A 54,096-nucleotide genomic window follows, 5' to 3' on the forward strand; every position below is an offset into this window, starting at 1 on the left:
TGTCCCAGCAAGATAACTTTGACAAAGTATCACCATCTCTTAAAATATAATGATCTTTTATCCCAGAGGTCTTCAAACTTGGCAGCTTTAAGACTTATGGACTTCAACTTCCAGAATTCTCCTCTGTTTTATCCCATATCTAGGAGCACGGTGGCTCACATGATTAGGATGATGGGTTGGAGGGCTGCCTTGGGGTGGGTGAGCTCCTGTCCTTTGCTCCAGCACTTGCCGGGGACATGAAAGGAGTCTCCAACTGGGCATCCCCTAGGCAACAATGATGTCACTGGCTAATCCTTTCAACCTAGAAGCACCTCGGTGCTTCTGACACGAGTGAGATGCAGTCCCATATCCCACTTCATTCTCTATAAAACAATCATTAAAGCTTGATCATTCCCTCCTAACCAACAAAAGCCCATTGAGGGTTATTGATTATAATCTAATAATCCCACTTGAAATGCTTTATTTTACATTTATATCTAACTAAACAACTCATGCCCAAGTTAGATCATCATTTCGGACATATTTCCTTATTGAAGCAGAGAAACAGAATGACCACTGGTGGATAAAAACATTGAGAGCAAGAGAAACTTCCAACTACCTCCCTCCTTGTCATTCTGTCATTTCCTTCCTTCCTTCCTTCCTTCCTTCCTTCCTTCCTTCCTTCCTTCCTTCCTTCCTTCCTTCCTTCCTTCCTTCCCCTTTTCCGCAGGCAAGTAGCAGGATGCTGCTGGTTGTGGGAAGAAGCGAAGGATTGCAAGACTGGCTAGGAAACTATAATGGAATACTGAAAATGAAGTTCACATGACTGCAGCAGCAGCCAGTAGCCCTGAAGCAGTCACAATTTCCCCCAATTGTTCATTCCCTTGGGAGTCATGGGTCCTGGATTTTGGATACATTCTGTAACTTAGCCCATTTGAAGTACTTTGGTTAAAAAACATTTTGCGCTATGTTGCACCGTTTCACCCAGTTAAGGGTTACAGTAATGAGTTTTATTTGTACATAGATTTTTTAAAATCTTTAAACAAATACTCAAATACTCAAACTCATCATTCAAATTTAGTAAAAATCCAATAAAAGTTACCAGAAATAACAGTGTACAGATATTCCTTGGCTAACGAGAGCAACTGGAACTAGAGTTTCCATCGCTAAACGATGCCGTTGTAAAGCCTGATATCACATGACCACATTACTTAGTGACACTCCTCTTTGCCATCATTAACTAAATTTTACCAGTCGTTAGCCAAGGAAAACTTGTACCCCAATCAAAGGCTTTCTCAGTGTTGTCCTCGCAGCCCTGACCCTTCGTAAGGGAATACTCCCTCTTCAACTCCCCCAATTACCTATCTCCCCCGCATCCCTGCCTTTTGGCTGACTTGCACCCTACCTTGCGGGATGGCAAGCAGCCCCAGAACAGCTCATGGGCTTCCTGGAGCCCTGCAGCTCTTTGGTTGAAAGAAGCCCCTGAGCTGCAGCACACTACAAAGCTGCAGCTGCCGCCCCTGGAAACCTCAGCTGCCCCAGAAGCACAGGAAGCTTCAGTGGCATGGCGCAAAGCTGCATCATCCCAGGAAGCTCAAACTGCCTTAGCAGTGTGGCACAAAGTTGTAACCGCATCCTGGGAAAATTCAGTTCCCCCAGACCCCTCCCAGCTACAGCCATCCATGTCATCCTGAACCAGGGGTGAAATGCTCTCGGTTCGGACCGGATCGCCCGATCTGGTAGTGATGCCAGCAGGTGGTTCGGAGAACTGGTAGCAAAAATCCCTGCGCCCCCCCCATGCCCAGCTGAGCCACGCGATCATTAGAAGCTTTTTTTTTTACTTTTAAAAGCAATTTTTCTATGACTTATTCCGCCGAAAAAATGCTTTTAAAAGTAAAAAAAAATGCCTCTGATGATCGTGCGGCTCAGCTGGGATGTGAGGCTTTTCAAAGCATTTGTTTCTGCAACCTCTTCTGGGAAAGAGGTGGTTAAAAAAATGCTTTGAAAAGCCTCTGATGATCAGGCAACACAGCTGAGATCGTCAGAACCTTTTGAAAGCATTTTTTTAACCACCTCTTCCCCGGAAGAGGTTGCAGAAAAAAAATGCTTTAAAAGTCTCTCTGACGATCCCAGCTGAGTTGCCTGATCGTCAGAGAGACTTTTCAAAGCATTTTTTAAAACGATCAGGCAACTCAGCTGGGATCATCAGAGAGACTTTTAAAGCATTTTTTTCTGCAACCTCTTCAGCGGAAGAGGTGGTTAAAAAAATGCTTTGAAAAGGCTCTGACGATCCCAGCTGTGTTCCTGATCGGCAGAGACTTTTCAAAGCATTTTTTTGCATTTGCAGAAAAAATGCTTTGAAAAGTTAAAAAAAAAAACTTGGCCACGCCCACCCAGTCACATTACCCCCACCACCAAGCCACGCCCACAAAACCGGTAGTAACAAATTTTACATTTCACCCCTGTCCTGCACTCTGAAGGTCTTCTACCCGTTAAACTTTGCTCTTTCCCTATTCCTGCTGGTGAAGGACTGTGCCCGCCCTGACCTTTCATAAGACAGCTGCTGGCCATGTGAAGCCATTTTCCTTTGGTCTCACAAGGAAACTGCCATATGTAACTTTGGAAAGAAAGCCTTTTTTGCAACCAGCAACTGCCGTTCAAGGGAGCATGGCAGGCATGGCAGTGAGAGCAAGAAGGCAGTAAAGGTCAATTAGAGTGGCATAGGTGGCGGAGTACAGGAGGCCAAAAGGGGATGAATGGCGAGCGGGGTGAGATTGGGGAGAATTGAAGTATCTCTGCAGCTGTTAGTGTTAGTGGCAGGTTTCTAAGCACTTGAATTGTGATCGTGTGACTGTGGGTACACTGCAACGGCCATAACTTTGGCACCACCATATCTTTGAACAGTTGCTGAACAAATGGTCATAAGTCAAGGATTACCTATAACTGTTTCAACCTTAATCGGGTAAACTTAAATATAACAAATGAATACTAATTCCAACATCTCATCCCTTATCTATAAACAAAGCCTTTAAAATGTCATCATCTGATCCTGATCGGTAGAACTCCATAAAAAATTACCAGAAATAGCAAACTATCTATTTTAATCTTGATCAAATAAAGTGACTTAATATACTGTCCCCTATCTCCCAACAATCTTGGCCTTTTGTCTCTTCAAATAATTTCCTAAGTTATCCAAGTTGCTCTTCTGATTTAATGCTTGTATGTCATTTAAATCAATTTTAGTCTCATCCAGTAAGATTTGTTCCTCTTCCGTAACATCCTCTAGTCTATGAATAATTGTAGATATCCTTAAAATTGACTGATTTCCTTCTGATACCCTCTAATATCCAAACTTCAAATTCCCTTATTGTATTTTTTCCCCCAACTGTGAAAACATGTATAGTTTTCCATGAAAATGATATTATACTTAATTTCAAAATCTTATTTCAAGCCCATTTGCACATTTAATCACTTTGAATGTTTTTAAAATCAACACATTAAACACCCTTTTGTTACATACCCCCCCCATTTTTATAAATCCTTAAACTCATACTAGGTGGCTCAACCACAGTGTCATCTGACTCTTCCAGAATATCAGTTTGCAATATCTTTAGCAGAAGACTCCTTGGTTAATTTTCTGATGTTGGATTTCGAAAGAAATCTATTAGAAGTTTCAAAAGACTTGGTAAGAAGGGTCAAAGGGGAAAAAAAAATTAAAGTTCTGAAACATTATTGAAAAGATGAAAGACTAAAATTGTTAAAAGAGGAAAGGATATAAAATTGGCTTTTTTGATCAGTGTTAAACTACATGTTTTTTTCGATAACCCCTTTTGGGATTTTTGATGATCAGGACTAAATGGCAAGATTTTAAAAGATAGGTATGAGGAGACTGTTTGCGGTTTTTTGTAGTATTTTAAGATAAGATAATAATTTGTTAAAGTTTTTTTATACCTGTTATGACAAAGGCGGAATTTGTTTTCATATATATATATATATACATAGATATATATATGTAGTCTTTGGTTATTCGGGTTTTCTCCCGCGTAAAATTGGAAGTGTCTTGGCGACGTTTCGACGAAGTCTCATTCGTCATCTTCAGGCTGGTGTTTTTAGCTTCGTGCTTCTAGGAGCAATGTGTGATCGCAGCTATTTCTTCCTTTTAACTGCCAGTGGGGGTGTGAACTGATTGGGTGGGAGCTTGGCTGTGTTCTGATTGGGTGGAGGTGTGTTCTGATTGGTTGGGGGTTTGGCTGTGCACTGATTGGTTGGGGGTTTGGCTGTGCTCTGATTGGATGGGGGTGTGTTCTGTTTAGGTGGGGGCTTGGTTGTGCTCAGGTTAGTCTGCGTTGCAGGCGGATTTGAGCTGGTGAGCTGTGTTGCTTTTGTTTGGCTTTGCATTCGTGGTTGTGCCACATGGTCATAGTGGGCGTCAGACGAAGTCGAAACGTTGCCAAGACACTTCCAATTTTACGCGGGAGAAAACCCGAATAACCAAAGAGCTACTTACAAACACCCGCAAAAACCTCAGAAAATATAGGGCTGTAGAACATCTTAGCTTACATAGGTAAAACCTGTCTAGAAAGAATATGCACATAAAAGCCTACGAAAAAGAAAAAGACACATTGTACCTTTACAGGGAGGATACCTGAGAAGAGGGTGTGGCTCACTGATGACGCCTTACAAGGCAGAAATAGCTATTTGAGTCTCCCAAAGAGCAGCACAGAGTTGCTGTTTGTCAGCAGAAAAAAAGCCCAGAAACTTGTGAATGAGATTTCACAGAACCAGGGCTATAGAACATCTTAGCTTACGTAGGTAAAACCTGGCTAGAAAGAATATGCATATATATATATGCAAAAAATTAAAATCTCGGGTGTTTTCCCGCGTCATGTTAAATAAGTTAGTTAAAATGTTTAAAATTCTGGTTAAAATCCTAGCTTAAAATCTTCCAAAAATCCTTAGAGACCACTCTGCAAGGTCCTTTAAAACCTTAGCTAAAATCCTACCAGTACCTTAAAAGTTTTTCTTTCTAGCAACGTTTCGACATGCTCACAATCCTGTCATCTTCAAAGGATTTTAGCTAAGGTTTTAAAGGACCTTGCAGAGTGCTATGTAAGGATTTTTGGAAGATTTTAAACTAGGATTTTAACCAGAATTTTAAACATTTTAACTAACTTATTTAACATGACACGGGAAAACACCAGAGATTTTAATTTTTTGCATATACACACCCGCGAAAATTTAAGAAGACATATATATATTGTTTGATATATTATTTTTTTCGTTTTCTATTTTTTTTTCTCCACTACCTTGTTTTTAGTTGAATATTTTTTGTAGTTTGTATTAATTTTTATTAAGACCCATGACCCATTATGTTATCATTTCAGAAATATTTGTTTACTTAACACTTGTGCATCTGTGTACAGCCTTCCATAGCCTCATTCTCCTTGCACTCTTGCACATCATAATGTATCCTCCCAACTTGCAACACCTATGGATCCTCCCTAATTTGCGTAGTGTCTCTTGCTCAACCACTGATATGCATGATGCTTCTTGTATAACCTCCCGACCCATGTGGCACCTCTTGTGACTTCATGTAGGCACGCAACATAGGTTGGGAAGGTTGTGTGGGGTGAACGCAGGTTTGGCACCTCTCTCCCATGCAGGTGGGAATGCAATATGGACCAGGAAGAGCATGAAGAGATGCTGCATGGGCCAGAGAGGCTGAGCATGGGGAACAAGTGAAGTGTGGAGTGGAGCAGGGAGGGGATGCAGGAGTGCACCACGGGTTGAGAGGGTTGCAAGAGTTTGGGTTGCTTGGGTTGCAAGAGTGTCCAGCATAGCATGAAAGGCTGGGGACATTGCACAGATGGAGGAGACTTAACTGAGCAACCTGTGACCTTCCCTTCTGGCTTCTCCATTGCTGACACTCTGCTCCCTGCTAGTTTCCCACAAGCAAAGTCTTTGCTTGTGGGAAGCTGCTAGAAACATTATCAGCCACAAATGAATTTATACTTCTGTCAGCTTTGCCACCAACTTTTAGACTTAAGACTTAGAATAACTTTATTGTTGCTTTAAATTTACACTAATCAGCAGACATTAAAATGAAATTTTATTGCATAGAACTCACAAAACTGTACCACCTCCAATATACACTACACAAACATGATAACATAAATACAAAATTAATTAATTACAAGACTTTTGGGAACCTGTCAAGGATTATTGGAAACGGCAACAAAACTGTAACCTTAAAATGCACCATTTTGCCCAATTAAACTTAGAATAGAGTACAGTAGAGTAGAGTACAGTAGAATAGAATAGAATTTTTTATTGGCCAAGTGTGATTGGACACACAAGGAATTTGTCTTGGTGCATATGCTCTCAGTGTAGATAAAAGATACGTTCATCAAGAATCATAAGGTACAACACTTAATGATAGTCATAGGGTACAAATAAGCAATCAGGAAACAATATCAATATAAATCGTAAGGATTACAGTCATACAGTCATAAGTGGAAGGAGATGGGTGATGGGAACGATGAGAAGATTAATAGTAGTGCAGACTTAGTAAATAGTTTGACACTGTTGAGGGAATTGTTTAGCAGAGTGATGGCATTCGGGAAAAAACTGTTCTTATGTCTAGTTGTTCTGGTGTGCAGTGCTCTATAAATGTAATCGAATTATCTTTTAAAAAAAGAAGCCCGGCAACTTGGCACTTGGGAGTTCTCCACAAAACTCTCTACGCGAGCTGCACTGGCTCCCGGTGGTCTTCCGGGTGCGATTCAAGGTGTTAGTTATCACCTTTAAAGCGCTCCATGGCTTAGGACCTGGGTACCTACGAGACCGTCTTTTGCCACCAATAGCCTCCCACCGACCAGTTCGTTCTCACAGGGAGGGATTACTCAGGGTACCGTCAGTCAAATTATGTCGACTGGCGACTCCCAGGGGGAGGGCCTTCTCTGTGGGGGCTCCAACCCTTTGGAATGAACTGCCCCCGGAGATACGGAATATCCCTGATCTCCGTGCTTTCCGCCGTGCCCTCAAGACCCTGATGTTCCAACAGGCAGGGCTAAACATACAAACATGTGAATGATTTTTTAAATGTTATCTAATTCTGGGTTTTATTTAATTGACCAAACTAAGTAATAATTTTAATTAGCAATTTTATGATGTTTGTGTGTCTATATTTTTCTTGACTGTACACCGCCTTGAGTCCTACGGGAGAAAGGCGGTATAGAAATATAATAAATAAATAAATAAATAAATAAATAAATAAATAAATAAATAAATAAATAAAAACTGCACACTAAACCTAGAAATAAGGAGTAACTTTTTGACAGTAAGAACAATCAACCAATGGAACAGCTTGCCTTCAGAAGTTGTGGAAGCTTCAAAGTGACTGGACTGCCATCTGTCAGAAATAGTATACGGTCTCCTGCTTTGGAGGGGTGGACTAGATGACCTAAAAGATCCCTTCCAACTGTTAAATCTGTTAAAGATTTCATGCAGACTGCGAAAGGCCTCAAGAAAGACTTGAACTGCCTCCCAGCCCATGCAAACCACCCCGAAATTAAAAAAAAAAAGGAGCCCAGTGCACAGCTCACGAAAAGTAACCCAGCTGACTACAGTCCCCGTTATCTCGTTCGTTTGACAAACTAAATGAAATAAAATAAAGTTTCACGGCACAGGGAACAATCCATTCAACAATCCTTCTGTGCTCGCAAACCAAAAAAAAACCTGATTCCTGAGAAAGAACCCAGTTTTTAACTTTCCTTTTTTTTTTTTTTTTTTTTTTTTTACAAAAAACGGAAGTCAGGAGCGTGGAAAACCCCCATCAAAAACAATACATCGAAAACAAAGCTCAACGGAAAAACATTAACGCGGCGGAACGCACCGCCGAGGCCGGGGCGAAGCCTCGACGGTTTTTATTGGCCAAGGGCTATTAAATACATAGACAAGATCGGCGGCAGCGGTAAAATAACGGCGAGGCAGGCGCAGAAGAACGCGCCGTTCCCTTCTCTCTCCCTCTATTGGTCAAACCCGCTCTGCAACTGGAGGCAAGCGAGCTCCACCCCCAATAAGTGGATCTACGGGACCCTGGCCCAATCAACGAACTCGACAGTCGGCGCGCCTAAGAGTAGCGTAGACGGCCACCTATGGCCCTGCTGTAATGCTTATACGAGGGCGGCCCTCCCGCCGAGGCTTGCTTTTTTTTTCTCCCAGCACCGCTGTAGGATAGATAAAGCGGCAGTTGCAGCGGCGCCGGTAGAGGCGATAAGTAAAACCTTTGGGTAAGCGGCTTCCTTGGCGGCGGGGTTTGGGCGGGTGGGGACAGTTGAGGATACAGAAGGGGAGGGGGGGGTCGATGGTGAGGGGAGGCAGCGGCTGGCGAGACTTAGCGGAATCTGGCGCTGCTGCTCTCTGTCATACTGGGAAGTGGGGGGGGCCGGCGGAAAGGGGAGGCTGTGGAGCCCCACTCGTGAGCCGACGGTTGAAGGGAGAACGCAGCGCTTCCGGCCTAAACGCCGGTGCTCCAGACTCACGAGTGGGGCGTGGGGTGGGGGCTTGTCTCGGGAAGGGGAACGTTGACTGCGAGCGGGTTTCTCGAGGGCTGGTGGCCCGCCCTCCTTCCCTCTTTAAGGGAAGAGAGCGCGTCGGAGTTAGAGGATGGGGAGGCGGCGGACGCCTCTCGGGCAGAGGGACTCGGAAAAGGTTGCGGTGGGGCGGGTGGGCCGGAACGACGAGTAAATATCCCGAGGGTTGTGTATTTTTTTTTCTTCCCGTGTTCCCCGTATGCTTTCTCCATTATTTCCTGCAAGCGGGAGCCCCTTTGCGTCTTGAGAAGTGGAGGTTTCACCGGCGCCCTTTAAATTTATTGTATTTTTAGCTCCTTGTGGAGCAGGCGGGGGTTAATTTTTTTACTTTGTTCTGTATATATCTATATTCCCATGGAGATAGCTCTTTAGGTAATAAGGTTAGGCTATAAATTATTTAAAAATAAAATGGCTCCGAAGTATTTGTGTGTGTGTGTGTGTGTGTGTGTGTGAGAGAGAGAGAGAGAGAGAGAGAGACACCCCCCCCCCATCAGACCGTTATATTCTTCCTCATAGCAAGGATCAGAATGAGGACAGAAGTGAAAAAAAATGTGGTTTTGATTGGGCAAGTTGCCTTGAAAAAAAAGTGTACAAGAAGGAAGAGACTGGGTGTAGGATATTGCTACTAGGAGAATTGTATAACTTTGAGGCCTTCTTGTCAACATCTTTTTTTTTTCCTGCCAGCATTAATTAATATAGATTTTCCCGGTCTACTCCTTTCAGAAGCTTTTGTTTCACATTTGCAGATAATGTTATTTTCTTATAATGAACATTGTTTCATCATCCTCATCTCTCTTGTTTCCAGCGGGTGGAGCCAGTCCAGTACACAGTGCTCTCAGGTGTACAAAGCAACTCTAAACTTGTCCTAGGCTGCTTACTGCCTTGCCATAGCATTTCAGTGATGATTAACAATTGTGAAAATAAAGTTGTGGGATGCCAGAAAGGGGATGTATCTCTTAAGACAGAAATAAAGATGCTACTAACTTCGAGTGCTAAGATCTTTTGGAAAGGAAATACTTTGAATAATAAGAGTGTGTGCTTCTACTAAAAATCTCCTTTGGGATGGGTTTTTTTTTTTTGTAATTAGCCCAAATTTTTGTAATTATTTAATAAGCTATGAGTCATCAGTTTGTTAAAATAAGCGTATGGTGTTCATACCAAAAAGAAAGCGTTAAAGGTTGTCTATGCTTTGGTTAGCAAGAAGATTTTGCAGATACAATAAATGTATGTTATGCAAGAAAGAAATACCGTGTTGGAATGAATATGAAAAAAGCAGAAGACATTGTAAAAAAAATCAGATAAAAGAAAATAGTTTCAGACTAATTTAGTCAATTATGTTTTTTATTTATGAAGGAGAGAAAAGGTTTCCTCTTACTCTGTAGTAATATAGAAAACTTAAAGTTAAAATAAAATGAAATACTACTCAGTTACTAAAGTAGTTGAGCATTGGTAAAAAGAGGCTCTGGAAAGAGTGTAAAGTGAAAGCTTATTATTTGTAGGTCCAGGTCCAAACTTGGCTTGCATTCATTAGCTTTTTTCCTTTTTCTGTGCCTTTGTGGTATGTGTCTGTTTTCTAATTTTAATTGTAATTTATACTATATTTTAGTAATTGAACAAGTGGATATTTCTGCATTTCTGATTTTTTTAAAGAGATAATACAAAATAGCTACATTAATGTTTTCTCATCCAAATAAATGCATTGGGAAAGTAATTGTAATTATTTCCTCATTATTCGTTGGGACACTCAGAACTCTTAATCTTGCTTGATAGATTTTATATGTCAAAGGAAAGGCATTACACTTCACATTTTTTCCATTAATATATTTTAGCAATCTTCTCAAATGCACACATTAATACAGCATGTACTTGTGTACTTGTTCTCAGTGTTGCAAGTTTACTAATTATTGTAAATAGATTTTTGTAATCAACAGTGAACAAATAGGTACACTATTACACCTTACTGTTTTCGAAAAACAAAACCCAGTTACTGCTGGATATGAATCCATGAATTAATTATTGAGTGTTAAGATTCACTTCTAAGACAAGTGATTTAATTCTCCTCTGGTTTTCATCACAGCATATAATTCTAAATGTTCTAATATTGATTTATTTCCTGTAGTAGTTTTGCAGGTGTGTATACCACAAACCAACCTGTTTATTTTATTTATTTTATTTTATTTTGAATTTGTATACCGCCCTTCTCCCTGAGGACTCAGGGCGGTGAACAGCCAAATAAAAACATCAAATACAAATATTAAAATACAGTTAAAAAATATATATAGATTTGGCCCCATTAATTAAAACGATAAACAAAACAATTAAAAACACTTAAAAAGAATTAGGCCAGCCCGGCTTGTTGGAAAAAGAAGGTTTTAAGGGCTCGGCGGAAGGCACTGAGGTCATGGATTCTCCTTATCTCTGGGGGCAACTGATTCCAGAGGGTAGGTGCCCCCACAGAGAAGGCCCTCCCCCTGGGGGTCACCAGCCTGCATTGTTTGGCTGATGGCACCCCGAGGAGGCCCTCTCTGTGGGAGCGCACGGGTCGATGGGAGGTCGTCGGTGGCAGTAGGCGGTCTCGAAGATAGCTAGGCCCTATGCCATGGAGCGCTTTAAAGGTGATAACCAACACCTTGAAGCGCACCCGGAAGACCACCGGGAGCCAGTGCAGTTCACGCAGGAGTGGTGTTACATGGGAGCGCCACGCTGCTCCCGTCACTACCCGCGCTGCTGCGTTCTGGACCAGTTGGAGCCTCCGGGTGCTCTTCAAGGGGAGCCCCATGTAGAGAGCGTTGCAGTAATCAAGGCGAGAGGTTACGAGGGCATGAGTGACTGTGCACAGGGAATCCCGATCAAGAAAGGGCCGCAACTGGCGGATCAGGCGAACCTGATAAAAGGTCCCTCTGGTTACAGCCGTCAGATGTTCCTCCAAGGACAGCTGCGTATCCAGGAGGACTCCCAGATTGCGAGCCCTCTCTGTGGGGGCCAAAGACTCGCCCCCAATAGTCAGTGATGGAGTCAACTGACTATATCGGGATGCCGGGAACCACAGCCACTCAGTCTTGGAAGGGTTGAGCTTGAGCCTGTTCCTCCCCATCCAGATCCGTACAGCCTCCAGGCACTGGGACATCACTTCAAGGGCATCGTTGGGGTGGCCTGGGGTGGAGATGTACAGCTGAGTGTCATCAGCGTACTGATGGTATCTCACCCCAAAGCCACGGATGATCTCGCCCAGCGGCTTCACATAAATGTTGAACAGGAGGGGCGAGAGGACTGACCCCTGAGGCACTCCACATATAAGAGGCCTCGAGGTCGACTTCTGCCCCCCTGCCAACACAAACTGCGACCGGTCGGAGAGAAAGGAGGAGAACCACCGTAACACGGTGCCCCCCATCCCCAACTCTTCCAACCGGTGCAGCATGATACCATGGTCGATGGTATCAAAAGCCGCTGAGAGGTCTAACAGGACCAGAACAGAGGAGCAACCCCTGTCCCGAGCCCTCCAGAGATCATCAACCAACACGACCAATGCCGTTTCCGTGCTGTGTCCAGGCCTGAAACCAGACTGGAACGGATCCAGATAGGATGTTTCCTCCAGGAATTGCGGAAACTGTCGCGCGACCACACACTCAACAACCTTTGCCAGAAAGCGAAGGTTGGAGACAGGACGGTAGTTGGCCAATATTGCCGGATCCAGGGACGGCTTCTTGAGGAGAGGCCTCACCACCGCCTCTTTCAAGGTCGCGGGGAAGTGACCCTCACTCAACGAAGCGTTGATAACACCCTGGAGCCAGCCTCGTGTAACCTCCCGGGAGGCCAGTACCAACCAGGAGGGACACGGGTCCAGTAAACATGTGGCCGTTTATGTATTTTGGGTTGTGGCTTTCCAAAATATTTGGCAAATTCCCAACTAATGTTGGCCTAAGCCAAAATTATATGGCATATAGTTCAAGGATCTGGAATCTGCCTCAAAGTGTTGTAATAGTATGACTGCTAATGGCTCCTATATTAGAACCTAATTGTGAGAAATTTAAAAACAAACCTAATGGCATACTTTTGCCCACTTTTGACAGTTTATATACAAATGAATGTATTGATTTATCAAAGAAGCAGTAGATCAAATAGTTTTGATAGTTCTCAGATCTGTTTGATGAATATCAAGATAACTTTTGCAGTTATAGACTGCTTAATCAGGAAAAAGACTGCCACTAATGGTGGTACAGGTAGTCCTTGTTTAGGACCACAATTGAGACTAGCAACTTGGTTGTTAAGCAGAGTGTTGCTAAGTGAAAATTATGTGACTGCAACTGTATCTATGATTTCACTTCAGTTTTCTTCTGCTTCTTACTACTGAACTTGGTTTTTTTCTCTTTTCTTTTACTACAAAGGTTGTTAATGTGATGACTGTTTAGTAAGTTGTTTTTTTTAAGCACCATTCTAATTTTGAACAGTCACTAAGCGAGGACTATCTGTATACTCTCTTATATAAAGAGTATGGATTACTTCTAGTAAAAGGTGCTAAAGATTTGCTGCCTTATGAGAAATTTGACTGTATATAAATATATAAATGTTTTGATTCCCTTGAGATAATTTGTGTTGCATTTCTAATTGTCCAAATTAGTGGGAATCATTTCCAAGATATCTGGAATATAATTATCCTTGGTTTAGGTGATCCTTTAACTAAATTTAGTTAGTCAATTCTGTGACAAATGGAAAGATGTAAAATAAGAATTATTGGTAGTGCTAGCAGATTCTTGCACTATCTCAGATTTTTCTATCTGAAAAGACCAGAAATAATGTGTACTAGAATAATCTAGACCAGTGGTCCCCAACCTTTTTATCGCCGCGGACCAATCAGCCTTTGATAATTTTACCGTGGCCCGCTGAGCGCGCGCAGGGGTGGGGGCTTTGGGCCACACGTGCGTACCTGCGCGGGGCTCTCTTCCCTGGAGCCTTTGCGCACGGCCCAGGAGCTTTTGCGCACGGCCCAGGAGCCTTTGCGCTGCAGCGTTCATGTCCCCCGGCCGCTGTGCGGCCCGGTGCCAGGTACTCCACGGCCCGGCACCGGTCCGTGGACCGGGGGTTGGGGACCACTGATCTAGACCTATCTTGGTATATTGAGCCAGAAGGTGTAACATGTATATATGAGTAGAACTGCGGAGTATTTTAATCTGAGGCAAGGAACTTTCCTGAGCATACATGGTAGCTACCATACCATGGCTTTCTTTAAATATATTACTAAGAGGTACAGACAATGGATTTAAAGCATGTTTGCCTGCTTCAAATCCATTTTCTGCACAGCTTTGTATATGAAAATTCCTGAGAGTGCATTTAATATTTGTCATATTTAGGAACCACCCATCTCTCTCTCACAGATAGACTGGGCAGTATACAGTAAAATATTAAAAACTTTTTAAAAGTATATAAAATTGAAAATTTAAAAACAGTGAAGAGATGTTAAGAATTAAGAGGCAGGGGAAGGACTTTGCAGGTTGGGTTGCAGCCAAACTCCATGGCTGTATGTTCATCTGCATGCCCCAAGCAAGGCACACAGCAATTTTATTACAACTTTATAGAACAAAGCAAATCAGCCCAGAACAATTCTTGATGCATTATAACAGTTGTTGCCAGGCTACTAGAGTAGCTAGTTTATTTGCATTGGCCATTTCCAAAGAAACTGTATTTGTACTTGGGTTACATAAATGTGCCAAGGGGTATTCCCCCCCTCCCCCGAAGATGCTTAGAAGCATGGTATACTTTGATTAAAGTATTAACTTTGCATAAAATCTATACTAAAGAGATCTTGTTTGCTAAGCAAGCTTGGAAATGCCTTAGAGCCGTGATGGCGAACCTATGGCATGCGTGCCAGAGGTGGCACACAAAGCCCTCTCTGTGGGCACACGTGCTGTCACCAGCTGCTCTTCCGGGTTCCATCGCGCGCATGGGTGCCGGACAGCTGATCTTTGTGTGAAGATCAGCTGTCCGGGGAGCATGCGCATGACAGAACCCGGAAGAGAACAGCTGGTCATGAATGGCAATCAGATTTGTCAGCCCTCATTAGAGGGTTTTTTTCCCCAGTAACTGGTCTCCCTTGTTTGGATCAATAGTAATTAAACCAAAGAGCAATTCTTTTTAGGATAGTACTAATTCTAGTACATTTTAACCTACTTCCAACAGCCATTCTTGAAGGAGAATTCAGAAAAATCCCTTAAGGCAAAAGGGACATTGGAAGAATTGATGCATTTGCCCATTTTATAAAAATGCATGGCTACATTTTTTATATCTTTCCTAATTACATTTTCAGATCACTTGGGTTTATTGTATAGGCAGTTTTTTGTAAAAAAACAACAACACCCCACTAAACATATTGATTATTTGATTATTTATTCTTTATTTATGACTTGAATGTTTTGATTGTTATCTTTAAAAATCTAATTATGGTCACCAGACTTAATAAAGGACAGACTGACTGACCATTTCCTTTATCAAGCTCATGGTGAAGAGCCACTCTTTCTGTTGGTAAGAATATAGCAGTGCACATATAGAAAGTATTAGCAACACCTATGTACACAGTCAAGATGGAAAGGCCTTTAGAGAGAGGCCATACAAAAAACAACATAGGAAGAGAAACACCTACATACTATAAATAAGTTGCTGAGCACCACAGTAATAATTTGAAATATCAGCACTTGTCTTCCAGAGAATGGCCCTTATATCCAGAGTTTGTTGTGAGATTTCAGCAAGGAAGAAGATCCTCAATCTGGCTACTCATGACAGGACAGGAAACAAATGTGGTATTTTGTCTTCCAATTACAATACAACCATGCCTAGGAAACTCAAGAGGGATTCTTTTGTTAAAAGTATTTTTCAGTGTATGTTGAAATATTCACGTGTACAAAATAATTCAGTCTGTGTATAATGGTTAAAATGAAGCACATAATGTTTTTCATGGCAGTTTAGGATACAGCAGTACTTTTAAATTTGATTGAATATCCTGTTTATAACTGGAAATATTTCTTCATGTTGGATGAGTTGTTCTTATTACAAAGCCTTTACACCAATTCATTTTCTTTTTAAATGATTTTTGTAAATGATTTTAGTTTTTCTGAGATAGTTGAAATCATTAATATTTCCAAATGGTTTATTTGTAGCAAATAATACTCAGGTTGTGTAATATTTGCACAGCCTTTGGTTGGTATTCCATCCTGAATTGAACACTGGGAAATGGTCAAACTTGTTCTACGCTTCTGGAAAATCAATTAGTAAGGTACAGTTATAAATGAGCAGCCTGCTTGAAAGTTATGGCAAGAAAAACTTGTTTAGTATACTGTATGTAAATTGAAATTCTTATTTGTTGTGTTATTTAAACAATTTATAAAGCTTCCATCTTCCAAAACTGATCCTGGATTTTGTATAAGGATTAAAAGCAAGATAATGGATGTCTAAATTATAAGATATTTGCAAGTTTTAAATCTTGGGGTTTTTTAGTCTGGCCATATCAATAGTAATATAGGTAATATTGCCCTTCAGATTTTTTGATTTGTAGCAAAGGCAAGGGCAGCCAATAACTTGTTCTTCAATAAAGATTTATATTGTACATAAAAAGAGAAGCCAATGCTCTTGCTTCCATTATCTTGTTTGTGATTAAAGGACCTAGATTCTGGTGAGGATAATAAGTCCAGTGGGTTCTTGAAAAGCAGAAGTATAGTGTTTTTGTTTTCAGTGTGTAAGTCTAGAAACATATTGTATTCCTGAGTTATCAGTTCTGAGCTGCAGGTGGAGACATAATGTTTGCTCTGTTTGCAAGGGTAACTTGATAATGTTGCCTGCAGCAGTAAAATGTGTAATCCCTCTATTGCAGCTCTTATTCCTTGGAGGCAAGGACTTGATTTTAGCTAATTAGAACTTTGCTGTATTAAAATTATTGAATTGTATTGCTGACTTGCATTGTCTGGGTGGTAGAATATTTGGAACAATTTGCTTGAAAATCTCCAACTATTTTTTTCCTCTATTTGATGTATCGATAATACCATCTATTGCAAGCACACAATGTCACCATTAACAGCAAAATATATTGTATTCTCACAATATGTTGCACTTTGAAAAGCCCCAAGTTCTTTAATATGATTGGGGAAAAAAAGCTTAGATAGAAATCCAAATTTCCTCTATAGTGATTATCTCTTCTTCAGGTTTTCTACCCCTTTTCCTTTTTATAAAACTTGGGTTCTGAAAAGAAAACTGAATAGTAAAGCTGATATTTTAACAAATCAGAGATGAAATGGTACATGAGTTCTAACAGAACAGCTATTGTGCATATGACAATGGTGTTTAGATAGCTTTAGACAATAGCACCTTTTATTGAGATAACATATTGGCTGTAGTACTAGAACTGTTGCTCTGTGTTTCACAGATTTTTTTTTTTTTTTTAAATCACTTTGTGGTCAAATATTTCTCTCAAATGGCAAGGCATCTCTCCCCGAACTGCTCACTTACAATAATTGGTATATTTTTATCAGAAATAATCTTCCATCAAGGGCATGTGAATATGTGTTTCATCTAAAAAATAGTTTTGAATCAATCCTTTCTATAGTTAGATTTTAGAGAAGCAGCCTATTTAAAGGCAAAAAAGTAAAATGAGAACAGTTGTATCAAGAATAAAATTGATTTTATTAGAAGGAGGGAAAGGGATATTATCTAAATGTTATGCATATTTATTGTCTCTGCAGATAGGACAGGATGTAGTGAAGGATTGTATGATAGCATGGGGGCGAAATTTTGGATATCCCCTTGACTTCCAGCAATGGGAACAGATTTGGTTGAAAAATATGAAATTAACCATGGCCTCCTCATATAAAGAAAACATATATAAAATGATCTACCGGTGGCATCTACCCCCGGCGAGATTAGCTAAAATGTTTCCCGGGACATCTGCCTGCTGTTGGAAGTGTGGTTACAGCAATGGAACCTATTTTCACCAATGGTGGACCTGCCCGCAGGCGGTTAAATATTGGAAAAAAATACGGCAATGGATTTTGGAAATTACACAGATTAATTTGGAATTAAGACCTGAGATTTTCCTATTGGGGGCAAAACCTTTGAATGTTAAGTCAGATATATGGTTCTTGTTGATTCACATTATCACTGCAGCAAGATTAGCGTATGTGCAGGAGTGGAAAAATCAATACTTACCGATAGATTTGAAAATAATATATAAAATTAATGAGTGTGCGGAATCAGATAGACTAACTAGATTGATCAATGGTAAAAAAGATTCAGAATTTTATAACAGTTGGAAAGTATGGTACGATTGGGTCCAGAAAAGGTGGGATAGAATAGACATATGATGATGTATATATATATGATGGCAAATATGTATGTATAAAGGAATGATTTTATACTTATGGACAATGTAATCATATTATACCATGGTGGCAGGATTGTATATTTTATTTGTGTATTAGTGTATAGAATATATTAATAAAAATTATATATATATAAGAATAAAATTGAGTTTATCTTTGGCTCATTAAAACATTTTTGGTTCACTTCAACTATTCAGGATTATAGTACACAGCGTTATTGTAGTTTGCAACTTTCAAACTACTATTGGTGACTTGTTTATTTACAATATTTTTATCTTGCTTGTCTGTAAATCTCTCAAGTTATTCAATAAATTCTGTAGACAAACATGGTTTTTGTTCATGTCCACAAATAAATCAGATTCTGATTAACTTTTGCATAAATAGTTTAGAAAATTGTTAAAGAAAAGAATTGGGACAGTTTGTTTATTTATTTATTTATTTATTTATTTATTTATTTATTCAATTTATATGCCGTCCTTCTCCGGAGACTCAGGGTGGCTTACAATGCATTTTTTTTTAAAAAAACTATTATAAAAACATTGATACATTGGTAACAGTTGATACAATTTTAACCATAATCAATTGTACATGATAAGCTATTGTTAAATATACAGAACTGGCTGTATTATGTAGATCTTCAACATTTTTATGCTGGTCTCACATTTGGAATTTGGAGACTCACAAAATGCCTGTGGTAGAGTGGCCAGCCAGAAAACACTCATTTATTGAAGAGCAAATTTATAAGATTGTTTCTCACTGTAGAATAGAACTCTTCTAGAACCATATAACTAGCTCACCTCTAGAATAAAATATCCCTTTTGTTTTATACCCGTCACCCCCCCCTGCCCCCCCAAAAAATCTCAGACTGGTTAATACCTTGGGTAAGATCGTCTTACCCTCTTCACACATAAATTTATGCTTGCAGTCCTTTACAATACTATTTTGCTAGCAGTTGCTTGTATTATATGTGTTGCCTATCTCTGATCAAAAGCAATAATTAGATTACAGAATTATGGTAACAGCATATTAGATCCATTGGTGGGTTTTAGGTTGACATTCTTTTCTTCAGATCAGATGAAATAGACCAATATAATTATACAGCATGAAATCTACTCTGATTATATTACCCTTTCAAAGAAGAAGTTTTTAAGCTTTTTGACATCTGACTTCATTAAATACCCTGAAATCATGTACAATATTCATTCTGATAATGATATTACGTCCATCTATACCAGGCATATCAAACATGTGGCCTGCGGGCCGAATATGGCCTGTGCAGGCCACACCCACCTCGGTCCTGCAAGGGCAAAACCAATACCAATACATCATGATATGGGTTTGACACCCTTGAGCTATATAGGTAATCCTTGATTTATGACAGGTTGCTTAATGGACCATTTAAAGTTCTGACAGACCTACGTGGGAGTACTTACAACCCAGATTTAAAATTGCAATGGTTGTCTCTCCCAATCATGTAACCACACTCGGCACTCAACACCGGCCACATTACAGTTGCGGTCATATGACTGTGTTTTATGATGGTTTTGTTGAAACCCTGTTTTTACTTTCAGTTTTCAGTAAAACACTTCATAGCAAACCATGGGTTTACTTAACGACCATGGCATTCACTTAACTGCCAGAAAAAAATCATAAAATCAAGTCAGACATGTGACTGACCCATTTTATGCCTGTTACCAGTTACGATCATGATAAATAGACTTCCATTACGGTCGTAACTCAAGGACTGTAGAGCTTTTCCAGTGAAGTAGTATATGGGTTATTTAATAAGCTGCTAGGAGATCAGATATATGTAATATTGGCTTGTACTAGTACTGTATAACTTTAGTATCTGCATTGATAATTTTGTTTCAGTAGCAGATAATACAGAGCTACAAGGAGTGGCCAATACTTGGTAGGAGAGGGGAAAATTCAGAAAGATAGGTTAAAAACAGCAGGCAGAAACAAATAGAATGAAATTTATCATTTCATGAGAAGTATAAAGTTATGGATTTAGGTAAGAAAGGCATGTACAAATCTGGCTCAGGAGTACATCTGAAATGGATTTGGATGCATTAGTAGATCTTAATGCAGTAATGTCAAACATAGGAAATCAAGGTGGTTCAAATGAACACAGATTTATTGCATGCTGACACTCAACAGGAATTTGAACTACTAATGGTCAGATAGGTAGATAAGAATCAATGGAAATCAGGGTGGGCTGGATTTATATCTCTTATGGGTGCAAAGGTACTTGAGATTGATAACATGCTTGACACCTCTCTCGGTCTCAGCCATGTCATCTCCTTCATCCAGTGCATAATGTGGTGTGTGCATACTAAACCTCTATATTAAGATTCTTGTTTTCTGATTATATGTGGTTGCATGTTTATGTTTGATAATGGGGATTGATTAATCAGTAAGATGGCATCAAGTTGTTTTCAACTCTTAGCAACTACATAAATCATTATGATTTGATAACCTAGATGGGGCTCCCCTTGAAGAGCACCCGGAGACTCCAGCTGGTCCAGAATGCGGCCGCGCGGGTAGTTACGGGAACTGCATGGCGGTCCCACATAACACCTCTCCTGCCGTGAGCTGCACTGGCTCCCAGTGGTTTTCCGGGTGCGCTTCAAGGTGTTGGTTATCACCTTTAAAGCGCTCCATGGCATAGGACCTGGATATCTTTGAGACCGCCTGCTGCCACCAATGGCCTCCCACCGACCTGTGCGCTCCCACAGAGAGGGCCTCCTCAGGGTGCCATCGGCCAAACAATGTAGACTGGTGGCCCCCAGGAGGAGGGCCTTCCCTGTGGGAGCACCTGCCCTCTGGAATCAACTGCCCCCAGAGATGCGAAGAATTCAAGACCTCGGTGCCCTGAAGACCTTCCTTTTTCAGCAAGCTGGGCTGGCTTAACACTTTTTTTAAAATGTTTTTAATAGCTTTGTTATTGTTCTTTTAATTTGGGGGCCAAACATATATATATATCATTTTAAATTGGTTTTAATGTTTATGTTTTTTACTTTGGCTGTACACCACCCTGAGTCCTTCGGGAGAAGGGCGGTATATAAATTTGAAAAATAAATAAATAATAATAAATAACCTGGTCCTTCAACTCTTGCTATTGTAATTGAGTCTATCCACTTGCTGCTGGTCATCCTTTTCGCTTTGCTAGTATAAGAGAACTAGATCTTCAAATAATGTGTTCAAGGAAGGATAATTTGAGCTTGATCATTTATGCCTCAAGTGAGAACTGTGGGCTGATTTGTTCAGTATTCCATTGGTTTGTTTTCTTGGCTGTGCACAGTATTCTCAGGAGTCTTCTTCAACACCAGAGTTCAAAGCTGTCAGAACTTTGAGATATCGTGCTTTTTTAAAGTCCAACTTGACTGCTTGTTCCTTTAGTATTATTGATGGCTGATCCTAAAAGGTAGAAGCTACCTACCTCTTAATCTTCATTGCCAATTCTAAGGCTGGTTACTATACCGGTTCTTATTTGGTGGTCTCTATTTTTAATTTTAGTCCCATTTTTTCAGTTAGCGGTGTCCTGCAGGCATATGATCACCATTTCACATGTGATCACCACCACAAAGGTGGCATCCTTATCTGCCAATTTTCCACAAGCAAAGACAATGGGGAAGCTGGCAGGTAAGGTTGCAAGTTGTTCCTGTAAATCAGAAATGTCAAACTGGCAGCCCGCAGGCAAGATGGGTTACATGCAGGCCACGCCCACCCCAGCTCCCTGAAGGGTAAAATGTTGAAAAATGTCACGTGACGGCCACAGGTTTGACACCTGTGCTGTAAGTCAACCCTATCACTTTTTCTCCTGGAGAGCCTGGCTAAAAAGTACATGTTTCCATGGATCTCATAGTCCATAATATGCGGCCACCCACAGCATCCTGCCCAGCATGCCCTCCTGCAGCTTCTACCACAGCAAGCACTAGCACATCCTCTCACACCCAGCAGCAACCACCACCTGCTGAAACCTAAAATTCTTGACTTATTCATGAATACATTTAACAATAAAAGTGGCAAAAATGTATAGGCTGGTCTCCTTCATTTTGGTTTCCTAAACTATATAATCCAACTACGTTTTCCTCATTAATATTTCTGATCTTTGTATCCCAGTCTCTAATCACAAACAGTGCATCTTACTTGCATGTCCTATTGATTTCACATTGAACCCAACAACCTCCTCTTCTGCATTGTGGTTAGAGCATAAACTTGAACCACTGATATATTAAAGGGTCTATATGATCCATGGTCTATAATAATAATAATCTTGGGTCGTTGATTGCATTGTAGCCAACTAATGTCCTTGCTATCCTCTTCCTAACCATAAAAGCAACTGTTTCTTCTTTGTTTTTCATATCCTGAGTAATAAGTAATGTGATCTTCTGACAAAGTGTTTGATCTTAGACCATCTCAATTTGTAGTTGTTAGACTTCATCTTTCATTGTGTAGAGCTTTTCCATATTTGTGCCTATATTCCTACTGTAATTCTTTCTTTTCAGCATCAGATTTACTTTTCCTGTATGGCAATATTAACTAGACATTTAGCCACTTCGTAAACACAATTAATACTTCAAAAAGTTTTCAGCTCTTCCTCAGTAGCATGTTGAGTGCCACCCAACCTGAGGCATCATCTGGAGCTATGTTGTCAGTCATTTATATTTCCTGCCTTAGGGTTTTCTTTGTAAAAATACAAGAGTGGCATACACAATAAGGCTTTCTCCCATGTAATATGAATTGATGTTTTTGTCATGTTTTTGTCATTGCACTTAAGTGATCATCTTCCTCCAGCATCTTCGTATATTGCTGCTGCCCATTATAGGTATCTGTTTAGTTTGGCTGGGCATATGGGATGACCTCTATTTCTGGGATGAGCCTGCTAACAATATATATATTTAGCATGGATTCCAGATGTTCTTCAGTCATTTTTTCCTAGAACACTCCCCACCATGATAAAGCAGCACAACAGGAATGAAAAGATTTAAAATACTAATATAATTACATATAAAACAAAAATTATATATAATAATTGAATACAAAGTAAAGTGTTCACTTTTTTAACCCACAAAATTAATTGATATTGCAATGTTTAATTACATTTCATTGATTCTTAATTGCAACAGATCTGAAATAATAATTTGGTCATTTATACAGGTAATCCTCAACTTCCTATTACCCAGTGAAAAGATAGTAGCAGGCTTCTGATTGTTGGCTTAGTTGACATATAATGTCTTTTCTTAGTTTTTACTGCAGATGGATTTCGATTGCAATTAAAAAATACTGCAACAAATTCTAGACTTATTCATAAAAAAAGCAAATTTCTTCTGTGTGAAAGCTATATGCAGATAGTCCTCAATTTATAGCCACAGTTGAAAACAGAAGTTTGATTATACAATGTTGCCATCATAATCACATATGATCAGATTCAATTTTATGAACATTTTTATGATGGTCATTAAGCGAGTCACCATAGTTAAGTGAATAACACTATCATTAAGTGAATCATATGGTTGTAAGTCTGAAATGTATAAAACCATGAGGGGTTTAAGCAAGGTAAGGAAAGAGATCCCTGTGCTACACTTCTCCCAATGTCAGAATTTAGAGTATCATTGTTTTTCACCCAGTTCATAAATTTTCTTAATAGACTGGAGTTTCTACTAAGAGTTGCCTGATATATAAATAGGAAGAAGACTTACTGATTTTAACAAAATCCCATTCCTTTGTGGGAGTGCTAGCTTAATTAAAGTGATAGTGATGAGACACATGAGGACCTATTTTTAGTCTCAATTAACAGGAGCTGCATTTTGCAAGGATTCCAGCAACTTTTCTCCTGCAAATATACAGTGCAAAGCTCTTTGATAATACAAGTAGAATGTTCAAGTAAGCTTAGTAACCAGAAATTACAGATTAAGACTCTCAGATGGAGCTCAGCTAAGATTGACCTTTACCTGATCACAAACATGCATTGTTTAAAATTCATGTTTTTGTTAAGAACTTTTGTTAAGAGCTTAGATCTCACTGAATTCTGAATTGTGTCTGTCACTGTTAATATTTCTTAATGGCTCATTCTCTTGACCAATAAATTTTGTCAGGAAGTTCTTATTGTCATTGGTTGTAAGATTTACTCTCCTTCGCTGTATTCTCCTGCTGCTTTAAAGTTGTATCTATGAGCAAGAATTTATAAAACCCTGGTATCTTGGTAATAGGCTGTAAGAGAGATGCAGCAACGTAAAAATGGAGATATGCTTGTGCTACGCTTCTCCCACTTTCATCTCTGACCAATCGTAAGTGCTAGCTGCAAAACGAAAAGGTACTTCCAAATGTAAAGATGACACCTAGATTCCTATGTTTGCTTTTACAAAAGGGGATGGAGGCCTACAACAAAGGCATGAAGGAGCAGCAAGAAAGGCAAATCACTGAGACTGAAAAAATACCAGGTGAAGGAAAAGGCAAAGGGAATGAAATGGTGAAGACATACAGGCAGTCCTCGACTTAAGAGCAATTCATTGGTCGTTCAAAGTTACAGCTGTTTGGCAGCTGATGGTTGCAGTGTCCTGTGATCCCCTTTTGCAACCTTCTGACAAGCAAAGTCAATGGGGAAGCCAGATTCATTTAACTCTGTTACTATAACTTAACAACTGCAGCAGTTCACTTATCAACTGTAGCAACAAAGATTGTTAAATGGGGCAAAATTCACTATTAAGTTTAGACAAAACTCAAGTGTCTCAATTAGCAACAGAAATGTTGGGCTCAATTGGCATCATACGTTGAGGACTATCTGTACACTGTTAGAAACTAAGGAAATGAAGTGGCAAGGTATTAGGGGAGGAGAAGGAGGAGGGGAGACGACAAATTAGAGCAGGGGTGTCCAACTCAATTTCATTGAGGGCCTCATCAGAGCTGTGGTTGACCTCAGGAGGCTGGGCAGGTGTGACCAACTGGGTGGGCGTGGCCATCTTGACGCCACTCCCAAACTGCTGGCATGTTTCCTCTTTGTATTGGGTAGACCAGGCCAAAGCTACAGTGGCCTGATCTTTCCTCTTCATACTGGGTAGACTGGGCCAAAGCTACACTGGCCTGATCTTTCCTCTTCGCACTGGGTAGACCAGGATGGCCCCATGGGCCAGATCTGACCACATTGTGGGCCGAATCCGGCCCGTGGGACTTGAGTTTGACATCCTGAATTAAAGTGAAAAGAAAGATAAGCCAAGGGAAAGAGCCTATTTAGAATAAGTGGGTCTTGATTGGAGAAAGAACTGCTACTTGCTGAATAAACATAGTTTAATTTCACAGAAAAGTTTAATTGCTATATTGAAAAGAAATAGAAAGCAAATCTATTGCCTTTTATCCATTGCTATATTTACTTGAGTATAAACAGTTCCTTAGTACACAAAGCTTTTACCTATAAGCAGATTGTGGTTGCTTTGAAATTTTTTTTCAAAAGAAGATTGCATTAGTACTTTGTCCAGAGAGTCTCAGTAGTATGTCTCCAGGTACCATGAGGGTTGCATATCTGAAACAGCACACACACATATTTGCCAATGTAGCAAGACAATTTTGAGTGACTGTCATGGGTGGCTATATTGCTGATGAATCAAATGGGATTATATATTTTCTACCAACACCGTAATATTGTGTTTCTTCCTGCTATATGCTAAATCAAGTCCAATTCTAAGCATTAAGCCTCATTCATATAATGCTAGATGATGGGTAAACTAGCCAGTTGTTGCTTTTGATTAGTTATCGTTTTGGGTGATATCTTAGCCAATTTTGCCAGCAATTATATATTAAATATTTTTTAAAAAAAATTGTTGGTTTTTTTTTTAGCTTATGTCCTCTTGTATTTCTTAATTTACTTTCAGTATTTTATGCAATGTTTTTTTCAGATAATAAGTAAGGATTTTAAGGGTTATTTTAATTTACATTTATACTTTTTCAGTTTACGCTTTCCCATTATATATAGATACATAATCTTTTGTAATATTTAAAGAAAACGGAAAGCAGAAAGTCTGATTTCTTTCACTTACATTAGGGAGGTTTGATATACTTTAGTAACGAAATTTGATATCTAATCCTGTGAAAACTGAGTACATAAAATACAATTGATGGACAGCATGGATGCAGGCCATAACTTATTATTAAATTCTCTTTAGATCATAATGGTATCTATCCCAGAATACTATGAAGGCAAGAATGTCCTCCTCACTGGTGTTACCGGATTCATGGGAAAAGTTCTTCTAGAAAAGCTACTACGATCCTGTCCAAAGATAAAGGCAATATATGTTTTGGTGAGATATAAAGCAGGAAAGACATCTCAAGAAAGAGTAGAAGAAATGATCAACTGCAAGGTATGATTTCAGAAGACATGTTTAGTAAAAATGTTTAGGATTTTTGAAGTGTGTTTTGACTAAAAATGAGAGAATACATATGTTGGAGTAATATTTTACTACATGACTATAGTAACATTTTTTTTTATCATTAACATAAACCTACAGAAGGTTGAGTTTATTTAGAGGCGATCTTGCTTTCTTGCCAGAAACTTTTGTCTTTCTTGAGTCTCAAACATTTCTTTTTAACCTACTGGTGTCAGACTATGAACACATTCTGGTGGAGGAGAGGCAATATGCAGGAACAGTAAATAAATGATTCACTGTTCCTGCACAAAAATCTACATGAAGATCTGAAAACAAAAGGACATACCAAAGGTGGAAAGACGGAGGCGAAGAAGAAGAATACATATAGTTGCCCTCAAAAATGTCAGGAAGTTAAACGTTCAGAATGAGTTGACCTTGAATGTGAAAAGAATAAAAGACTTATTTATATGTCTTCAAATAAATGGAGAAACAATATAAGATGTATTTAATAGTTATAACAAAAGAGTAGCATGACAAAGAAAAGATAGAACTACTCTTCTCCTATTTTGACTTACTCAGTGACGAGGATATGTGATATACCAGGCTAGAAGAGAGTAGACAACCATTTGCCTGAAATAGTATAGGACAGAGATGGCTAACATTTTTGCCACCACGTGCCAGGAGCGGGGGAGGGGGGATCGCACATGTGCATGCCCACACCCATAATTCTATGTGCCCTGTCCCTGCACCTGTGCGAGCGACCCCTCCCCCAGGCTTCCCTCGCTCCTGGCAGGCGATGTCACAGTAGGCCCATTTTTTGCTCTCCCCAGCCTCCAGAACCTTTCTAGGAGTCTGGAGAGGGCAAAAATGCCCCCCTTCCCGGAGGCCCTCCAGAGAGGCCTGTTTGCCAACTTCCAGTCCCAGAAGCATTTATTTAGACACCATCCAATTTCAAACAACTATGGGTATAACAGAAAAAATAAAATACAATACAGTTCAAAACAAACCAGCAAAAGACAAATAAGAAAGCAAATAAAAACCAACTACAAAATTCACAGAGACCCAACCATCCTAGGCCGAGGCCTGAAAAAGATTATCAAGGTCCTCCAGAATCAGGGTGGAAATCACCCACATTTCAAAGTAGCTTCATTCCAGAGGGCAAGTGCTGCAGCAGGGAAAGTCTATCTCTTGTATCTCAAAAGATGAGATGGATTCAACCATTGGTTCAAACTCATCCCAGATCACACAGTAAGACTACATCCCTGCAGGAAGATAGGGTCCATTTGACACCAGCTAGCCAGAAGGCAATGGACTGATTGTAATATTCTCTACCATCCGATCATGTTGCAATTGCTCTGAGACAAGAAACAGATCCAGTGTCCAGATGCTGGTATATGTCAGACCACTGATGACTTGGGACAGTTCCATGGTTGCCATGGAGGCCATAAACTCCTGCGCTGCTCCAGATTAAATGTCATCAGGTGGCAAATTGAAATCTCTGAGCACCAACAACCTTTGCAACTCTATTGGCAGCCCAGCAAAAGAATTTAGCAGTGCAGGCAGTGATGCTGCTGAGCAGCTGGGAGGGTGGTGCCCTAGCAACCATCTCAACTCTTCCCTAGAGTTCAGCCTCAAACAGAACACCTCAACATATGGTTAACTGCAGAGTAGAGCCTCTAAGACAGGGCTGTCAAACTCCTGGCCCGCGGGCCAGATGCGTCATGAGCTGGCCACGCCCACACCCACTTTAGTAAAGGGGAAAGTCCCAATATGTCACATGACACTGCCATGACAATGGGAGTTTGACACCCCTGCTCTAAGACCACATAAAGACTCATGAATGACTAAAGCCACATCTCCTCCCCCCTTCCCCTTTGATCTCGGCTGATGCTAAACCTGAATTCAGGCAGTTCCAAGAGGGGGCCAGTTAGCGTTTAGTGAGACACACCAGGCCAGTTCCCTCAAATTATGGTAAAATCATGAATGAGAAAGGCTTTATTACATACTGCCTTAGTCTTCAAAAGCAGCAGCTAAAGCCCAAGACCAAGCATCTGATAGCCGAGGCACTGAAGATACAAGATGAGTTTTTGACACCAGGACCAACCACTTTCAAAAAGCTCCGGTGTATTTGAGTGCAGCCTGCTCCTGAGTTCCTACTATACTTCTATTTGCCCTTAACTCTCCTATCTTTCACTTGTTTCTCCCAGGCTAGATACATAATGTCACACCGACTGATCCCACATGCACTGAACTCATAGTCCCCAATAAGCTAACTGGGCCCACCACCTTTGGCCACACACTCCCAAGCACTCAATAGCAATTGGGGACAGGCTCCTTCAGTGAAAGAGTAATTATCCCATCCCACTAAAATGGGAGAGAGGACACCCCTAGAGATAAAGAAAGGTATGGAAACCACAGCCCCCTGAATTCTAAGAAAAGCCCCAATGGTGCAGATCTCAAACTCATTATGGAGCTAAAAAGGGCCATCAACATCCCCCAAGTTGTAAGTGGGCAGACCAAGACCAATATAGCTTCTCTTATCCTGGTGCTCCTTGCTTTCCCCAACAGCCTGTAGCTCTTTCTTAGGTCCTGGATGACAAGGGGAGGGCCAGAAAGCAGGTGAAATATGCCCATGTCAGCAAAATTGCTGATGGGTGGGTGGCATATAAATGTTACAAATTGTTATTAATTTAATTTGATGCCATAACTGGTTTATGGGTTAAAGCTAAGCAAACACATCCCTGGCCATGGCTTCCACCTACCCATCTAGTAGGTTCTATAAGTCTAGCAGAATCTAAAGCTATAGACTTGCTCTTGCAGGGGCAATAACACCCTCTCAAGAGATACCATTGGAGAAACTTCAATAGGCAAATGGGAATTCCAACTAGCTTTGATCCAACTTCAACTTGATTTATCCCATCCAAAACCTTACAGCTTCGAAACATAATAGCAAGATGTTGATGTTGCATATTGCCATCATTGGTGTTGTGTAGAGTAGCAGTCTATAACAAAGTGACATCAGTATATTAATGATACTATATGTAATTACGATAGGAATGATGAATGTTACACAGTCTATCTTTATGAAATGCACGTGAAATGTACATGTCAAAGCTCTTGTCTGGAATGTGGAACATGTTGCTTAAACCTAAGTAACATGCTCATCATTATTTTTGTCTTCCTTAATGTTTTGTCCTGCTTTTTGATAGCTTTTTGATAGATTGCGAGATGAGCAACCAGAATTTAAAAAGAAAATTGTTCCAATTGCTAGTGATCTTACAGAAGTGGAAATGGCCCTTAGTGAGGAAGACAAGAAGAATATTCTAAATTACATTAATATTATATTTCATTGTGCTGCTACTGTAAGATTCAATGAACTCCTACGGTGAGTATGTTTTAATTAAAACCTAATACTGTTTCTAATATTTTTGGTGTAATCTCTTGATTTCGTAAACTTTGTCAAGCCTTAATGTCTTGGCTTAGAATAAGAACAAATGTATTAATTTGTATTTATTACATAGGCAGTCTTCACTTAGCAATCACAGTTGGAACCAGCAATTCCATCACTAACACATGGAAAGTGAAAAATCACAGGACCATACCTGACTTATGAATGCAGTTCCTCTGGGTCCTGCTGCGTTTGTTAAGCAAATCAACACTTTAAATACAACATCACATGACCATAACTTACAACTTCCTGTTGGTTTTCCCATTGACTTTTTGTTGGCAGCTGTCTATGAAAGTTGCAAATGGTGACCATAGAATGCTGCGACTGTTGTAAATGCATATTGATTGCCAAGCACCTGATTGCAATCATGTGATTAGTGATCTGCAATAGTCAAACTTCCAGGAACAATTATAAGTCTCCTTGTTCAGCACTGTCATAATTTTAAATGGTTGCTAAGTGGGGACTACCTGTACTTTCTACTGTTTCTAAGACTTAAAAACATACAGTACATGCTTAATTGGCAATTGATTTAAAGAGTATGACAATTTGTAATTTGTAATTTAATTTTGTCTCAGAAAAAATGTTTGAATTTGTTATTTACGTGTTTTGTTTTTGCACTAGGCATTTTCTTTCCATGGCTGTTATTCCTGGCACAAAGACTTGAGCTCTTATGCTTTTTTCTTTTACTTCAACAGGGATGCTGTTCAGCTCAATGTAATTGCAACACAACAGCTTCTCTTCTTGGCTCAGAAAATGAAGAATCTAGATGTGTTTGTCCATGTTTCAACAGCATTTGCATACTGCAATCGAAAACACATTGAGGAAGTTGTTTATCCACCTCCTGTTGATCCTAAGAAATTAATAGATTCCTTAGAGTATGTATTCTTCAATATTTTTCCTCTTCTATTGTTTCTTTTGTTAATATCAGAGATGATGATGATTAAGAGTTGGGATTTAATTTAAGATCATTTTTTGTTTGAATTAACTCTGGATATAGTTGATTGGTACTTTCACTAATATTTTACAGTGAACTTGCATATTTAGATATAAAGGGTTAGATCTTAGCTTTGTTAGAAGAAGTTCTTTTGGGTTTAAAGCACTTTTGATCCATCAGATCATTTCTGCCAGGTGGAAAGGCAAAATATAATTTTTGTAGATTTCCCTTTCAAACCTTATACAAGTAGTCTTTGACTAACAACCATTTGTTTAATGACCATTCAGAGTTCATGGCAAGTGATTTATGACCAGTCCTTGCACTTACCCATTGCACCTTCCCCACAGTCATGTGATCAAAATTTAAGCGTTCCGAGACCATGTGAATCATCATTTGCAACTTTCCCTCCTAGCTTCTGACAAGCAGAGTCAGAGGGTGAAGCAACATTTGCTTAATGACTGCATTGTTCACCTAAGAACTATAGTGAGTTGCTTAACAACCATGGCAAAAAAGGTCATAAAATCAGGAGAAACTCACTTAACAACCACCTTGCTTAGCAATGGAAATGTATTTATTTATTAATAAATGAGGGGCTACCCAATTATGTTCATAAGTCGAGGACTACTGTACCCTCTGAAAATCTGCTCCAGTATATTGGTTTGTATGAAAGGCAAAACTGCTGCTGGAAATTGCAGAGGGAGGAGAAGATTTTTCTTTTCTGCTTGTCTAGAATGAAATTCTGGACCAAAGCTTGTTTTTCTTGTTTTTGGTTAGAATTTTTGGTGATAAATTGCTTTATAATTGTTAATAAATACACTCTTTTTGAGGTGTGATAACTTTTCAGTTAGAATGAATGAGCTGTGTGCTTTTAAATTTGGAGGGTCTTAATGAAATTAAGCTTTTCAGCTGTTCCTTTTAGTATGACCTTTTCCCTAGCCCCATTTGCTATTCTCCAAGACTGAAGTTCAGACATAACTTCATTGTAATTATTTTTTGGTTTATTGAAATAAATGGAAGTGAGTTAACATGATTACATTTTCATGTTGATTTCAGTAGATTTGAAGAATTCCTAAGGCTGCAATCCTTTCCTTTCCTTTCCTTTCCTTTCCTTTCCTTTCCTTTCCTTTCCTTTCCTTTTCTTTTCTTTTCTTTTCTTTTCTTTTCTTTTCTTTTCTTTTCTTTTCTTTTCTCTTCTTTTCTCTTCTTTTCTTTTCTTTCTCCGGAGACTCAGGGCGGCTTACAATGCGTTAAGCAATAGCCTTCATACTTTTGTATATACCTGCTTAGTAGGGCTTTCGGCCCCCCATAAGCGGTGTTCTTTTTATACAAAGTCAGCTTATTACCCCCACAGTCTGGGTCCTCATTTTACCTACCTCGAAAGGATGGAAGGCTGAGTCAACCTTGAGCCTGGTCAGATTCGAACTTGCAGTAATTGCAGGCAGCTGGTGCTACTTAACAGCACTTAACAGCACTTTAGTCTGCTGCGCCACCAAGGCTCTTATTTAGGCATAAGCTTATGTTGTAAAGTTCACCAGACTTTACTTTGAATAGAACTTTTAGAATTGTACTCTTAATACAGATTCAGACCACTATTAATGATATACACAGTGGTATAAGAAATTAGGTTTTTGTTCCTTGAAATTATTATTAATTGTAGCAACCAATTTACTTTTTTGATACTAATTTTCATCATAGTAAAATGAAACTAAAAACCAATGCCTCGAAAATGACAACTCTTAAATTTAAAACAGCTTGATTAAGCCTCTTATAGTAAAATATGTCCTTTTGAATTGATTTTCTAATTCAGCGTATAAAGAGATGTGTTTTACTATTCTTAGTTACAAGTGCACCTGGTGTTAGATTTTTAGCAAAAAAAAAAAAAGCATTTACCTTTGAGGTGTTTTAGTTCTGAAATAAAAAGCTAGCTTAATTTAGTTGTTAGGAAATGTGTTTTTATCAATAATGTCTCAAGTTTTTCTTTAAAAAACGGTGGAAATAAAGCACTGAAATGCATTTTAAGTTATGATACTATGAGATTTTCAAAAGAGCTCTAGGTATATAAATGCAAATGCATACATAAATATAAATAATATAAATGCAAATGCATCTTTTTAGATGTCAATATAATTACTGTAATGAAACACTGGTATGGTCTGAAAGATTATGAAAAAACAAAAAAGTATGAATTAGTGAGGTTAAAAACTCCACATGTTCTTATAGTCCGGCACAGGCTATATCTGATCTATTTCTTTTTTCAGTTCATTTATTGATACAAATAAAAAGCTAAATTTTCTGCACCGTAGTCAATTGCTGTAAGAAGTATCTTCATTGTTTAAAAAATATATATGAAATGATATGTTAGTTCTAAAACAAAATAAGCATGCCTTAATTGCAGCAAAACCTAAGTTCTTCAGGTAGATTCACTAACTTATCTGAGAAACTGATATAACATCCCTGCAGAGATAAGATTGGCCCCCATTTTGACCCTCTTTCGTAAGGCCCTAACGATGTTCTGCCCACAGGACTGGGGACTCCAGAGTTATATATGGAGCCCATCAAGTGGTTCATCTGATTGTTGTTGCTGGGGAGGGGGGGGGGTATTAGTTTTTGTTTTGGGATTTTATCCTTGTAAACCATCCGGAGTTACTGAGAGTGAGTTGGGCAGCCATATAAATTTTCTCTAAATAAATAAGAAACTTGTTATAAGATATATTATGCTTGTTGGGCACTTGAAAGTAGTGATACTTTATAAGTTAATATATTTTATTTTTCAGATGGATGGATGATGGTTTAGTAAATGATATTACGCCAAAACTAATTGGAGATAGACCCAATACTTACACATATACAAAAGCCTTAGCAGAATACATTGTACAGCAGGAGGGTACAAAATTAAATATTGCCATTGTGAGGCCATCAATTGTGGGTGCCAGCTGGAAGGAACCTTTCCCTGTAAGTTAGTGTTTATTATTTTTTCTTTTATCAATATTTTGTAACTTGTTGAACCTTGAGCTATCTTTGTTGTTCAGACATTGACAAGAATTACATGAAAAGTTGGATGTAGAATGGCTGACCTGCTTATGCTTTCTGCCGTAAATTTCTTTTGTGAAGGAAAATCATATGATTGTGTAGGTCTTTGCTGATCCAAAATACAAGAGGATATAAAAAACCTGCCTTACATAATTTTGGACCATTGATCCTTCCATGTCAACATCATCTCTGTTGACTGTTGGGAGTCCTCAGAAATTCACACTTGGGTTTTCTTTAATGTGTAATTGAGGAAAGTGGGGGTCAAACTTGGTATTTCTACATGTTGCAGTTGTTATTTTGGAGCACCTTGCTAAAAAAAATCCTACTTGCTTGATACATATGTGAAAGTAATTACAGAACCTTTTGCATTCATAGCATATTAGCACTGATAAGTGTCAGCATAAGCAGATACTAATTCAAATCCTTAACTTTTAGTATCTGCTTATTTTATCATAATGAGAACTAAGAATATTTCCCTGTTCTAGACATAGTTTTGCTGATAAAATTGAAGTAATTCAAAATTTGACAATTCCTTTGATATATAATTGCTGTAATTCATACTTTTGAAATGGCACAACAATATTAAAATCATAAAGATGAGTATTTTTAAGCAGTGGATATGTTGACTTGCAAGGTGTAAACCTAGATCCTTATATTTCTATTGTATCATGAATATATCAGTTCTTGGAGCTTGCCTGTTCCTGGTTAGTTCTTTTATTGTAAATAACTAAACTGTAAATAGTTCTACTAAAGGAGTTTTCAAGTTTTATTAAGGTATAGCTTATGTTACCATGGTTATTGAATAAGACAAATTGACTAGGTTTGTACAATATATTAATCCAAAAAAATGATCTATTTGTTTATTGTTCAAACTGACTTCCAACTTTTACTCGGACCATGTTAATTCTTAGACTGAAAACAGAGAGGTGGTTGGGAGGAACAGATTAGGATCCCTATGTAAATGGCATGCTAAAAAGACCATTTCTAATTTGTTATTCATGCTAGCCAGAAGAGCCAAATCAGGATAAAGGCTCATTTATAAGATCTTCAAAAATCCCAGTTTACCATTATGTCTGATCACAGATGAAATATATGAGGCTTTGAGAAATAAAGGGAGAAAAAAGTATCTATTGATAAACTAACGACTGCAGCTTTCATGTCTATTAAGATCTTTTATCTGTTGGATCAAAAACTGCTCTATAAGTGTATAGCTATGTTAAAGAATCATTATTTCTTAAGCCATTTGAAAATGGATTTATTTAGCAAATTTATATAGTTGCCCAATGCACAAACAGTGACTTTGGGCAGTATACAACAATTAAATAAATATTTAAAAACAAGTACAATATCTTGGTATCCATAACTAACATTTGTCATTTCTTATCTACAAATTTCTCTTCTAAAAAAGCACATTCTTTAACCATATGGAATGTTTCAGATATGAATGTAAATGATATATTAGATATTTGAACATTCGATTAAAAAGTTTTATTAAAACACAATTTAATACAAAATATTTCATTGTTCATTATGGTTATTTCTCAACAGGGATGGATTGATAACTTTAATGGACCTAGTGGCCTTTTTATTGCTGTAAGTAACAGTTAAATCAAGGGCTTTTTTCTCTTAAAAACTGAATTAATTTGAAATGGCTTTCTTAATGTGTATTTTTTTTTTTTTAATTTTAAGGCAGGAAAAGGAATTCTTAGAACAATGCGAGCCTCAAATAATGCAGTTGCCGATCTTATTCCTGTGGATGTAGTCATCAATGCAACGATAGCTGCTGCTTGGTATTCAGGAGTTAATAGGTATAACAGGTGACAATTTTTTTTATATAGGATAAGCAATAGTTATATAATATTAAATTATACAAGCTTAAATTTCCCAAAATATTGATGTTATTTGTGTTTGTTCTTTACACCAATTAGGTTCCTTGAATTTACACACTTTAATAACAAGTGCAGTTCTGCAGTCCCTCTGAGTTACTCATTACACCCACTATCCTTAGCCTGAAATTCATGACTAATTTCTGAGGTCATAAATTGAGCTATAATGCAAGATCACGGAGTGTATGATCTTTCCTTGTTCTGAACACAAGTGCTCTTTCTTTGAAGATAATTCTGAACCTTTATTTATTTGTTTATTTATGAGATATATGGACCATCCCGGTCTGTTACAGCTCTAGAAAGCTTATAGAATACAGGAAGTTCTTGACTTATTCTTTTAGTGACTGTTTGAAGTTACAGTGGCACTGAAAAAAGTGACTTATGGTCAATCTTTGTAGCATTGCAGAATTCCCCCGGTCCCATGATAAAACTTTAGGTGCTTGGCAACCAGCATGTATTTATGATGTTTGCAGCATCCTGGGGTCGTGGGATCGCCATTTGTAAGCTTCCCAGCCAGCTTCCAGCAAGCAAAGTCAATGGGGAAAGCCAGATTTGCTTAACAACCCCATAATTTAGTTAGCAGTAATGGGGATTTGTTTAACAGCTGTGCCAAAAATTAGGAAAATTGGTCATGACTCACTGAGCAATGGAAATTCTGGTCTCAATTGTGTTTGTAAACCGAAGACTACCTGTACAATAATAAAGACACACTAAAAGAATTATATCATCAAGAGAGACAATCTGGAAAAGAAACAGCAATGATCTAAAAGATCTAAAAATTAAATGTTGAATATGGGGTACGGAACTTAAAATGCCAAAAGGCAGCAGGTAGTACCAAATGCTGGTGCATTAGGAAGCTGTTTTTTTCAGAGCATGCTGTATATTAGCTTGCCTTAGAGGACTTCAGTTGTTTAATTTAGCAAGACATAGTCCTGCAATATCAGGCAACACTATCATCTGAATATATTGTCCCAGATTTAAGGATGGTATTATATTCTAGATCCTGACTATTTCAAATAAAACTTGCATGTTTTGGTGACAGTAGAACAATTTGATTTCAGAGAAGCCTTGACTTACTTTAGTTCTGGCCAAATAAATATGGGTAGACCATTCTGTCTGTTTTGCACACTCCGGCCAAGTTCTTTTTTTAACATACGCACGCCACATTCTTTATTGAAACGAAGGGAAGAGGTTTAAGCACAATGTCAATCCTGTAAAACTGGCAAAATTTGCAACAGGTTTGAGAATATACCGACAAGCATGAGTTGAGAACCCTAGCCTCCTAACTTTTTTTAATTAAAAAACCCAGAGGCAGGTATTTTCTCTCGTTTTTTCTCTTGCCTCTAAAAAGATGGCCATGCATCAACATTTCTATTCTGCCTTTCCTTGAGGATCCTAATCCCATTGGATTATTTTGTAAATATAATGTTAACTGATTGTTTGGCTGCTGCTTTATATTTCTGTTGATCTACTTTTTTATATTCAGCCACTTTTCTGCTATTCTGCTTCTCTTTGTTTTTGACTATGCCTAAACTGTTTTATATTGAGAGGAATGATATAGAAAAAAATGTAATCTTTTTTTTTCAGGCCAAGAAATATTATGGTATACAACTGTACAACCGGTGGCTCTAATCCCTTTCATTGGGGTGAAGTTGGTAGGCCTCTTTTTTTCCTTTGATAATTAGTTCATTTTAAAAATAGCTTACATAGATAGCTGTGTATCAAGTTAGACTCAGTTGGAACTACTTTTAAAGATAGCAGTGATTCTCCTTAATTCTGCTATATTTTCCCTTCTATCTGGATACATCTGAAGGACTTTTTTTTTTTTTTTTTGCTTTTTCTATCTAGATGATCCAATATGAAGTACAACTTTAAAATGTAAACAACTGACTCAAAGTTGTATATTCATTAATTTGTTATGTGTACAGGTAGTCCTCGACTTACAACAGTTCATTTAGTGACCTTTTGAAGTTACAACAGCACTGAAAAAAGTGACTTATGACCATTTTTCATGCTTATGACCATTGCAACACCCACATGGTCACGTGATTTACAATCATGCTTGACAGATGGTTCATATTTATGATGGTTGCAGTGTCCCGGGGTCATGTGATCATATTTTGTGACCTTCTGACAAGCAAAGTCAATATGAGAGCCAGATTCACTTAACAACCGGGTTACTAATTTAACAACTGCAGTAATTCACTTAACAAATCTGGCAAGAAAAGTTGTAAAATGGGGCAAAACTCACTCATTTATTTATTTTATTCAATTTTTATACTGCCCTTCTCCTGCTGGACTCAGGGCGGTGCACAGCCTAGAATAAAAAACATCCCAATACAAAATTTAAAATTTTAAAAGAATTAAACAAATTTTGGCCCAAAATTTAAAACCTCCCAACTAAAATCCATTTGCAATTAAAAATGGTTGGGGGGGGGTTTACGTCAGCCCAGCTTGATGAAATAGGGAAGTTTTGAGGGCATGGTGAAAAGCACGGAGATCTGGTATCCTACGTATCTCCGGGGGCAGGTTGTTCCAGGGGGCAGGTGCTGCCACAGAGAAGGCCCTCCCCCTGGGGGTTGCCAGCCGACATTGCCTGGTTGACGGCCCCCTGAGGAGTCCCTCTCTGTGGGAGCCAACTGGCCGGTGGGAGGCTATCAGCAGCAGAAGGTGGTCCCGTAAGTACCCAGGCCCTATGCCATGGAGCACTTTAAAGGTGGTAACCAACCCCTTGAAGCGCACCCGGAAGACCACCAGGAGCCAATGCAGCTCGCGCAGGAGGGGTGTCACATGGGAACGCCCCATCACTCCCATAATCCCCCGCGCGGCCGCATTCTGCAGCAGTTGGAGCCTCCAGGTGCTCCTCAAGGGGAGCCCCATGTAGAGAGCATTGCAGTAGTCCAGGCCGGAAGTGACGAGTGACCGTGCGTAGGGAGTCCTGATTCAGAAAGGGACGCAACTGGCGAAACAGGTGAACCTGATGAAAAGCCCCCCCTGGCCACGGCCGTCATGTGCTCTTCTAAAGACAGCCGTGCATCCAGGAGGACGCCCAAGTTGCAAGCCCGCTCCGTGGGGTCCAGTAACTGGCCCCCATAGCAAGCGATGGCACCAGCTGGCTATATCAGAACGCGAGAAGCCACAGCCACTCGGTCTTGGAAGGGTTGAGTCGAAGCCTGTTTCTCCCCACCCAGACCCGCACGGCCTCTAGGCACCGGGACATCACTTCAAGGGCCTCGTTGGGATGGCCTGGGATGGAGATGTACAGCTGAGTATTGTCAGCGTACTGATGGAACTCCAGCCTAAAACCACGGATGATCTCGCCCAGCGGCTTCACATAAATGTTGAACAGAAGGGGTGAGAGGACCGACCCCTGTGGCACCCCACAAACAAGGCACCTCGAGGTCGACCTCTGCCCCCCTGTCAACACCGACTGCGACCGGTAAGAGAGATAGGAGGAGAACCACCGTAGGACGGTGCCCCCCACCCCCAACCCCTCCAACCGGCGCAGCATGAAACCATGGTCGATGGTATCAAAAGCCGCTTAGAGATCTAACAGGACTAGGATAGAGGAACAACCCCTATCCCGAGCCCTCCAGAGATCATCCACCAACACGACCAATGCCATTTCCGTGCTGTGCCCAGGCCTGAAGCCGGACTGGAGCGGATCTAGATAGACAGCTTCATCCAGGTACTGAGGAAGCTGTCGTGCCACCACACTCTCAACAACCTTCACCACAAAGCCAAGGTTGGAGACCGGACGATAGTTAGCCAAAACAGCCGGATCCAGAGAGGGCTTCTTGAGGAGGGGCCTCACCACCACCTCTTTCAAGGCAGATGGCAAGACACCCTCACTCAAAGAAGTGTTAATAATCCCCTGGAACCAGCCTCGCATAACCTCCCGGGAGGCCAGCACCAGCCAGGAGGGACACGGGTCCAATAAACATGTGGTCGCGTTCAGCCGTCCCAGTATCCTGTCCACGTCCTCGGGAGCAACAGGGTCGAACTCTTCCCAAATGACATTCTCAAGACCGGCCTCCGTCATCCCGTCTGTACCCACCCAGTCAGAGACCAAGCTTTCCCGAATCTGAGTGGTTTTATCCTGCAGATACTGAACAAAATCCTCAGCCCGACCCTTCAAGGGATCCTCCCACGCTCCCAGATGGAGGAGGGTGCGGGTCACCCTAAACAGGGCGGCTGGGCGGTTATCTGCAGATGCGATAAGAGCGGAAAAATAAATATGTTTTGCTGCTTTTATCGCCACTAGGTAGGTCTTAATATGAGACCTTACCAGTGTTCGGTCAGATTCGGAACGGCTAGACCTCCAACTGCTCTCCAGGCGTCTTTTCCGGCGCTTCATCTCCCTCAGCTCCTCGGAAAACCAAGGAGCCAGGTAAACTCGGCAACGGGTCAGAGGCCACAAAGGCACAACTCGGTCCAAAGTGTCAGTGGCCGCCCTATCCCAGGCGGCCACCAGCTCTTCAGCCGAGCTGTGAGTCAGAGCCTCAGGGAATGGCCCAAGCTCCATCTGGAACCTATCAGGGTCCATCAGGCACCTAGAAAATTTCTCACTTAGCAACATAAATTCTGGGCTCAATTGTAGTCATAAGTTGAGGACTACCTGTATTTTAAACTATACTTGATTGAATAAGACACTTTAGGAGTGGAAAAACTTTAGTACTTGATCAGTATTACACCAATGTGGGTGAATCACATAGCTGCATGTTTAGTAGGAAATACAAGGTTACACAAGCTTTATTTGCCTGTGTACATATAGCAATTTCACAGGTGTAGTAACAATAGCCTTAAGAGTCTATAAAACTAAGCCAATTTGCATATTGTATAAAAGTCACAGAACTTTATTTTTCTGATGCAAATGCACTGATACAGACCAATTTTTGGAACAGTGTTTACATATCTGTGGCTTTACTTAGCATTTGAATTATGATGTATGGAAATATAGCATTTCTGTTTAGGACATATTTATTACAAAACAATACTAAAGCACAAGAAATATGCTTTGAGACTGCATAGTATTTGCTGATATACCTTAACATATCAGAAAGCTGAGGAAAAAAGTCAAATTTTACTTCTGTTCCATTAGTTCATATGCTGCCATTGTATTATGCTGAAATTTATACTATCACTACCATTTGATCCCATCATCAAATATTTGAGATTTAGCCTACTGTTTTAGTTTTTAAACTTTTCAGACTCCATGAGGTATATTGATTTTGTATTTCCCAGAAGTCATTTGAAACTTAAGTAATTGTCTAATCTAGGCATTAGCCTAGAGCAGGGGTTCCCAACCTTTTCCATACCCCTCACCCCTAGAACGCTTCTGATATATTCTCGCACCCCTTACAAAAGTAAATAATTATATGCATAAAATTATGCATATACATTATAATTTTGAAATTTATAAACCCAAGTTTTTGCACCTCCTGGAATATCGTCTCGCACCCCCGGTTGGGAACCCCTGGCCTAGAGGTAATCTCTCTTATTTATAGTTCTTTGGTTAGATTTTATGGGTGGTAAAAGAGAAGCTTGTATTTTTTTTTTCAATTGATTTATTTCTTTAGGAAAAAATTGGCTGACTTTACTAATTAAGATTAAGGTAGAGAAAGCATCAGATCCTTAAAGAAATAATCTATTTTATGTAGTGAGTTTGTTAATTTTTACTTGAATTTATTACTTAGTATATCTTAATTTTGAAATATTGCTTTAATGTAACATCCTTGGGTCTTGTATGATTATGTAAACTATAAGAAGTTAAGCCAAGAAATTCTGTTCTCATTTATTCACAGATTTAATAAGTAAAAAAAGAGAAAAGGAGGGAAAAGTTAAAAAGTAATGCTTAAGTATGCAAACAAGTCCAATGAGAAAGTTTTGTAATTTTGCAGTTTAATTGAATAAAATGCTTTAACTTTGTTAGTTAATGAAGTATGTGTAGGGAATAATGTGGTTTAAATCAGTGGGAATAGTACTATCTGTTGTGATGTCCATGGAAGTCCAGTACATTTACATGGTTATTATCAAAGCTGTTATACACAACTTTTCTTTCTTAGAATACCATGTAATATCCACTTTCAAGAGGAATCCTCTCGAACAGGCCTTCAGACGGCCCAATGTAAATCTAACATCCAATCACCTTTTATATCACTACTGGATTGCTGTAAGCCATAAGGCCCCAGCATTCCTGTATGATATCTACCTCAGGATTACAGGAAGAAACCCAAGGTAATGGTGACTAGCTCTGCTTTGTGTTCCTCTGGCTATTTACAACCCATGCTTACACAATTAACACATTTTTTTCTTTTTCGTAATGATGGTTGGATGAAATGTTAAATCCATAGAAGTTCGAATCCAAGTCTGCTGTTTTCCGGCAACAGTGAAAATGGTGTAGTATGGAGTAGTTAACCCATTAAGATGTCTAGAGATGATTGGATTTATTCTTCGAACAAGAGCTACTCAGAACATTTTGACCCTTATTTTTCCTACAGAATGTTACATAAATTTGATATTCAAGAGGAATCCTTTAGAACAAGCAATCAGGCGTCCCAATCTTAAACTCCAGTCCAATCCCTTTATTCATCATTATTGGACTACAGTCGGTCACATACTTCCTGCGTTCTTATACGATGTTGTTCTCAGGTTGACAGGTCAGAAACCGTGGTAAGAAAGAAAGGGCTAATTTTTTGCTAAAGTGATGGAAGCTTGGTGGCAGTTTAGATCAATGGCATGAGCTTTTTACCTTAGATTTACTAATGGAAGAACCAACAATAACAGTAAAAGAGCTGGATATTTTTGGGCCTTAGTGGCTGGTTGACATTGGCTTTATTAGAGTCATAGGTCCATGTCATGCAGTTACTACGCTCTTCAAATCATCCTACTCTAGCACTGTTATTGAAAATTATAAGCTAAAATGAATGGGGAGGGGAAGGGGATAGAAGAGATACTAAAACTATGGTACACATGGTTTCTTTAACAAATTTAGATAATTTAGGAGATATTTTATATCACCATCATTTGGCTTATAATTCTTTTGGCTTACAAATTTTTTTAAGCCGGCAAAATGTATACTTTTACTGCTCAAATTTGCATATTTTTTCTCTATCTTAACATTTTAAAATGCCAATTTTTTCAAGTTTTCTTTTCCAGAACTGCTGCTCAAACTGCACAGCCTCCACCCCCAAAAGTCTGAAGGAACAGAAGATATATCGTTATTATTTCAGTAGTTTAGTATTTGGAGAGGAAAAGGAAACTATATATCTATATCTGTAAATATAAATACACTTAAATGCACACATACCAAGTCAAAGATTGTAGGTATGTGTATGTGTGCGTGTGTATATACCTATGACAAAACGAATATGTCTTTGACTTTGGGAACTGCCATCATTTCTCTTACAGCATTAACATACTGTTCCAAGAGTTAGAAATAATTTTAGCAGACACACCACTTACTTTTTTGCCATAACAATTTAGGCAATAGTTTTCGTTTGTTCCATAATATAGGCAGCAAGCAAAGGCCTATAATATTTTCCCAAATCCATAAACAGCAATTTTACTAATTGTATTCTTCAGAACAACTTTCCCATAAAGAATACTGAGACCTTGTTACTACCATTGTTGTCATTTTGGCAGTCTTCTCTCTATTCCTAGAAGAAGGTTCTAGAGTAGAGAACTTTTTTCCATTCCCAGAAGCTCTTGTTTCTCTTCCGTTCCCCCCAGAAGCTCTTGTCTCTCTTTTCCTCCTCATAGCCATTGTGTAATACAACTTTCAGACTTTCAAATTCATGTTTTAATATACTGTATTTGAAGTCTGTAAAACATGCTTTAGTAGGTGACATCACCTGGATGACTTTGTTGTGGCTTGGAATCTAAGCAGAGGTTAGGCCTGATTACTTCTTTAATAAGAGACCTCCAGGAAATGGCAGGAGCTGCAGGAGGTTGAAAAAGAATATGCCAAAAGAATATGCCTGAAAAACTACTTCCATACCAATAACATGAAAAATACGTGAATGTGCCTATATTGTTGAGATCATTTTAAATCCTTGACTTTAATTGTGGGAAAGGTGGATTTGAGATTAAAATGATTTAAAAAAAAAAAAAAGTTTCTTACCAGCGAAACTTGTATTTTCTAAACATGCTTGCATCTAACTGGTAGCTATATCTGTTAAAAACATATCACCGTGAGCTGATAATTTATCCCATGAATTCTGTATACTCTGCCTGCTACAAGAAAATTAGATTCCTATTTAATGATGAACACATACACTTATAAAATGCTTTGTTTCCGGTCTTGTTTATACTGAAATCCTACCAAACAAAGTAAAAGTGATTCATTGTAAAAAGTAGTATCTGTCTTTCAGAATGTAGACAGTAGACAGGTAGTATCTGTCTTTCAGAATGTCTTTTAGTGTAGAATTAGTTTTTAGTGAGCTGAAATGTAATGGTTTTCTATGAGAAAAAAAGTTTTTATTATTTGAAAATTTGGCACATTTTGGAACTGAGTGCCATGAAATCAGAAAACCAGATCACCATCTCTCCAGGACATTATGATCATATAGCATCATTGGAGATCAAATGTTGGTCCTTATATCTATATTTGTATATTTTAAGAGGAGTGAGAAAGTGGTTTGAAGTAATACGATTTAAAAAAAATAAAACAAGTTGAGCATAGAAATGTAGGAAATAGAAAAATCAAAGACCAGATCCATAACTGTATTAAACTTGCAATATAATTTGTGTGCAGTATAAAATAACTTTATGTTGTAATGGTATCTAATATGGAAAAGGGGGGATTTTAAACAAGAAGTACAATCCATTTAAATTCATCTTGTTCTGTGTTGATCATAAACAATATTTATGTAGAAGCTTCCCTTTAGCAAAAATCCTCCGGTTATCAAATAGCATAGGAAAAGGTTATTTTCTTTACATAATTTTTGTCTTACCTTTTAGCCACACAACTTAATTATTTAACAATTAATAATAATAAAATAGGAAACAGTGTAACACAATAAAAAATGGAAACAAAAATAGAATACAGCAGTAAAAATTTGAAGAAACCTATAGGAAAAAAACCCACTACTTTAAGGTACTAAAGCACAACAGAGGGTTCAAGTCTTACTTTGGCAAGGAGTTTCAAAGGTTGGAAGCATCCACAGAGAACTTTTTCTGTTATTCTCCCAACAATTCTGAGGAACAAAATAAAAATAATTCTCAATTATTTTAAATCCTAAGCATCTTAAAGAGGAAAAACATTTTGTTCCAAATAACCTGATCTAAAATAATATACTGTAGGATTTGTCAGTTAATGTCAGTGGCTTCAGGAATAACTGCTATTATAATTAGTCCCAATCTATAGCCTGAGTGCAGCAACCTGTATCAGCTGAGATATCAAAATATGATGTTCTGCCTATAATCTTAATGGGATGGAACTAAGATATTAGATGTTATGAATGTTAAATACTACATGAAAGGTCATTGTGATCTGTCTTTAGTTTACAAGCTTGTAAAGGAACACTGAAGAATTCTGGAATTCTTTTTGAGAATAGCAATATGGGGAAGTTCAGTCAAGCTGGGTTTTTTTTCTGATTTTGTTTCTTTAATAAAGATTTTCCATTTTGAGATTAAAAGGTTGAATATATGCTATGGTGTCTTTCAGTTTTTGCAGAACTGTGATTACATTTGACAGATTTGGATGTTTTCTGTGTTGTCTAATTGTATTACATAATTCATCTGTCTGACAAAAATAATATATACAACTCAGACACTAATAATTCCACAAAATCTGCAATATGTGGACTATTCATGTAAATGTACAGTGTTGCTTAAGCAGAAAAGCTCTGTGAGGAGCATTCCTTGAAGAAAGACTGTGAGTTTTTAGTTCATTAAAATTGTAATATTTAAGTAGATACAATGATATCTACAAAACTAGATAGAATATCATAAACTGAAATCACAACTATCCAGTGAGGAGACAATAAAATGAAGCCAAACTAACCTCTAAAAATAAATCATGACAGTATTGAAAGAGAGGTCTTGATCAGACTTGAAAAGTGAAATGTTCTCCAGAAAAGAAAATACAAAAATAATGCATGTATGTATGTATGTGAGCTCCGTTTATTTGTCCCTGTTTCTGCCAACCTAGCAGTTGGAAAGCACATAAAAAATGCAAGTAGAAAAATAGGGACCACCTTTGGTGGGAAGGTAACAGTGTTCCGTGCGCCTTTGGTGTTTAGTCATGCTGGCCACATGACCACGGAGACGTCTTCGGACAGCCCTGGCTCTTCGGCTTTGAAATGGAGATGAGCGCCACCCCCTAGAGTCGGGAACAACTAGCACATATGTGCAAGAGGAACCTTTACCTTTATGTATATATAGGTATATACATATGTATATATGAGGAGTTCATCCTGAGATCCCAGGCAACATTTATTTTGAGAAACAATCTAGGATGCCTCTTAGTGTTCTTTCCAAAAACTTAGTTATATTTGCCTCATGAATTTTATATCATTAAGGACACTTGTTTATAATAAATTTGATTGAGCTAGATGGTATGCTTATAAATGTTTGAAAATAATACTTTATAACGGGTCACCAATCCCGGGCCATTGATTGGCACCAGTCCGTGGCCTATTAGAAACCAAGCTGTGCAAGCAGAAGGCAAGCAACCAAAACTTCATCTGTGCATGCGTGGGAACTAGGCTGTACATGAAACCATTCTCCCACCCACCCCCAGGCCACGGAAGACAATTTTCCTAACGAAACCTGTCCCTGGGGCCAGAAAGGTTGGGGAAAGCTTGTTTATATCATGGATGATATGTATAATTTCTCTTAATATAGCCCAGAAGCTGTTAAGATCCCTTGGGAAAAATCTTAAAATTAGAAAAATATAATACATAGTTTCATTGTTCTGAATTATTTTTACAGAAGATGGTTATTCATACGGTATTTCAGATGTATGTCTTCTTTTTAATAAATTGCACTTATTATTTTCAATAGAATTGTATTTGGCTATCCTCAGTATAAGCAAGTTACCATAACTGAATAAAAAAAGTCTTTCTAAAGCAACCTTTTTTCATGAAAACTTTTTCTTTTTGTTCTTCACTTTTCTATCTTCCTGATGATCAGTGCTTTCTATTAGAAGGTTCAGTCTTGAAATGGTCAGGGTCAGAATAGCTGTCAAATAAGGTTCTAGGGGTTTGTATTACTGGTTGTAGCAGCATCAACAGAAATTGCAAAAGAATGAATTCAGAGTTCACTAAATTCAAGTTCAGAGATACTAGTATTTTAAAGCTATTTTTCAAGTTGATCCTACTAATAGAATGCACTATATTCAAACAAAATATTGACACTTGATTGACTTATGCAATAAACATGAATAGAATATTTCTGCATATTAAGTAGTAAACATCTGAACCAGCATGATGCAAAGCATCATTTATAAGCAGGATTCAAAAGAAGATGGTTTTATAAAGAAATATTTCTTCCATGACCTTTTCAACTTCTAAATTAATGGGCAAAGGAATATCTCCATGCAAATCTCATCAGAATTTTTTGTGAATTACATTGTGCGGTTGATTAGAGTTGTGCAGAGCCTTAAATTCAAAAGGTCAAATATAATTCAAAGTGTATTGTGATCCCCCCAAAAGGCAATGATTAAAAGGAGCTGCAATTGATGTTATGTGCTCCCTTCATATCTGCATAGCCCTAATTTATAGATAAATTGTGGTGTTCACAGTACTACCTAAGAAAAGGACCTCAGCCTTTCAAAAAAAAAAAAGTTATTTAACATGCTATGCAGAAATACTCTGTTTTTGAAAATTCTACTCCAAGTTTTAATGGTGTAATGGGCAAACTGAAGGATCTTGTGGAGGAACCTTCCTTCTAAGTGTTGAGTCATATTTAAGTTGTGAGTGTGATTTTCTTTAATAACATCTTTCTCTGGGCTATAGGATGATGAAAACAATAACACGTCTTCACAGAGCTATGGTGCTATTAGAGTACTTTACAAGTAATTCTTGGGACTGGAACACAGACAATGTCAATATGCTTATGAACCAGTTGAGTCCTGAAGACAAAAAGGCAAGTTACATTTGAGTTGCTTTGCTTGCTAACAATGTAATACATAAGGCATTTCAATTAAAGAACAAAATGAAACATAAGAAACTAATGAAAAGATAAAGCTATAGCATGATCCCCTTCCATAGTGCCTGGCTTTGATCTACTGTAGTTTTTCTGAAACAACAATAAAATGCCAAATGTATTCAGTATGCCCATTGTCATAATAAGCGCAACTAAATACAGATAGATCTTTGAATGGGCTGCATTGGAAACCCAGATATACCTAAATAAAATTATTATATATATTAGTATATTTTCCATAGAGTAGAAAAAAAGATTTGGTTTTAAAATAAAAACTCATACATACTAAAGTGTTAACATTACGGGAGGATGATAGAAACCCATTTAAGAATGATACTTGGGTGGTAAAGAAAACTTTTAGGGGTGGGATTTGCCATAATTGGCTAACCAAATTGAATGCTGATACATTTTTGTAACTGTATTAAGAAAAGGGAGAAATAACTTTTGGTATTATAGGACCTAGACACAAGAACTCTATATAATTACATAGATCCAGTTACATAGGTAAATAATTCCATTGAACTCTGAATAAACATATGATTCATTTGTTACTCTTTCAAATGCATGATACAGCCAGTTTTCATACAGACACCTTTTATTTTGATATTGTTTTAAAGAGCTGGGTAGAAAAGACTGTTGGTATCAACACGCTTCTTATGTAATTGTGCTTGTGATTATTACAAGGGATCCAAGAGTTTGAATTTATTTGTGGAATCAATATTATGGATCATTAATGGAAGTTAATTCTTAGGTTGGGTGGGTAGGTGATGTTTTATTTGATTTTACTAAGAAACAATATTTTATCCATTGTATTCTTGATTTGAGTTTAAAACTATATTTTGTTAGTAACAGATACATTGTTTAATTTTTACACCAGGTATTTAATTTTGATGTTCGGCAGTTACATTGGGCAGAATATATGGAAAATTACTGCATGGGAACAAAGAAGTATGTACTGAATGAAGAAATGTCTGGTCTCCCAGCAGCTCGGAAACACTTAAATAAGTATGTGGACTAGACTTCTTTGTCCCATAAATTAATATGTATTTATGTTAACTATTCTTTACCACAATGTAAAATGTTGATGAGCCGTGGGGGCACAGGGGTTAGAATGCAGTATTGCAGGCCAACTCCACCCACAGCCAGGAGTTTGATCCTGCCTAGCTAAAGATTGACTCAGCTTTCCATCTTTCCAGATTGGACCCAGATTTTTGGGGGGGAATATGATGACTGTTAACCGCCCAGAGAATGCTGTAAAGCACTATGGAGCAGTATATAAGTTTAAGTGCTATTGCTATTAATAACAGTATCTTCTGTTTTTAATTAGAAGCCAGCTTTTGGCAAAACACTTAGAAGAAGAAACTTATTAATCAGCCTATGGTCTATAGAAACCACTGACAAAGAAACATAGTCATAGAATTCATCTGTGTGCACATCAAAGTGAGAAAAATTCAACACTATATGCCTCCCTTCTGGAACAGATAAAGTCCAAATGCAGAGCCTAGATTGAGAAAACATGGAGTGATTTCTAGTTGAAAATTAAAATATTAATTAAGCACAGATGCACAAAACCATAGACAAAACAAAGAAGTATTTTTTCTTCCATCTTCCCATGCATATTATATTGAAATCCAGTTAAATGCACATAACCTTCCCCCATGTACACATAATAATTTTAGATCTCTAATGAAACCCAGTGAGATTTTAGATTTGCGTGTGAAAAACTTAATTCAAACAGCATAAGAAGACTTTCACAGACTAGTGAAAGATAAGAACATGCATAAAGTATGAATGAATAAATAAGATATACAGAAGTCATAGTCACATAAATTATTTTAAAAATAAGATTCATTGTTGCTTTATTTACTGAATAACCTATTAGCTATTATTATTGATGTAATTCTATGAATGTCAAAGGCTTTTTTTTGGTAACTGTATTAAGGCCACAGTAACTCTTCTATTAATACTTAAACACTTCTGTAATTATTAAAATAATCAATTGACATTCTTATTGTAATTGTTTCAAAAAATGCTAAACAGATGTTGTGGTAAAATAATTTCGGTGAGGTCCACCAGGACGCTGATATTTCTTGCCTATCTCTTTTGCCTGAAGATTACATATTGGGGTTTTGATTACCTTTTAAGTTGGGGAGAATGATACTGTTTGTATCAGTCTTTCAAATATAAGTTATCTTGTAATTCTTGGTATATGTACTCTGTAGGAAAAGAGCATATGAATTGCATAAAAATCTTTATGTATGATGGGAGAATTCTATGATAGGAAAGGAAATCTGTACTGCAGAACAGTATAATTTACTGATGTGCAGATTTTATAAAACTAGACTGTTGTAACAAAATTGTACACACTATTATAAAAATTCCTTTCTAATGAAATAGGAATTTTATAAATAATATGTTTTGTTTCATCCTCAAGCTGTTATATTTTTATTTGCCAGTTTACTTAAGTTTCCCACATTTGTTATTTTTTTTCTCTCTCTCTTGATTTGTTTTTATCTCCAGGCTAAGGAACATACGGTATGGCTTCAATACAGTACTTGTAATCCTCATCTGGCGAATTTTCATTGCAAGATCACAAATGGCAAGAAACATCTGGTATTTTGTTGTTAGCCTATGTTACAAGTTCCTCTCTTACTTCAGAGCATCCAGCACTATGAGATACTAGAGATGACAATTCCAGCATTAGGACATCTATGCATTTGGTGGTCTAATGGCACAAAGCCGTATAATATACCTACTCATCTTGTCTTTTGTAAAAACATGAAATATTAGATCTGGATTGTGAAATACAGTTCATGTGATGCTTAATTGTGTATTTCTGTGAAGATTATATGGCTAATCTGGATCAATCTCTCATTAGGCAAATATGTAGGTAAAATATCCAAGCAGATTTAATACATCTGTATGAGGAAAATGTTAGGCCATTGACCAGTGTAACTGCAATTCTGGAATGCATTCAATTAAAATCTGCCTTAACATAGTAAACTTAATTTTTATTGCAAATAAGCGCATTTAGGTAAGGTAAACAAATTATTCTCTTAGGTGGCAATTTATTTGAGAATCACAGCGGATTTTTCTGGTTAATTTTATGAGAAATATTCCTTGTAAATTATTTAAACAGGGCATTCTGCTAATCTTTCCTTCTTAACTCTTTTCCAAAGGCTCCTAATAATACAAAAATTACTAAAAGAAATCTAAAAAAAAAATTGGGGGAGGGAAGAGGAGTGCTGTTACAAGTATACCTACACATATGGATTAATCCACAGGAAACACTTACCTGTCCACCACTGAGAATTAAATCCAAGCATTAGAATGCTTGAACACTGTTTCCCTCAGTCATTTCTTAAGCCCATCACCTCACTAAAAAGGCAGAATACTTTTAAGAAGAAAACTGCCATTGGTACACGGTATTTTATCTCAAGCTTTATGAATTGTGGCTATAAAAGAAGAGTGCAAAGAGAAAATGATGAAATAAGTTATTTTGTCCCTTAAGGTATAGCAAGAGAAACTTTCACTGCAGATAAGGAACTTGAGATCCAAATAGGAAAAAAGTGTGTTTCCTGTGTTACCCATATAATTTAAAAGTGAATTACCAAATGCTTTCTTTAGCATTTAGGAGTCAGTATATTTATGCTAAATAAGTTCAGTAGTTTCAGTAGAAATAGTTGAAACAAAAATGTAGAACATGGAAACTGTTGAATAATTCCTACTTGGGCTAATATCTTTTTCTATATGTTTAAATTGATTTAGCAGTGAGCATCCATTTGCAACTGTCCCCATAAAATGTAGATTTGAATTATGCTTCATTTAAAACATGGTTTTTATATTTCATGACATATTCTACATTCTGTGCTAACTTAGATGCTTTTATTTGCTATAATCCACATTTCCAGGTGTAGTATAGGATAATCAGATCAACTTCTATTATATCTATTTTTATTACTATGCTTAAGTAAATTGTGAATGAATCATACAAGTGTTATGCACAAAACATATGTGTCCTACACTTATTATTCCACATTCAAACCTTATGCCACTGTTAAAATCTTCCATATAATTGTGCTTCTACTTTTAAAAAGAAAGTTTCCTTGTTAAAATTTAACTATTTTTCTCATAGTTAAATATGATTTTTTAAAAAAACAAAACTTAAATGTGCATATAATATTTACAGGGATACAACATGTTGCATGGTCAGGGACCACACTCTTTTAAAGAGTGTGTGAGACTGCTGTTGCAATGATGGAATACAATAAATTGTGAACTTTGTGATGTAATATTTTACCATTTATTTGCAACATCCTTACTATATCTGTCTGTCACCGTTGCTCCCTAAATAATTCCTCACTGACCATATATCCGTTTGGCACATTGGAATACATGTCTGGAATTTAACATGCAAGAGGATGGGTGTGTACATATGTACACAGGTGTAATAAATATCGGTAAGGCAACTGAATGTTACTTAGATAGTCATTTTTTCCTGTGTATCTTGTTTTATGGAATAAATTATAGGTTTCCTTAAAACAAATACAGCTGAGAAATAACACAACTCTCCATAACATTTTTTTAGACAAATCTTTCAGACTTTCACACATCTAGGTGATTCATTCTATTTTCATATCTAAATATTCTCATGCTATTCTTGCTAATATAGCAGTATCAATACCAGTTGTTTCAAACCTAAAGGAAAAATACGTGAATTTGAATACCTGAAAAGTTTCAAAATTCCAAGAAAAAAAATGGTGAAATCTGAAGTGTGAGAGAAAGGTATTATGAAACAAAGTCCTTGAATATGCCAGAATTTAGAATTAGGATTATAGAAACAACATTCCTCTATGTGGTTCCCTACTATAAAAACAGATTTCAGAAACAACATTTTAAATAATCATTTAATTAAAATATTTGGGTGCCTTTGTCTGTAAACCAAAAATAAACCTATTCCTGAATACTGCATTTGTTGAATTTATCAGATAGCTTAAGCTAAATGTGAAATCTTAATTGAAAGTATCATGTGTTATGAAATAGTTAGAACTTAATATACTACTGCTTTGCTTTAAATGTTTGTGGTATACTTGTAAACTTTTGAAGATGAGAGAAAGATAAAAGTAGCACATCATTACCAATTTTCCTTCCTTGAAAGGGAAAAACAAAGGGGAGATTGATCATTGAATCCAGGGAGTGCCTGAAATTTCATTAAAACATTGTTTTACCATGCTTTTTAAAAAGTACATTCACATAAATAGAAGACTTACTTATAAACAAGTTTTCAGCCCATGTTTAGCTATGATTATTATCACTTAACACATTTTTAAAAAGAAACCTGTGCATTAGTTAAGGCAAATTTTGAATGGCTTGTGTCATGATATATCTTCTCTTCTACCTTAAACTGCAACCAAGATTTCTGGTTCTTGATGAATATCTTTTTACATTGTTGCTACAATTAAAATGTGCTGACTCTCCCAATTCTATTATCTGCCTGTGTGAGGAAATACTGCAGTTACAAAATGCATCAAAACGCTGATGTAACATTCTTTTATCCTTATAAGAAGGTACAGCATGTTTTTTAAGGTATTTTTTTAATCCCATTTTTTTTCTGTAGAATAATGGGACATGGAGAAAAACACAAATAACAGATTAACAGATTTCAATTGTTCCTCATGTTTGGAACATTTTCCATTTTACTCCATCACAACATGGAAAAATTTAGTGATCTTCTATTAGGATTTACCCAAGTTTGAAGTGGCTATATTGTTTCAAGTTTAAACCAAAGTAAATGTCTTGTCATACATAGTTTTAATGAACAGCCTTTTATATTGTAAATAAAGAAGAGATAAAATATTTTTTTCTGAGAACTGCTGAACAAGAAATATTGATTGTATCCTTTACATCAGGCATGTCCGGATCTCAGGCTGCATACATGCATGCACTAGTAATGCGGCCCCACAAGATCGTAAACATTTAACATGTGATTTATATACATTAGCTGTATTTTATATTTTATACACAACCCAAGACAGTTCTCTTCACTCACAGTGGCCCAGGCAAGCCAAAAAGTTGAATACCACTGCTTTAAATGGAAAGAGCTATCAGTTGTCATCCATACTTCTGTAGTCTCTAGGGTTGACTTTGGAAATTTGTTTCATATATGGTTAATTTTTGCATAGGATATTAGAAGCACAAATCTACCTTTTAAAGTACCATGGATATGATAGTATTGTCTGATTTAATAGACTGTTATATAATTTACTTTAGTTAATGACTACTTTGATTTGCTTCTTCAAGTCCTATTGTGTATGTCCACATCATGGTGACAGTGGTGGGTGCAAGAATACCAG

General features: G+C 38.0%; 1 protein-coding gene across 3 annotated transcripts; it reads left to right on the plus strand.

The window, feature by feature from the left end:
- The first annotated feature begins 8,202 nt into the window (after positions 1-8,202).
- FAR1 (fatty acyl-CoA reductase 1) lies at positions 8,203-52,712 on the plus strand. 3 transcript variants are annotated; one of them, XM_070934331.1, is made up of 12 exons: positions 8,203-8,270; positions 26,095-26,289; positions 29,505-29,680; positions 30,439-30,618; positions 33,452-33,629; positions 35,256-35,300; positions 35,397-35,515; positions 37,181-37,248; positions 41,659-41,830; positions 47,554-47,683; positions 48,621-48,748; positions 50,264-52,712. In XM_070934331.1, exons 2-12 carry the CDS (start codon positions 26,101-26,103, stop codon positions 50,424-50,426), a joined length of 1,548 nt encoding a protein of 515 aa, XP_070790432.1. In that variant the 5' UTR covers positions 8,203-8,270; positions 26,095-26,100; the 3' UTR covers positions 50,427-52,712. The 3 variants fall into 3 exon arrangements, with proteins under 3 accessions (XP_070790432.1, XP_070790446.1, XP_070790439.1); XM_070934338.1 differs by lacking the exon at positions 8,203-8,270 and adding an exon at positions 24,175-24,251; XM_070934345.1 differs by lacking the exons at positions 47,554-47,683; positions 48,621-48,748; positions 50,264-52,712 and adding an exon at positions 42,094-42,244.
- Positions 52,713-54,096: the final 1,384 nt, after the last annotated feature.

Source organism: Pituophis catenifer, unplaced genomic scaffold (genome assembly GCF_029215685.1).
Source record: "Pituophis catenifer annectens isolate HBS135680 unplaced genomic scaffold, rPitCat1.0.hap2 SCAF_1, whole genome shotgun sequence".
NCBI classification, from domain to species: Eukaryota; Metazoa; Chordata; class Lepidosauria; order Squamata; family Colubridae; genus Pituophis; species Pituophis catenifer.

Bases quoted from the DNA above. Each gene is read 5' to 3' on its own strand.
- FAR1 (XM_070934331.1), top strand. From the start codon at position 26,101: ATGGTATCTATCCCAGAATACTATGAAGGCAAGAATGTCCTCCTCACT. The intron at 29,681-30,438 runs GTGAGTATGTTT...TTACTTCAACAG, and splicing joins AGATTCAATGAACTCCTACG to GGATGCTGTTCAGCTCAATG. The intron at 41,831-47,553 runs GTAATGGTGACT...TCTGGGCTATAG, and splicing joins ATTACAGGAAGAAACCCAAG to GATGATGAAAACAATAACAC.